The sequence below is a fragment of the Vidua macroura genome, chromosome Z (assembly GCF_024509145.1).
Source record: "Vidua macroura isolate BioBank_ID:100142 chromosome Z, ASM2450914v1, whole genome shotgun sequence".
In the NCBI taxonomy this organism is placed as follows: domain Eukaryota; kingdom Metazoa; phylum Chordata; class Aves; order Passeriformes; family Viduidae; genus Vidua; species Vidua macroura.
Window position 1 is genome coordinate 9777739 of NC_071611.1, and position 72089 is coordinate 9849827.

Below are 72089 nucleotides of genomic sequence, written 5' to 3' on the forward strand. Positions count from 1 at the left end.
CTGAACCAACCCCGCAGGCAACAGTGTGGTGCAGTTGCCACTCCTGAGGAATGGGATGCCATCCAGAGGGACCTAGAGAAGCTTGAGAAATGGGTCCATGAGAACCTCACAAGGTTTAACAAGACCAGGTTCAAGGTGCTGCACCTGGGTCGGGGCAACCCTCAGTATCAACACAGGCTGGGGAATGAACAGACCAAGAACAACCCTGAGGAGCAGGATTTGGGGGTGCTGGTGGGTGAGGGGCTGGACATGACCCAGCAATGTGACATTTACCTAAATTTGATTAAATTAGCTCAAATATTTTCATATACTTAAAAATAAAGAACCTTGTGAAGAAGCATCTCAAGACTACTTTGAGCAGAAAACCTAAAATAATTCTACTCCTTGATGTACTGCTATTAAAAAAGGGGCAAAAAGTGCATATCACCTTTGTCAATTCACGAAGAATAAAACCTTGATCTTGAATGACAACGAGCTATCATATTTTCATATAATCTACTTGAAAAGTATTGATAGAAATGATGGAGAGCACATCTTCATTGCACTGATAAATCTGAAGCAAACCCATTGCAAACTTTTTAAATGCTCATGTGTAGCACTCTTATGGCTGTATACAAACCAAATGCTAATAAAATGGAAAATTATTTCCAAAACTGCTGGCAAAAAGTAAGAAATTATCAATATGCTGCAGCCAAAAACTTACCAGTAGTGTCAACCACTCTTGATGAAGAGGTTGTCATTTTACATATCTTTAATTCCAGGGGTGTGAAATATTGCCTTTAGGCAAAACGAATAGCCTTTTTCTTCCAAAATTTAGTCTTCAAATAAAAGTCTTATTATCAGGTATCACAAATATTTAATGTCGTGCAGTGAGCTGGATCTGATGCTTTTAATTCTCTTTCAGACTTTGTTGAATGTGCTACTCTTCCAAATGCCACTACAGCTAATTATTTTCCATATCCAGTGTTACCATTTCTTGAAATATAAATTACTTAATTGTTCCTTCTACCTGGACACGGGGAAGGTAACAGCCATGTCACAGTGTTGCAGAATTAAGTCAGTGTGCCTGCTCTGGTGTTGTCCCAGAAGGCAGTCTCTATCTTCTGGCACCAGCCCTGGAGATGTGGTGGTGGTGCCATTGTATGCAGAACATCGGTGGTAGCATTTGGTGACAGTGAAGGTGCAGGATTGTCATGGAAAGGGCTGTCCCAGCTCAGTCTGGCAGGGGAGCAACCAGGTGCAACAAGGAAAGGAAACATACGGGGGCAGGGGCTGCCCATGGTAATGGAGAGTGGTTGCTCTGGACTGCAGTTAGGGAAGCCGCCAGACAACACACTCCTGCCTTCTCAGTCCTCTGCCACTGAGCTGTACTGTTGCCAATAATCTACAGAAAGATAAGAAGGCAGCAATCCCCACCCTGTAGTGCTCTCACAGGAAGCTGAAGCTCTCTAAACCCTTGGGCAAAGAGACCTCTGTACCTTTCTTTCACTGGGTGCCCTGGGGCTGAGCTGCTGGCACGACCCCTAGTGCGATAGTGGCCATTTCAGAGTGCGTGGAATGCTGGTGGCAGCCAGCACAGTTCCCTCAAGACTGGTGTCTCTTGGTGATCATGGAGGCATGTAATGGACAGCTTTGGTGTGAGGCTGGGAGAGCTGTGGGCACTGCTGGCAGCATCAGAGGGTGGTTGCTTCATTTAGTGGCTCTCCTGTCTCTGACAGCTGAAGCCCTGGACAGGAACATGAGTAGATCTTCTGCCCTTTTTGTCCTTCACCACTCAGCCAAGGAGTGTTGCAACTTTCTGCAGAGATATTTACCTAACCATAAAGAAACATCCTCTCCTGTGCCTCTACATCTTATCTAGTACCCTGTGATAGATTGCATCATGGTCCTACAAGCAGCTGAAAGTTCCCCAGAGCTGTGGACAGAAGCAACTCTCCAGCATCCACATTCTATTTTCTTTCACAGAGTGAAAAAAGTTTTTAAACACAAATTTTCTGACTCAGTAAGCTATTTTTCCTAAACCTAATTTCCCTGAAGTCTAGTAAATCTGTTCTGCTGCAACCAATAAGGTAAAATGGTATGTGGCTATGGGATTCTTTATTCAAGAAAGACAGAAACCACCATACAAACATGTTATACATTTATTCTGGATGTGTGTATACACACATTTCACAATGCAAGTGAAATTGAGTAATGGTAAGAGCTGGTAAATTTTTGGATACAAAAGAAGATTTTGAGCAAACCACAATGATAAACTACTTAATTGTGCCATAACTGTACTAAATGCATGATCTAAAAAAAAAAAAAAAAAAACTGCAGAAGGGACTTCTAGTTAATTCCAATATTAAGCATAGAGAAGAAAAAAATGTTACATATAAGCAAAAGCTGAATTTCTTATTCATGAGTTAAATAAATTAGCAACACAAATGAAAGTTTCATCAGAGCGGGATTATGGTGTATTACATACACAAAATTGGAAGACATCTGGCAAGCACCATACAAATTAACATAATGTATCTCAGTATTCAACAATCTCTAATAGCCCGTAATACAGTTTCCACTTACTAATGCCATATTTGAATATCCTGGGGAAGAAAGTATTTTTAAGTTCGATAAGATTGTTCAGAATTATATAAATGAACTCAATTATTTCACTTAAAGAACTTGGAAGAAAACAAATTGTCGCTTTATATTCATTATGCTTTTTTTAGTTTCATACAGTAAATGACAGTACTCCTGACAGCTACCAACCTGGAAATCTCTTTTGCTGGAAAAAAGACAGGGTTCAAATATTGAGTCAGTGAGACAAAAGTGAAGTAAAAACCCCATGCTTTGTTATTTCTTCTTTTTTTATCCTATAGTCTTCCCAATTTGTTGCAACTGTTGTTTACACTCCTGTTGTAATGACTGACTTACTATGGGTTCAATATAAAGTCAGAAATTCCATTCTCAGAATTTGAACTAAATTGAGTTCAATTTCCCTTGGCTAAGGAAGGGAGATGTTACATCACATCCAAAACCAGAGTTTTGGTAAGTTCTAGATAATTTTTAAAGATGTTTGATTTTCCAATGCCCCTTACTGGAATTCTCAACATTTGATATTAACAATAGGTTACTTTTAATTTTCCTGCATTTCTGTCCTTGCCCATTTCCTCCTTTTTTTTTCCTTCCAGTGGTTTTAAAAGATAAATTTCATTTGTCATCTTTTGTATCAAAAATCATAGCTAGAAATGATTTAGTACTACTAATAAAAAATAATCTAATTCAATTAAATTCATTAGAACAAGGATGACCCTTGACATTCCTATCATCATTCTGAAAGTGTAAAATGCAAGGCATTCCTATAAATATTAATTAAACTGATATAGGAATTAAAATGTTCTAAGCATAACAACAACAAATATATGATACAAGAATGTTATTGTAAGTTTTTAAATAATCACAAGCCAGACAAGGTCAAAAATTAATCTTGTCTTTTACTCTCAATTTGTTTTCACTGGATTTTTGTGCATGCATTTTTTCTTTTGGTTATTACTATATTTGATGAATACTCATTTGAGAAACTTCTTTTAAAACTGAATAGTAACAAGGATCTAAGAACATTTATTAGAATAATTACTTATATTCAATGCAATTATTTAGTATTGACTTCAGGACAATTCAAACCCAGTATACCCAGCATCTCTGTGATAACCAGTTTTCTTTCACAAAAATTAATAAATAAACAAACCTCTGTTCCAAACAGTTCATAGATTATGGCACCAATGAAATTACTAATGCCAAATTAAGATGATTTGTGCTATTTTTTTTTCTTCTGTTACTGCTTTATGGCAGCATATAAAATGGTAATGAAGTAGTGTTAAGAACAGAAAAGAGAAATTTCAGCCACTTAAATCTATGAACAGTGGCAACACTGCCCCAAACACATCAATAGTTTACTCATATAAAGCTACTATAGTTTGTGCTGAATGTAGAAATGGTCAAAAAATCTATCCGTGAATTAAAACCAAAAAGACAATATATTCTAAATTCACAAGATTATGTTGCAAATTTGAACAATTAAGAAGCAAAAAAACCAAAAACAAAAACAACAAAAAAAACCCTTCTCAAACTAAATGAGATGAGAAAATAGTCTTCCTCTGAAGCTATAACCCCATCTAGTGGGACTTCTTTTTAATAGCTGATAGGATTTGATCTTTTCATTACTCTGAGTATTGTGTATTAGCAAAGACTATCAAATGAAAGGGGGAGATTCCTAGGTTTTGTCTACTCGAGATTTCTCCTTAAAGGATTCTGTCTTTGCTACTTTTATGATTACCTCATCAATTACAAAGGGCTGGCATGGGAAGGAAGCTCTCTATTATCTTGATAAGCTCTAAAAAAACTTAGTGCAATACTGGGAAAAGCATGGTTTATGAGATATTTGATTATAAGTAGAAAATTGCAATGTAGAAATAGTGCTGGTCAATGGTTCTCAGAATACCTTGCCTGCATGAATTTCCTTCAAATTGAAATTAATAAACCATAAGGGGACCCAAGAGCATAAAAGAACGTAGTTGTACTGTAGTGAATGCTGGGGACTAGGATATGATGAATTTAACTAAAACAGTAATGAATTCTTGCAGCATTCACACCTAAATTGCAGTATGAACACTGGTTTTATTCCTTTTCTTTAATGACACAAAGAAATTGAGGAGTAAGATGGCTCATTGATTCTAAACTCTTCTCACTGGGAATGATGATGTATAGAGAAGGGAGAGAGTAGAGGATGTTTCTGGTCCCCAGTACTTATAGTTTATCACATTAATGTAACATATAGCTCAGACTCAGGGCAGAAACCATGACAAGTGCCTGCGCTGCAGAATAAGCTGGCCCACCTCTTGCACACACTATTGTGCCATTGATAGAAGCCTTCCTGTTGTTTTATTGACATCTCACTGAGTAAGGCTATCTTCATCAGCACCCCACCAAGACAGAGCACTCTCACAAGCTGCAGGGATTGCTTTCACAAACTCTGTTGACCCAAACAACATCATCATCTGGATTCAAATGATTCTTTAGTCTATGGTATTCATTTGATCAGTAATTATGTTTATTAGCACTGATATACAATTTATCAGCAATTTTCAAAAGAGCACATCCAGTGAAACAAATGGGGCAGTTATACTCATTCGGACTAGCCACTGCATACTTGGAAAGTTAGTCAGACAGTGCAATTGTGGTTTCTTTTTCAAAAGCTCTGAGTCTGTAAGACTGTCAAGACTTAAGACCTAAAACTGAAGAGCAGATATGTAGAGCTACACCAAACTTCCACCTATCCTTGTTCAGAGACAGCATAGACTTATGCAAATAGTGGAAACCACAATCAACAGCAGAGTGACTCCTGACAAACTCCCCCACTTTTCTGCAGCCAACAGCTTGGAGGACTTTGTATTGGTTAATAGCTCTTAATAGAATTTTACTCCATCAACTTGTGTAATTATATTTTAAACCACTTGTAGTTTTTTAACCAAAATATCCTGTAGAAATTAGTTGAATGATTTAGTTACAATTTGACCGGCAAAACATTTGCTTCTGTTGGTTTTAAACCTGTTTCTTGATAATCCCATTTAATGCCTCCTTTTCCTGCCTAACAGAATATCAAGCAACGACAATATTTTTTCCATGCCAGTCAGGATTTTATTACTGCTATTGTATCATTCCCTTCCCTCTGTTATCTCTCATATACAAAAGCCATTCCCTGACACTTTTGTTAATTCCTTCCTTTTAGAGATGGGGATACAACAGCAAAAAGACTTCATGGATTCATGACATATTTTAGTATATTCACCTTCCTTCTTATCTAGCTAATTCCTATTATTTTTAAAATGTCTATTTTAATTTTCAAACACATCTGAGCATTCAGAATCACAGAATTGTTAGGGTTGGAAGTGACCTTTGGAGGTAATCTAGTCCAACTGCCCTGAAGCGGGGTCACCTAGAGAAGGTTACAGAGGAATACGTACAAGTATTCCTTGGATTTGGAATGTTTCCAGAGAGGGAGACTATGACCTTTTGGGCAGCTTGTTCCAAGTGCTCTGCCAGCTTCAATATAAAGAATTTCTTCCTCATGTTGAGGTTAACATTTCTTGGGTTTTTTTGTCTAAGGCCTGTCACTGGACACTGCTAGAAATATGGCATCATCCTCCTGACACCCGCATTTGAGATATTTACATGCATTAATGAGATGCCTTCTCAGTCTTCTGTAGGATAAACAAGCCCAGCTCCTGCAGTCTCTTCTCATAACACACATGCTCCAGACCCTAGGTCATCTTTGTGGCCTCTACTGGACCCTCTCTAGTAGCTCTATGTGTCTCTTGTATTGAGGAGCCCAGAACTGGACCCAGTACTCCAGACGTGTCCTCACCAGGGCTGAGTAGAGGGCAGGATCACCTAACTTGGTCTGCAGTAAGGAAAGCGTTAATGACATTTGTAGTATATGCCTTAAACAAACACTTGGTTGTAAAACTTGTTGCAGAAGATATTAGTGGTCTGTAAGCACAAACAGCAAAAGAAATAGTTTCTGTTTTGTCTTTGCCTAGGCAGGACAGAAATGGATACTTTTCACTGCAGTGTTCTACTGCTATATGTGATATACCTGCCAGAGTAGATTTCAATGACCATTGAATTAAAGCTTGAGCTTGAGTGATGGCCAAAGCAATTCCTCCTCTCCCTCTCATGCTAATGAGGAACTGACAATTACTCCTACTAAAGAGGAACTGAAAGCCACTCCTACCTGTGCTTCTTGTGCAAATAAGGTACGATATAAAAATTAATCAGGAAATGAGCCAGGGGGTGGGTACCCATCACCAAAAGAAGCTCAGGGCACTGAATGACTAATGGAATGATCCCACATCCATGGTGGTAACTATCTTCTACCTGCACTATCTCTTTCCTTCTCTCTTTCTCTCTTTTTGTTATACAAGCAATTTTGCAAAATAAAGCCTGTACTGTTGAACTGATCATGTTGCATATTTGATCTCCTTTGCACCTTAATTTGGGCAGAGGACTTCAACATCCACTGAATTGTAACACCTGTGGGCAACACTCTTCGCAATGCACCCCAGGATATCCTTGGCCCTCCTGGCCATAAGGGCACTGCCAGGAGGCAGTGGATTGCATAGTCAACATGCAATCTACCAAGCCTCCCCAAGACTCCCAAGTCCCTTCTGCAGAGCTCCTCCCAAGTCCTTTTCTTGCTGATAGCCTTTTCTGCAGAGCTGTTCTCTTCTGCAGAGCTGCTGGCACTTGGGGTTATTTCTGCCCACGTACAGGACCCCACACTTGCCCTTGCTGAACTTCATCAGGTCTCTCCACCCAACTCTCCAATCTATGAAGGTCCTGCTGAATGGCAGCATAACCTTGAGTTGTGTCACTTCCCCAGTTTTGTATCATCATTAAACTTGCTGATTATACACTCTATCCCCTTCTCCAGGTTGTTGAAAAACAAGTTGAGTAAGACTGTGTTGTGGTGCATTTATGATGTTTATTTCACTTGGAGTTGATCATAATGTGTCATCTTTTTATCCTCCTCTCAGCATGCTAATGGTTCATTCTTAAAGTTGCCCCCTCCTAGTTTAATGTCAATTCCCCTGAAAACCCCACTTATTGTCTAAAGCTCTGTTCTCCTCCCCTTAGTTGTCATACCTACCCATTCTTGTTCATACCTTCCTCATACTTATGCATTCTTCTAGAAAGCTCTGTGTCCATATTATGTTCCTCAATGCCCCATTGGTTTATGTGAGTTATCCCCTCTCCCCTGTCATCCTCTCACTGGGTTTTGTTTACTCTTGCCTTAATCTCGTCCCTTAATCTCCTCCCCCATAGTACCCTCATTAGTTGATACTTTGTACCCTCCATCAAACCTCCCCAGTTTATAAGCTGCTACGCAGCTGTTTTTGGGGTCTTCTGTCCCTAGATCCTCTAGATATTAAAGACTCTCTAGAATTCATATAGAAGGCCTCCTTGCCTCTTTGCGTCTTCTTAACTGCGCCCAAGCATTGTAGAGCAGCCGCTCTAAAGCTATCTCTAGGAGGAAATTAATTCCTAGGGATACCCACTCGTCTTGGTGAGGATTGAGCTAGCCATCCACTCCAGTCCTGCAGCAAGACTGGACTCAGTATTGATCCCAGGAGAAAACCACTGACTGCAGGCCTCCAACTGGATGGTACTCCACTGATCATGATCTTCTGAGTTCTGGCCATTTAGCCAGTTCTTAATCCACCTCACTGTCTGTTATAAATGAGTGGTCCAATTTATTAATGAAAGAGAATTTATTGAAATATCCAAATATAAATTTAGAGAAAAACAATGAAAAGCCACAATCAAATCAAAAAGGGTCAGTGCTGAGCCCGGGTATGTTTCATGCCGAGTGCCCTGTCCGAGTGATTTTTATACAATTTTTCCTGCCCGAGGCAGAGTCCCTTTTCTTCCTTTCAGGACAGCACATATTCATGTGGAGTTCTTTCTCTGTGACAAACTGAACAATACATGTCCGGAGAGTGATAAACACCCATGATCGCGTTCCCGGAATTCGGTATTGAGATGTATCTCCCCGATGGCTCTGGCTATCTCAATCTCAGATATTTATCACGTATTCATCGTCCGGGAGTTCCTTGGATCACCTTGAGGAATGATCCATCTCCAGGCTGGCCACGTCCATTCGTTTGTAAATGAGGTTCTTCCTCCTCCTGTCCAGGTGGTTTCGGCACTGTGATGCAATCCCCAACACTGACTTGTGTGTTTAAAATTATTTTTATAAGAGTATATCTTACCAGTACATATCCATAAAATATACAACAATTTTCTCTACACAAATTATTAGATACATCTATAACACTGTCCATTGATCTAGCCCACATTTTCTGATCTTACCTATGAGAATGTTATGGGAGACACTGTAAAAAGCTTTGCTGAAGTCAAGACAGACAACATCCACTGCTTTCCCCTCGTCAACCGATCTGTCATGTCATCACAGAAGACTATCGGATTTGGTCAAACATAATTTCCCCTCAGTGAATTTATGCAGTTCTTAGGTTCCTAATAACACAACTGTAAATCGGTATATTTATGACTATTCTGCAATATTTAAAAAAAACCCCCAAAAAACAAACCGTACCTGAAAAATCTAACCCAAGAACAAACCACACACACAGACATGTCAGCTTGCAGCCTGCAAGAATTCATTGGCTGTGCCCTTGCTGACTATAAGCTCATCTTACACAGGATGCCCCAAATGGCAGTAAGAGTCATGCACAGCCTCCTGGGATAGAAGGGATGGGATGGGATGGGATGGGATGGGATGGGATGGGATGGGATGGGATGGGATGGGATGGGATGAATCAGCAGCTCTGAAGCAGCACAGATCACCCAGCTGCCATAGCACCACTGCCTCACAAGAAGTTTCCCAGTGATGCCAAAATCAGCCAGATAGAAAATTTCCAATATAGTTTTGAGTACTAGAAAGCAAGAATTCTTTATTGCAGCATGTTGCTTACCTGGGGGATCCTTCCTCCATTCCAGTGTTGGATGAGCAGAGATTTTATCATACACACTGATGACATATTCATTAGCTATCCCCACCTCCTTGACTTTATTTCACATAGTCACACCTGTTATCGGAAGTTCTTATATGATTCTCTGGGATCTGTCTTCAACATCCAGTGTTCTTTTCACGTGGCTGTTCCTCTACCCCCTGCTTTTAAACACAGTATCTTTATTTTGCATAACTTCTACTTTGTCAGACTTACAGAGCTGAGCTGGCATCCTGCTAGCATTTTGCATGAGCTCTGTTTCCCTAAGTTAAATCCTTTATTTATTTCTCCAAAGCTGAGCAGTTGAGTTCTGGGGTCCTTGATAAGAGCAAAGGTTGTACTGTTCTACTATTCTTATTGAGTGAGTAAAATGCTGTTCTAGTGTCCTTATTAGGAGGAGAGAGGTCAATCTGACCTGCTGCTTGTGCTGCCCTTGCTTTGTTCTCTCTGTCCCTGCTAGGACATTTCACAGGTTGAAGGCAGCAACTTTACTTTGATCCCTGTGTAACACTGTAAGCTCTCTGAAACAGGAAGACTAAGATATTGCAAGCAGTTTCCTGTATAAATGTAAAAACTGAATTGGAAGTGAGATTTCTCTCTCTTTTCTGTATTAAAATAAGAGGGAAGATGTGTGACAACAAGCAAGTGTCCAAATACAGGTATTAAACTCTGTAATCTCTTCCATGAATATTATGCATGACATAACACCAACAAAATTTTGGAAACATGTCATTGGAATAATAAAAAAATCATATTTCTCTTTACATGTAAAGCATTGTGCTCTACATGACAGTTACCAATTTCTACCTCAAAAACATACTACTTTCAAGTTGAGAATATTTGAGCCAAATCTCCTTTTAACCTCAATAAAACAATTGCAGTGAATCCAATCACAGTGCAACTTTATGTCTGCCTACCCAGGCACATAACTCTCACTGAATGCCAAAAGAATTGGACATGCTTAGAGACAGGCCATACTCAGCATCTTCAACTTGGCTATGACCACAGTTGCACTGTGTACCTCAAACAAGCATGGAAATCTTTGAGAGAGCAAGGCTTCTTTTACATGGGCTCTAATTTCCATTAATCACAGGTAAATCAACTTTCCTGTCCTTCTTCAAAGAGTGCAAGGTCTGTAGATTTCTATTTCTTGTCTGCTCACTTGTGCAGCTACATATATGTTAATTTTTTTCTGAAACCAAAACTATTCAATGTCTAAAACTAATGTTCTTCATGATTAATATATGTAAGAATGGAGGATTTCATTACAAAAATTCCAACCTTTTTAAAAGGTGCTCCAAATAAGGTTGGTAAAACCCCTCCATAAAGTAAGATGGCACCAGTCAAGATTCCCATCAGCCAATTTGCACAGCTGTACTCCACTAGAAAAAGGTTATCTTCACCTTGATCCTCTGTACTTCTAAAAGTAGCTGGCAGCATGATTTCCTATTTGAGATGGCATTATCTCCCATACTGTGAAAATGACAAATATGGAACTTTGGTAGTTTTGATGCATTGAGTGCTGTGGCAACTGTTATCAGACACCGTGTCTGGGATTTAGTGCCACTGAACACCTGCAGTGGGAGTGGCTGCTGGGGTCAGCTGCCAGGGCTCTGTGATGCCCAGAGACTACTGTGATGCTCTAGGGCCTTGACCTGGCTTGTGAGGGCATTGAAGGAAGGCAGAGCCCTTGGATGTTGTCCTAGGGTGATGTTATGATGCTCATACCCCCAGTTGTGTGTTCTGTTTATGCTGGATATTCTATTCTGTGCCTTCAAGACAGGCTCTGAGAGCAAAGGCAGGGAGAAAGAAGCATGGAGTTTTGTTATCAGCCTGCACTCACTTCTCCACAGTCTGCTAGACACAGAACTCCACTGTGTTGTCTGTCTGGGCACGGACGGGGCAGAACACCGCACTCCTTTCCTTTTTAGTTCATTTAGCTAGCTGAGGAAGTCCAAGTTTCCCTGGACTGGTTTTCTTTCCCTTTTCTTGGATCCATTCAAACCTGTTCCAGACTGGGGCCCGGGGAAACACCGAGAGCTTGCACTTTGTGGCCCACCAGGGCCTACTGTGGGCAGCAGCAGCCTTTCCCAGCGCCAGAGGGACTGATAATAGAGCAACCACCCACCGGAGAGATTTTCTGAATCTGTCATCTCTTCAGAGTGACAAATGAGTTTTGTCATCTGGTATTGTTCATTTTGTGTGCTGGGGAGTGCTTTGCCTGTTTAAATAAACAGGTTTTTTTCCACTTCTCTTTGAGGAAATTTTCCCAAACAAGTGGGGGGAGGGGCCATGTGGGTTGGCCTTCTGGGGGGCCCCTTTTGGAGATTTTCTCCCAAATTTGCCCTAATCCAGAACAGATGCCCACTCTCAGGAGAAGAGTTCCTTCGGGAGACAGCATCTTCCCTGGAAGGTCTGTGGCAGTGGATGCCACAGACATCAATGGAGATGTGTTTTGGAGAGCACCAGTTTCCAGCCTCCCAGAAGATTGCCAAGCCTGCAGATGAAGGCTCTGCAGAGGAGCAGCTGAGCCTGGCCCAGGCAGAGGGCTCAGTGGAGCAAAGTTACCCTGCAGTGGCAGCAGGACAGTCTGGAGAAGGAGCTGCTGCAGCAGAAGGGTGAGGACAGCTTGCCTCCCTGAGACGGTCTTGGCAGCTCAATGACAGACCCAGGCAGGTGAGTGCCAAGGATAAGATGGGATGGCATGGGAAAGGGGAATGAGCCTTTCACTTCCTGAGGCCAGCTGCAGTGTCACACAGCTGCAGTCCCATCATCTCGTGTCCTAGCGGCTACCACTGCCAGGTCCCCAGCAGACATTTGCTGGCGGGAGCTGGGCAAACCATACAAATCACAGAATCACAGAATAGTTGGAAATGACCTCTGGAAGCCAACTAGTCCAACAGCCCAGCAAAGGCAGGGTCACCTAGAGAAGGTTACAGAGGAATGTATACAAGTGGATTTGGAATGTCTCTCCTGACATGGAGACTCTATGACCGCTCTGGGCAGCCTGTTCCAAGTGCTCTTCCAGCCTCTATGTAAAGAACATCAGGAAGAACTCTTCAAGAATTCCTCCCTCTCTCATCTACCAGGTGAATACATATTTCTCGACCTTAGACAGCTGGAGCTGACAGGCCTGAGAGGGGACAGAGATCATCCAGAGCATGCAGAAGGTGCTGGAGCATGTTGAAGCCTATGTCTCTAGTGAGCCAGGGACCTTGGCTGCGGAGGAGGATTGGGAATGCAATATTGACAAAGAATTGTCCTATGAGAGGTCTGAAGAGAACCAAAAATGTCCAGTACCCTTGAAGAGGTGGAAAGACTACAGCAAAAGCCAGGTGTCCTGAGATGTGTTGGAAGACTACAGTGGCCAAGATGATGAGGGCACAGAAGCATTAGGAGAGAGTTATAAGTGCTGTAGAAGGCAAGAGCAAGCCAAGCTCTTGTTAGAAGATCTTTTGGTTGAAATGTCATGAATAATTGTTGTTTGTAAATATACACATATAGGGTTTATTATAGAATGTGAAAAATGATGCTCACTTTTAAAATTTCAAAGGTTTATTGAACCTTAACAGCACATGACCAGCAGCTGCATGCTTGTCAACAAATTGAATGGTTGCTTTTTATACCCTTGGCCCCTCCCAAAGTCTTGTCAGTCTACTCTTTCTCTGCCGTCCATTAGTGGAGACCACTTTCTTACAACTTGATTGGAGGTCAGGTGTTGCCTTGCCATGCCTCCTAGTAACAAGCTCTCCCTCCCCTAAATGCCCTGACTAGTGACAACAATACAAGGGGGGAAAGGGGAAGAGGACTATGGGGAGAACATATACAAATAACATAACTATTTATCTATAAAACTTCTTTTAACACACGCATAACATTAATTTTTTAATTGTGAGAGCCAACCATTGCATTACCCATTTATAACACAGAACAACTCGGTTTCAAAGGAGAACAGGTATGTAGCAGTTTCGGTCAATATTATCTCTAGTTATATAAAAACAAGGAAGCATTGAAATATTAAAATGCAACATCACCCAAGGATGTGCACAAGGGAAAAGAAAGAGAAAGCACAAGAGTGTGAAGAACAAAACAAAACAAAAAAGGGACAGCACAAGAGTGTGAAGATCTCACCACCCATAGGCCCTTCACCAAGACTTGGTTGCTGAGCAATCTCAGTCAAAGTGGTGGTTGCAGAACTGACCCGTTGGGTGGTGGGAGAAGTACCAAAAAATTCGTGGGGAAAAATCCCCAGGAAAGTCTGCTGAACACAAAATCTATTTGGTTTATAGTCAGGTTCAAGTGGCAACGTCCAGGTGCCCAGGTACCTCCTCCAGGGCAGGGAGCTTCTTGTCATTTTGTGGATCACTATGTTATGTGGAATAGGCATAATTCGTGCCTATAAAGTGATATATGGATAGGAGTTTTTACATGATTAAATATAGACACAAAGCAAGCGAGCCAGGGCAAAGGCGGGGGCTGTCTCATGTATGTCGAAACCATTGTAGACAAGGCTTCATTTGCAAGTTAATACAAGTGGCTCGCTCAGAGATGGGCCATTTCTTGAGATAATCTAGGAACGCACAAGTGATGATCATCCCACCAAGTACCCAAGACTGGAATCTCTGGGGGATGCATCTCAATGTTGGTTCCGGTTCCGTAACTCCACCATCGATGTACATCTCTTCCCGGATTGTTCAACCCGGTGCAGAGAAAAGAGACTTTATGAATATGTGGGACTTTGAATGGAAAGAAAAGGCTGATCACCGAAATCCTGGCCTCAAGCAAAATAAACTGTATAAAAACTGCTCGTGCAGAACAGGTGGTGTGAAGCATAGGAGAGACCCTCTGCTAGAGTGGCTGAACCTGTGTCTCACCCAGCGCCGATCCCGGGCTCGGCTCTGTCCTTTTCTTTGTGGCTGGCTCAGGTAGAATTTGATCTTTATAATAAAAATTATTTTTTCTTTTTTTAATTTGGCTGGGTCAATTTCTACCTATAACAACTGGCAACCTTTGGGTGCCCTTGACACCTTCAGAGAAAACACAACTGCCCAAGACAACATAGGCATCCAAGACAACACAGTTGCCCTGCCAGGGCAGTTGGAGTCAATTGCGGCCCATTATGGCCCATCAGCCATATGACCCTCAGCCATATATGAAGGTCCCTGGTACTTGGGGAGGTGTGGGTGGAGGTGGTGAGAGAGGAAGGAGGGGAGGGGAAAGTAAGGGGAGAGGCAGGGAACATGGGGGTGGATGGTGGTTTGTGCAAGGGAGGACAGTTTAGCATGACAAGAGGCCCAATCCTATCTCCACAGGATTATCTCCTATCTCACTCATAGCCTATCAGTCACTCTCTGTCTTATCACATCAGAGGTTATCTACTACACAGTCAAAAACTCAACTCTTCCATCTTCAAGCCGGGCTTCAACAAACCCCTCTGGTCTCTGCAAATGGGGAGCGTTTTGAGTCATTATCCAGTGGCCCCAGTTCAGTTCAGTCTCCCACAGAGAGGCAGTAGCAACCCTCAGAGCATAACCCTGCTGTGGGTGGTCACAAGGACACAAAGGATGACCCAGCCACATCCAAGAGTTGAGCATTGCCCCAGCAAGTGCAGGCCTGGCCCAGCTGTCCCACAGAGCAGCATCCAGCTCAGGGCAGCAGCATCACAGACACCAATGCTGGCCATACACCATATCTACCACTCCTTGGGAAGAGCCCTCAGTGCCGTCCAGCTCCTTGGCATTAATGCCCTGCCACGACAGCAGCAACAGTCCCTGTTCAGGAGGGTACTCAGGACTGTGTGCAGGGTGTTTGTTGGCACCTGTGTTCCATGAGAGCTGCAGTGCCTGGCTGCCAGCACTGTGCCAGAGCCTGGAGATGACAGCTCCCAGCACGAGCAGTGTCTGCCTGAGAGAGCAGCACATGGCAGCATGACATGGATGAATGTAGGGACAGCACCTCAGGCATCCAGCCATCCCAAGGGCATCCTCCTTGAGATACTCTTGGCCATGATTTCTTGAGGTCAGCATATGATTCACCTTCAGACAGTTTTGTTAATGCGGCACTTCATTCTTCTGCTTAGGAATACTTTGTTCAAACAGTGTTGCAGGTGGTTCACACTTCACAAAAAACCTCACTAAACTATGTGAAAAAAAATTAGATCTGGTTCATATTTTTACCATGAATTATTGTCGGCATTTTACACTTTTTCTTCAATAAAACAGGTAATTTAACTCCATTAACTACAAAAAATAGATTAAAATACATAAACCTTGCAGGTACCTAAGCTGAGATAAAGTACAGGTTTAAATTTCAGAGAATATTTTTTATTATCTCTTAGCAGGGGACTAGCTACTGCCAGATATAAGAATTATCTCAGAAAACTATCTATACAGTTCCTAGTATCTTTTAAAAGTAGAAATAGCTAACTTGGAAGTCTACAAACCCAATGACTAATTAGAATTCTTTTCCCCAGAATGATCTATCTTCATTTACCAACACTTTCAGCTGACATATCAACAATCACTCAAGTTCATTGTATTTTACAACTCTTTATAGTTTTGATTAAACTGAACAGCATTCTCTAATAAACTCTATATCTTTGCTATTAATGACCCCTCCAGATAGCTTAAAATATTGCTAAGAATACTCTAAAAAGCATAGAGCACAGAACTAGGAGGAACCGTACTAGTAAAGTCTCTTCATAAACTGAGTATTTATTTCTTTGCTTTGTTTCTACTTATTTGGATAACCATCTCCTAATAAGGATTATATGTGTAGTTCAGCATGTGAACAAAACTGTTCTAACTTTAAATTCTGTATGCAGCCAGGACATAAAGTAGTGGTCTGCTCAGCCCAAATTAATAGCCATTATAGCTGATCATTTGATAGTGGTTTGTATATGAACTGGATTAAATACTTCACTGATATATGTAAATATTTTGATGGTGAAATTTTCAAAACACAATGATGAATTAAAGTAATACATTTTACATGAACCTCATGTGGTAGACAGGTTTCTGGCTGATACATCATACCTTTATATATAAATTCATACCTTTCTGACTGAGGAATCTGTTTGAATTTAAAAAGTTCATATTCCTTGGAAGCCTCTTAATTAAAAAAAAACCAAAACAAACCAACAACAAAACCCAACACTGAAAACTGTACAGGATAAAGTCCCTTGCCTTTCAAGTCAGTAGAAAAATGGTTAAGTCTTGAAAAGAGCAAAAATATTACTATATTTCATGGTGACTATTTTTGAAGAAATGAAATGTTTTGTAAGAGCTTCTAGGCTACTAGAACAAAAAAAAAAAAGGTGGAAAGCAAGCATGAAATTTTATATACAATTGGTTTGGGCTGGCAAGGAAGTGTAAAGAATATATATTGATTTACTAATCCCTATCTAATAGGAAAAATAATTTTGTGCGTCCATTTAGCTCATAATAACTTGTTACTGGCTGAATGAGTTGGGGGTGTTTAGCCTGGAAGAAAAGGAGTCTCAGGGGTGACCGGATCACTCTCTACAACCACCTGAGAAGAGGGTGTAGCCAGGTGGGGGTCGGCCTCTTTTCCAGGCAGCCGGTGACAGGTCAAGAGGACACAAGCTGTGCCGGGACAGGTTTAGGTTAGACATTAGGAAGAATTCTTCCCAGAAAGAGTGACTGGACATTGGAATGGGCTGCCCAGGTGGAGTCACGGACGCTGAAGGGGTTTAAGGGAAGATTCGATGTGGCACTCACTGCCACGGTCTAGGTGACAAGATGGTGTTCGGCCGTAGGTCGGACTCGATGACCGCAGAAACCCCTTCCATCCTCAACGTCCCCGATTCCGGGAGGGAAGCTGGCGGCCGCGCGCGCCTCCATTCGAATGCGCCTCAGGGGCGGGGGCGGCTCGGCGCGAGGGGGGGCGGGGCCGCGCGGTCACGTGAGCGCGGCGGAGGCGGCCGCTGCAGCCGCCGCCGGCCCGGCCCGGCCGCTCCGGGAGGGGCCATGGTGGGAACGACATGAGCCCCGAGCCGGAGCCGCCGCCAGCCCGGGACCGGGCGGCAAAGGAGAAGGCGGAGGAGTCGTCGTCGTCGTCGCAGCCGTCGTGGGAGGGTGGCGGCGGCGCCAGGTGGGGCGGCTGCATCATGCTGGGAAAGAGGTTCGGCCTGACGGCGGTCGGCTGTGGCGCGGTGAGTGCACGGTGGGAGCGGGGGCTCCGCGGAGGTGGCGGCGGCGGCTGCGTGCGGATCCCGCCGGCCCTGAGGGCGGCTATGCGTTGCGGGCTGGGCCAGGCGGCCCGTGGGTATCAGCGCCCGGCCCGCCCGTGACAGGTTGCTCCCCATTCAGCTGCCCGCCGAGACGTTTCCTGGAGCGTCCTGCCCCTGGATGCCTTATGGAAGTTGGGGTGCGGCGGGTTCTCCGGCTCAGCCCTGCCCAACCTTGCCCTGCCCGTCCCTGACAGCCCCGGTACATTCCCTACGAGTTTGTCCCGGGCGGAGTAACCTGAGTAACGGCACCTGTGAGCAGGTGGCTGTAAATAAGTTTTCTTTTAAAATACATGAATGCGAGGTGCCGGGAAGGTAAAACTTCAGTTTTCCTTGGGAGCTCTTGGAGGTGCTCCGTGTTGAACGTAACCCACGGGGTTACCGTATGCAGTTTTTATAAGTGGCTGTGCTTTCTGTTTCGTCTTTTCTCACTAAGCACTGAGATCTTGTGCAAAAAAAAAGGAGCTGGAATGCAGTGAGTGGTCCGTGCTCTAGTTGTAAGATTGTGTTGGTAAATGTGGTACTTTCTGTCATACTTTCTGTCATACTTTCTGACATACTTTCTGTCAGTATGTCAGTGTGCTCAGAGTGCCTTAAAACCAGATCACAGATCACATCCCTTGAGCTTTCTGCGGTAGATGACAGGTGACTTGTTTCAGGCAGGATGGTACTGGTTGAGGCTATATAACTCATCCTGTTTTGTTGGAGTTAACCCAGCGGTCAAGATGGAGTAGAAGAACCCAGGGGAAGATACAAAGTAATAAAACAGGTGATCCTGGCACTAACAGTTTTTCAAAGGGTACAGATGCAAAACAAGGCAATGCCTTACCGTGCGGAATCTTTTTCAGCAAGTTGAAATCACAGCTTGCAATTGTGATTTTTTTTTTTTTTTTTGTGTCTGAATTGCAAGCTGTTAATAACTTTTCTTGAGGTATATTTATGTTGATGTGTACCTGAATAATTTAGTATTAGTTTACTCACAAACTTGGGTGTGCTGAAAGCTTTGCATATGCCAGAAGTTATAAAGCAGTGCTAGGTTTGTGCCAGGGAGCCAGCATCTCCTTTGTGTGTTACCTGTCCTCCTACAAATAAACATCTCTGCTATCAGAGAGGAGATAGTGGGCTGTTTTATGTGAAGGTGAAGAAGTATTTTTAGCTGTTATATTTAGTACATTAACAGTGTAGCATTAATGTGATATCATGGCTATAGCTGAAGAATATATAAAAAAAAAAATCTTGAAACCATCTGTTTGATGCACATACATTCTTCCTACCTTACTTGTATTTGATGAAGATCTTAAGGTACTTCTAGTAGATGATTAATGCAGAGAAAATATAGAAAAATGTTGTTCTGTGGAATTCATTGGTAAAGTAATTTCTTTTATGTAATTTGATTCCAAAATGACTGCTTCACACTTCTTACTGTGTATCACTTCTGTATTTGAGTCATTCAGTTGTCTTTTAGAAGTGGCTATGCTCTTCAAAAAACAGGTTAGACTCTTCAAGAAGTGCAGCTAATGTCTGCTGTGTGGTAGAATTGCTGTTCAGATTTGTGTACAGTATCTCTATTAAAGAGTCTAGTGTATATGGAATGCAGTAACCCAATCTGAAGTCAGATTACAAAAATATCTCTGTTTTATCAGCTCAGAAGATGTGGTGAAAGAAACAGAGGATTGATCTCACTATATAGAAGAAAAATAGTTGTATTTTTTGATGTATGAACAGAGGCTAGGAAATGGAAGGCACAGGTAGGGAAATTTAAAAAGAAATCAAAGAATTGATTTCTTTCGCTAATTTTGAAAAGTAAAACTCAAATAGAAATTAAATCCATAACTGAGAAAGGTGTTAACCCATTTTTTTATTAATGAATGGAATTTCTGATAAAGTTAGATTAAGTGTTAAAAAATGCTTTTGAATACTTAATATATTCTCTTCTATAAGTTTGAAAATTTAGCTTCAAAATGACATAAATTCTTAATTTTGTAAAATGATCTGAGGATTGGTTTCCTGAGTGTATTTTATGTCCTTTCCTCTTAGTTGTGCCTTTGGAGGACTTTGTGATCCTCTAAAGCATCTCGTAGAAGACAAGACTGTGGGGCTCTAGCCTTATCTCAGTAGTGCAGTTATAACATGTTATGGTCTGCATCTGTTCTTAACTGAATAGTCTGTTTTGTAATTGCACTTCCTGCACCTCCCCGTGATTCTCACATGGTTGTCATATTGCTACAAGTCTCTCTGCCTAGACTTTATTGAAAGAGCTTATTCACAATAAAATATGAGGGGCTGGATCATGGGTTTAGATGTAGTTGCAGAGAACTGTTTGATTTCAGTGGGAGTGCATCCCTGGCATTTGGAAGAGGAAGCTTGTTGCTTGGACTGCTGTTGAAGAAATAGATGCAGAAGTGAAACTTTTGGGAGCTGCTTCTTTGGTCTCTGAAGAATGTCTTAATTTTTCATTTTTATTTTTACTCTTTCTTCACATCAGATCAGTAAGACAAAGCAGAAGAGTATGACCAAGTCTGTCAGGTTGTGCAAGGCTTTCTCCTTTTACCCCTCCAGCTTGGGTGTAAGAAGCTTCTGTTTTATGATGTAGCTGTAACTAACTTCACCTTGCTGAATGCATTGGCTTCACTGAACCGAAGAGCTGAAATACATATGCTGAACAAATTACTTCTTATGAATTGAGTTACTGCCTCAAAATTAATAAGAACAATAGTATGTTTAACTAAATTCCAATGGAATTAAATAATTTTTCTTGGCTGTATTACCGTGAGCCTCAGAAATTTAAGTAAATTATGCCATGGGACATTTTGTTAGTTCTTGTGCAATCTTGTTACATCTGAATTAGGAATGCTGGTAGTTTAAAGCTTAGCATAGCATTCAGAATATTTGCACTATGCACTTCATTTCTGTGCAACCTATTGTTGGTAAAATGTCACACTAAGGAAACTTTTCAGCAAAAGAGTGATATACTGTCTAAATAAAGCACTTTTGTGGGAGAAGTCCTAAATAGGGTTTGACAAGAAAAGTCACACATGTGGATCTCTTTGAGAATTAATCAGACGTTAGTTTCATGTTCTTGGACACTGCAGAATGCCTCAGCTATTATTATTATTATTAAAGCCCAAGACCCTTATATATTTTGGAAAGATAATATAAAAATTCTGAACTGTACATCTCAGAATTTTGCCAGCCTTTATTTTTTAAATTTTATATTGGTTTACACAGTGAAGCACAAGTGGTGTGTACCCAAAGTATTACATGTTCTTGCCCTTAGTGTTAGCATTTTTCTTTTTTATACTCCATAAAAAATACACCACAGTAAAACTAAGGCAGCATGATTTAATGTTATGAGACTTTACTGAAACAGGTCTGAATTCAGTAAGCTTGTTTCTTAAATTTTTTGCTTATAGAATTTAAATTGTATTGTTGGTGGTAAAAACATAGTTAATTTGTCAGTTTGGGTGTTAAGTCCTTTGTGGAGCACTGTTTTCTCCCACACAGGTTATTTTTACTGTTAAATCTGAATAATTAGAGATGAACATTCTCAAGACTGCCAATGTCATTCTGAATCTTCCCATCCTGTTAGATTGACATGAAGTCTGAACTGTTACTAGGAATGTTTAGCTGTTCTGTTTAAAAACAAATCATTCTGGTTTATATTTTTGCTGAGAGGGCACTTCTGCTGTTACAAGTCTACTGTTACTGATGCTCTGGGTTCTATCGGTGTGGATGATGTTGCATTCCAAGAGAAGCACTGTAGGCTAGATCAGTAAAAACTTAAATTGTCAAGTCATAATTATATAATTAGTTATGAAGATCCAAACCTAGCCTGCTGGACAAGGAGTTTGACTAACTATCTGCTGTATGGAGAAGCATGTGTTTTAACTAAGCAGCCAGGGCTTTTCAGAGGAATTTCTCAGTGTTGTACATATTTGTAAGTTTTATGAAGAAAACTTAAACAGATAAATTGGCTTCCAACTTGCTGTAGTGTAATATGCTGGTTATATGTTATTTCTGTATGAAGTATTTTAATTAAGCAATGAGGTACTGTCTAGAATGGAGCTTTCAGAACATGGCAGGATGTATGGCAATTGTTTTCTTCGGTGGTCTTCCTGCCTCAGTGGCTTCAGCCATGAAGACTGAAGCAGAAATGGTCTTCATGCTTTACATGCCTTAGAAGATTCCTGCTCCTAGACTTGCCCAGACTAAACTTAAACAGGAATGTGTTCCCAGCAGGAAATACAGTATGGCAAGACATTTTAGACCTCAAGAATAGATTGTGTAAAGTACCACTTATTTTCTTGTATTTTAGTATAAGGAGGTAGTGGCAAAATTTTTTAACACCCTTCATGTCACTCCCAGTTCATTGAAACCCATTTGTATCTTTCTGCAAATATGTTTATTGCAGTTTGGAGGAAGCTGCTTCAGCACTCCTCCATACCTTTGGTAGTGTTCTTTTTGTTTCCATGGGCCTCTTGTGCTTCTGTAAAATAGATTATTCAAGAATGAATATTGCTTAAAGCTTCTGAACAAAACAGTCATGGGATAAGAGAGAATCTTTATGTAGAGCTAATAAAAATGGTCAGAACATCAGAAGAAGAGGATTAGCTAGGCAGGCACGTCACATGTTAATGCAGTAATATAGTGATAATCTTTTTCCTAACAGGGAAAGTTCTTCTGAACATGCGTTAGTAAGCCACTGCTGAATGCTAGACTCATTTCTTTCATTGAACTCTTTTTTTTTCCAGGATCACATTCCTATGTTGTAATCATCCTATATGTCGAATTAAAATTGTTTCATATTGTTTGCATTGCTTAAATTAATATACATTAATTTCAGTCTGACATTTAATTTGTTATATGTATTCCACAAACTTTTGTTGTTCTTTGCCATTGCCCCATAACTCTTCCAAACTGAATTGCATTTTGTTATCAATGAACTTCATCACTTCACTTTCATCCTTTTTTACAGCTCATTTCTGAATGTGTTGAACAACCTAGGTGCTAGGACAGAGCAGTAAGAGTCATCCGGTAATGTTGCTGTGCTGTATGAACAGATTGCAGTGGGTTTATTTTTTTTCAATTGTCTTGGGGTCTTTTTGGTGTATGTTTTGGGGGTTTGTGATTTCGGGTTTTGTTTTTTTTTTTTTTTTGTATGTGTGTGTGTGGGTTTGTTTGTATGTTTGTTTGCTTTCCTTTTATTTTCAATTCCTGTGAAAAGTTTATTTGCTTTAAGAGCCTTTAGTGAGCATCTTTGAGTATGTTTACTGAACTTTCAAAAGGCTTATTGATGTGATTTGTCTTATCTATACATGTGCTTTTGAGAACTCCAGGAGCTTTCTAAGGCACAATTTCTCTTTGCAAAATCTTCACAGGCTTTTCCATTTTGAATGAATTGTTGTTCTGATACTCTAGACCTGTGCAATATGATTTTGCCTAGCTTTCTGTTGAGAAAGTTTGTCATGATCTTCCAGTCCAGATACAGATCTGCTTCAGGTGTTTGTTTTGCAACTGAAATACAAGTTTGGAGAATGTATAATCTGAATTAATTATGATTTATATTTCAGCTCACAAGGCATACCTAAAATGCTGTACTGGATTGGAAAGCACTTTCATTTGTGTTCTATGTATTTTTGCACTGAAGTTTTGCTAGCTCCAGCAAACAGAGCATTTGTGGTGAACAGTTTGAATTAAGGTGGATCCAAAATGCTTCTGTTTGAAAATTAAAGAAAATAGCGACTAGAAAGAGACAAACATGCAATATCCCCAGATAACTACCTGGGTAATATGTATGGAAGAGAATCCATCGTGAAGTGAGATGGATTGGTGGCATGATACTTGTGCCAGAATGAGCTAAAGTGATTAAATAGTCTTGTAGTGAGACATACCAAGAAAAATTTGCATTTGAAATGGTTGTATTTTGGGGGAAACTAACGAAATAGTAATGAAGATAAGTGTGTAAAGTGAATTAATTTTATAATTTGTCATGAACTTCAAGATCTGAACGTTTCATAAATGAAAACATGTTTCTTGGAGTGTTTTACTGATTCTGTTAGTTCAGTTCCTTTTTTTCTTGAAAATATCAGAGTTGACATAGGGAACTGCAGTGCAGGTGGTAGTATTAAAATGACTATTTGAATCAGTTAATTTTTGTAGGGGAAAATGTTTCTGTAGGCACTTTAAAAAAAAAGTAATTGAACTCATACTAATTCATTTGAATGTTCTTTTACATATTGTAGGACAGTGAGTGCTCTTTGCAAAGGTATGTCTGTACTGCAAGCAGAACAAGCGACTCTTCTGAGGAATCCTAGAGCCTGGTGGGAAGGAATTTCCCAGAAGCTGGTGTAGAGGGACAAAAGCAAGTTCCTGTGGTTTGTCAATTCAGAAGTTCAATTTGAGTTTGGTTCTTATCTGCCTGAAAGATAATAGGATTATGTGACTGGAAAGGTACTTCAGGGAGATACCTTCCTCTTCAGGACAGGATCAGCTGTGAGGCCTGAGCAGGTTGCCCAGGGCTTTTCTAGGTGGATATTGAAACAAACCCTTCATGTCTGTGCTGCTTCACCCTTATGGGAGGAAAGAAAACCTGCTGTATTTATCCAATTGAATCTTTCACTTAATTCACCTAGCGGACTGTGTGGCCCTCATCAAAATAGAAAAAAATTGAAAAGGTGCTCTGGAGGACTTCAGGATTTAACAGTGAGAAGTGATTTTGTTCTCAAAAAAGCATATTTCTTCAGAGAAATAAACAGGCGTTCTTGAAATTGATGTTAAGGTGCTTTTGCAGGCATTCAAACAATTTTAATTATTACATTATATATTTGAGTGAACAGATAAATAGTTATCTAAAAACTGTATGAATAATACTGCCTGTTCCTGGTTTGCTCTGCAGATCTGGGACTGGCTATAAGATTGCATTTTGCTGCATGCAGAATATTTTAGGGTGAATTGTATTAGCTGTTCTTCAGAATGTCATAGATAAGGTATTGTTACTAATACTAGAATGTGTTTCCATCCTCCTTTTCTATGAGCAATTATTACCATCTGGATTTATCATTTTGACATTCTTTCATGGATTTATTAATGTTCAACAGCTGTTTCACTTTGAAAAAAAATTGTACTGCATCCCAGCAGTTATCCCAGTTTCCTTTAAATTAACTTTCGGATTTATTCTGATTCCAAGAAAGGCAGAAGAAAAAAATGGTTTTTTTTAGAATTGGGCAGTGAAAAGAGGCATTCAAGGAGCAAAAGTGTAAAATTGGAGAAATAACAGATGTTTTGTTAGAACTTTTAAGACTTCAGATTTCACAATGATGGTCTTAAACTTGTATTGCTAAGTATTTGAGATTAAGTAATGTTTTGCTCATTAATGATTGTGCAAATGTAAAACCTTGACAAACAGCTGCATTTGAAGGCTATTACAATGTTCATACATAGTTTCTCAGCCCACACACAGTTCTGTGACATTAAGATGATCCATGTGAGTAGCAAATAAGCCCTTAACAATTTTAAGGCTTTCCTGAGGCACTTGAAACACTTCCAGTTTTGAGGGCAGTGAATGAAGCAAGCAACCTGTATGTTGACCATATCTGCAGTATTTCTGAAATACTTTTAAAATCTTCTTAATCATAAGGAATTCAGTAGGTTATTCCAATATTGCTTATTCAAAATGCTTAAAGGTCCTTGTGTTTCAAGGTTTACAACCATTTTTTTGTATACTCAAAGTTCTTTGTGTAAATTGCATGGAGTTGCAGAATGTTTTCTCAATGCAGAAATGAACCTTGCCCAATAGTTCTGATACAGCTTTATGAAAAAGGCAAGTGTGAAGTGTTTTTGAAAAATGCTTTGATTTTGAACTGAGTAAAGAGTTTTCATTGATATTTTTTTTAATCTGTGGACCAGGCTGTGTACATGATCAGTCATAAACTATTTTGGTTTCTTAAAAAATAAATTGATGCTTGATTAAAAATTGAAGCTTCTGTGATAGAGTTTTTGGGAGCTACAGTAAAGATGAACATTCAGAAGTAACTGTCTTCATCAGTTAATTTAATAATGCCAGTAAACTTTCCTGGTTTCATCATCTTAGTTTTCCCAATGCAGCCCTTAAGCACAAGATTTGTAATTAATCTAGGGATTTAGGACACTGTAAAGGAAACTGAAAGAAAATAATCAACTACAGTCAATGTAGATCATAGATTGGTAGTGCTAGTGTATTTGACATAGAATGCTTGTCTTATTTTTAACAGGTACATGTTCGTTTCAAGATCTGAATTTTAGTTTTCCAGGTCATGGCTTGAATCCAAAAGGCTGTGGTGTTTTCTGTTTTTTTTAGTAGGTCAGCGCAGCTAACTGTAAGCTGCATGATACTGCCAGAAATGATTTGCAGACTGTTTTAATCTCCATGTTCGTCTTTGAGTGTGGATGTACATCATCTTTCTGCTAAACCATGTAAATCTCAGATCACATTTGTATGTAATAAAAACACTATTAAAAAACTCCGAACACTCCAAAACTTCATTATTCATGGCATTAGAAATGTTTCCTAAATGCAGACCCAATATTTATGATGCAGCAACATACTTAATGATACAAAGTTGTGAGGGAAGTAAAGTAGAGGCAGGGGAAGGTCTGGGGAGTCCCTTACCTACTCTACTGTAAAATTTGCTTTTTTCAGAGGAAACTACTGTGGAAGGAGTCTTCAGACTTCAGTGTGATTAGTGTTAAGTGCTAGTTTGACTGACAGACATCTTGGCAAAAAAAAAAAAAAAATTGTTATCCTATTACCTTATATAGAAATACTTACAGACATCTTATATGAGGAGGATTTTTAAATTTTTTTATTTTTTTTTACTCCCATAGCCTTTGGAATCTTTGCTGTTTAGAAATTAAAAATTGCATGTTAATAATGCTTGAAAGTTCTTCACCTTCCAGAGATAATCTTTGATCTATGATATTATATTGTTTCCCAGGAGAGAGAGAATTGTTTTCTTCAAATCTTCATGCTTGGAAGCAAGCAGCAATGTAGAAAATAAATTGAATCTTACTAGCTGGAATACACTGCTGCTGCAGGTTTTGATAAACTGATGGATCTGAACATTCTTACAGATTGACTGTTCAAACAATAGGAATTTCTTCACAGTTTTTACTATAGACAGGTTAAATGAATCTTGTAGTGCAAGCATTTTCAAAACATGTGATTTCTACCAATTTGGGCAAAAGTTTTTGAGTTTTTGAGCATGGGAGAAACACCAAAGGTGTCTGTACTCTACCTTCATCATAGGTTGTCTTGACTTTTTTTGTGTTCAGTAGGAGGTCCTGAGTTTCATGCTCGTCCTGGTGTCCACTTGCTGAAATGAGTCAGGTTGATATTTATCACTGGATAGTGTCCCTTTAACTGGAATTCTGCATTATTAAATGGCACTCTTCTGTTGGAGTGAAATGACCTTGGATTGGCTGGAAACACTAAAAAACATTCTTCTGCAGGACAGTTGATAGGAGAAAAGCAAAAAATAATTTTGGAACACAAAAATTATGTAAAACAGTTACTATGCCAAGGGGTGGTCAGAAATTAAAACATCATGGAATGCTTTTGATTGGAAGGAACCTCAAAGATCATCCAACTCCAAGGACCCTCCACCAGTGGATAAGTGGATAACTTATCCACTAGATAAGTTGCTCAGGGCCCCATACAGCTAGCCTTTAACACTTCCAAGTATGAAATGTCCTCAGCTTGATGCAGTGCCTCACTATTTGTTGAGTGAAGAATTTCTTCCTAATACCTAATCTAAATCTCTCATTTTTTTCGTTTAAAACTATCCCCCTTCTCCTATCATATTCTGCCCAAGTAAAAAGTCACTGTTCCTTTTTTAAAAGTCACTCTTTTTCAAAGGACCCCTTCAAGCAGTGGGAGGCTACAGAGATCTCCCTGGAGCCTTCTTTTCTCTTCTTGGAGGCTGAACAACCCCAGCACTCCCAGCCTGCTTTCATAGGAGAGATGCTTCAGCCTTCTGATAACTTTGTGGCCTCCTCTGGATCCACTGTAACAGATCCATGTCCTTCCTGTATTGATGGCTCTGGAGCTGGACACAGTGTTACAGGTGGGGTCTCATGAGGGCAGAATAGATGGTAAAAAATCCTCTCCCTTCACTGGCTGGCTACTCCTCTTTTAATGCAGCCCAGGATGTGGTCAGCCTTCTAGGCTGTGAGTGCACATTGCTGGCTTATGTCCAACTTTTCATCCACGAGAACCCCCAATTCCTGTTCAGGGCTGCTGTCTAATTCTTCTTCCAGTGTTCATGTCTGGGATTGCCCTGACCCAGGTGCAGCACCTTGCACCCAGACCTGTTATACTTCATGAGGTTCTTGTGGGCCCAATTCTCAGGTTTGTCCCATTCTCTGTGGTTGGCAGCCTGTCCTTCCATTGTGTCAGCCATACCGCACAGCTTCGTGTCATGTGCAGTCTTGCTGAAGCTGCACTCTATCCCACTGTCTGTGTCATCAGTGAAGATATTGAAGACCACTGGTCCCAGATTAGAGCCCTGAGGCACACCACTCATCACCAGCCTCCAGCTAAACACAGAGCCACAGCTCTCTGGCTGCATCCATCCAGCCAGTTCCTTATCCACCAAATAGTTCACACTTAATCCATTTGTCTCCTATTTGGAGGTAAGGGTGTCATATGGAGCTGCATTGAAGGCTTTACAGAAGCCTAGCTAAATGACTTCTCTCAGTCTCCTCTTGTCAACAATTGCTGTCACTGCAATGGAGCCCACTAGATTGTTCAGCACATCTGCTTAAATCTCTTCTGGGAAGAAAGCAAGCAAGAAGCAGTTCTGGTTATATATGCGTTTCCCAAGGGTTCTGCCCATTTAATCTAAATAAAAAGATTTGATCTGGGATCAAATCCTTTGATCTTGAATGGCAGCAGTTTCACAGAATCATGAGTACTTTGACAGTTTGCTAATTCTTTCTGGAATTACTTGTTGACCAGTAGAATAGTTCCTCAGTCTGCAGTCTGTATTTGCAGACACAAGCATAGAATCAGTTGGTCAGCAATCAATAGAAAATAGTTGTACAGATGACATAAGCAACTCCTTATTTGCTCATATTTTGGCATTTTCATATACAAAAATTGTTGCTCTTCTGATTATGTACATTGTCATGATTTTGTTGAAGCAGTGCTGTGATCTTAATGAAGTGGATGTGTCTTGTCACTTGTAGAAAAAGCAGGGAGAGGTATGCCATTTGTCACCTTGTTGTGGAAGGATTGTGAATAATGCAAGAATGGGAGAAAGCCAAAAGGCATGTTGGAGCTGAAAGCAGTACAAGACAATGTCAGCAACAGGGCCAATAATTCTTTTCAGTCAGCAGGTGTTCAAGGGAACAAACTTGAAGTTCCCTAGAGATCTTTAATTGTTTCGTAATACAAAACAATTTCTCCTCCCTTGTTTGGCTTATTATTGTTCCCAATGGCTTAGTTACTAGGTCATACTGAAAAGTGGTTATGCTCAAAACATGTTTGTAAGAGATATTTGCACATGTAATGAACTGGATGTGTACAACCACTGCATTTGTTTTTCCTTCTTAGCAACAAGGTATTGGTCGGCCGAGTGTATACCATGCAGTGGTGGTCATATTTCTGGAATTCTTTGCCTGGGGGCTCTTGACAACTCCAATGCTAACGGTAAGTATTGCTCATCAGCTGTTGTCTTGGTATTGACAAATGTTAATTTCCTAATTTCTAGGGATTTGGGGTTTAATTTGCTTTACATTAATGCATATCTTACGACCTCAATTCCAGAAGTCTAAGCAGCTGAGATCTGGACTGCTGAAAGACTAGAAGATAAAGAAAAATAAATTAATTCTGCTGTACTGCTCTTTAACTCTTATTTGCCTTTTAGACTAACACCAGTTTAGTCTATTATTAAAGTATCTTTGGAATTTCTGGCTTTTTCAAGACTTCATAGTTCAATTAATCTTCCCGTTGTAACACTTGAGTAAACTATGCAACCCTTCATTAATTATGTATACTCCCATGGGCTGACTGTTTTGTCAGCATGTAACTTAAAGTGCAAAGGCATTCATGTAAGAAATGGATTTCATAAGTATTTATTATGTTCTGGTTATTTTCCAGATGAACAGATAATTTGAGTGTTTAGTAATAGGATATGAAGCATTTAATTTGAAGGCTTGGATCTCATTCATTTTAGTGGGGCCTGCCTGTGAGCAACTGCAGGAGGTCTACTAGTCCGGGTTTTCATTGCCTAATACTTGAGACCACTTTGAATACATGGCAAGCAAAGTTTTGTGTGATTGAAAGAGTTAATTTTTTTCCTTCTCCAAATTCCAAGTAAGATAACATACATAACTCTTGGAATGTGTTTGCTTAACTATTCTATAGACAGTTGCTGAACTTCTTAACATAACTTAGTAATAAAAAAGTTTACATAAACAGTTAATGCATTTCCATAGAGCAGCTGTCTCACAAAATGTCTGTCCTATCATCCTGTCTTGCTGGTGTCAAAATATAGGGAAGCTTACTGGGTAGTCTTTCTTATATTTTCTTTATATTTGCTTTTTTTTCTTAACCAAAGTACGCAATTTCAACTTGCCCACGTTTGACACCTCTCATTTAAAAGTATAAATGTGCAAATCATAATTCTTACAGATCTGCAAACCCCCACCAATTTTAATAAAACTACGTATTAGGTGGGTTCTTCAATAGTTGTCCAATAGTATGCTCCATTTGGAATAGGTCCATAGTTGAGGGTGATCATCTTCATTTGTAATCAGCTCTGTAAACACTGAATGACTGCTGTGTGGTTTATATAAATTTCAAGTAAGTTTGATACTTTGCACCTGTCTTGTGATGTATCTGTGGTAGCTTACATTGGCTTGCTTATGAGGCAGCAGTACTAGATGTCATGTAGAGATATCTTATGAGCAAGATTCAGCCTTTGAACTGCCAGCTGCCTACTTCTGCTCAAGCAGGTTTGTCAGGTAGGAAGGGCAGAAATGGAAATGTCTGGCCTGTTTATCAAAGCTCATGGTTACTCAATTTTTTGTGGGTTTTTTCATGATTCTGTAGGTCATTGTCCACTTTCAGTCTAATTAAAATGTTGCATACTATGAAAATAAATTGTTTGTATTTCTGATAGCTGAGATTATTTAAAGTTAGTTTTTTAAATTGCTTTTTCACTTCTTTTGAAATCTGTCAGCAAAGCTCTACTGTTTGTTACCTGACGCTAAACTTGGGGAAGAAAAGATTTCAAGTATTTATAAAGCACACAAAGGCTGTTCTAGTCAAAGATTGCCCAGAGCTTATGTACATTTTTTTTTATTTATGGACTTGTAACCAATGTTAGTAAATTACCATAAGCAATATTAATTATTTAATGACATGTTCTTTCTTCAACATATATATATATATATTGAATATGTATCTATTGGTAGAACTTGAGTAAAGCAGCTCCCTCTACCACTTTATCAAGTTGCATTTCTCTTGTCTATAAAGTAACAAATTAATGTAAAAAAACCCCTTGAACTTAATATCATCAGTGGTTGCCTCTCAGGAAAAAATACTAGAAAATAGCTCACAGGTAATTAGATTCAACTCTCTGAGTTTCCTATTTTTTGGTTTGTTTTGTTTAACTTAACTTGTTTTGTTTAACATCTACTTTAAGATCTGTAATTTGAATTCTGATCTTTTTTTCCTCAATTCATAAGATCAGTGTTCTAACAGGTGAAAAATTGTTTTAAATACCTAATCAAAAGATGATACCAGAAGGGAAAAGTGATGTAAATAATCTGACCAATAATTAGTAAGAGAACCACCATTTGATTAAACCTATGATTTGAGAATCTCAGTCTTCCTATAAAAATAATGCTGATACTTTTCAATGGCACTTGCTCAGTACACATATAAATAATTTTTGTAATTGGTGGCACTTATCTATAAATATCAGGAGCAAATGAATGTGAGTTTTGTTTTAACGTGAATTTTTGCGCATATGTGCTTTGAACATCGCAATAAGTTTTTTTAGTCAACATAGTACCACCTGTGAGGCCCCCTAACTCTCTAGCATATTTATGGTAAATCTGTTTAGCATAGATTAACATTCTTGCCCTTGAATTAGGACTGCTGGTAAAGCACCTTACATGAATTCGTAGCTGTATTTAAACACTCAGAACTCTTGCTGGTATTTATAAGCATATACTTACTAATTGGAAGTGTTTCTAACTGTATGGCTATTTAATAGCTGCTATGTGTTCAGTTGTGAATATAGCACTGTTTTTTTCCTTGTCAATGTAAGTTCGCTGAATCTCATTTTCAGTCTTAAATATTGGCAGTGTTTGAGTCAACCTTTTAAGAAATTAACTACATAAAAGTTTAGTAATTTGTACTGCATGGAGATGGTTTTTGCTTACATTGATCTTTTTGAGCAGTGTCCCAAACCAACTATCTCTGCATTACAGTAGTTGCCAGCATAGGAATTTGTGCTGATAAAGAGATATTAAACCTTGTTTACATTTTCTTGTGATGACAAAAAAGAGGTAGATGCTACTTTTATTCTGGTTGTTCCAGGGTTTTTGGTTTTGGTGTTTTTTTTTTTTGTTTAGTTTTTATTTTGGGATAGGATCCTTTTTTTTTTTTTGTAACAAGTTCTCAGAAAGCTATCCTGTTTTACAAATCAAATTTAAACTTAGAATCAACTCTCTCCTGTCTCTCATTATTAAAATAGTGCTTTTTTTGCCCCCCGTCAGGTCTTACATGAAACATTTCCCCATCATACATTTTTAATGAATGGTCTTATTCAAGGTGTTAAGGTAAGATGTTTTTTAAATCTCTGACCTAAATATTCTGTGTGTTCTCATATTTTGACTTGTCTCAACTACATTTTCTGTAAGAACATACAAAACAGAGAATGTAGTTAATTCTTAAACCATTTTTTCACTGTAGTGCTTGTTTCTTAGGCTGAATTCAAGTTTTACTGCAGAATTGGCAGCATCTTGAGACAAGTGGAATGTTTCTCAGAAATTTAAATTCTTCTCATTTGAATAGGTACCACTTGTAGCTATTTGTAATTTTGATAAGGATCTTTCTGAGAATAAAGCTAGGTTTTTATTGTCTGCTTCCTAATATTAAATTATTTATGTCAGAGGGAAATTAATGCAATCGTGATGTTACCATTGAGATAGAAAATGAAGCACTTAATCACTGTGATTTTGTCTTAAAATGTGGCATAAGAGCTAATTTTCATCAGGTTTGTTTTATTTTCTGGTCCTATTTTTTTAATCAGCTCTTGAACATTCTGTGATATTCAAGATATTCAGGGCAATTTACAGCTTACTTACACCACTCCATTCACACAGTGGTTATGCTGGATTGTGGCCACCAAAAAGCTTGCAAGAGTTTTATAGCATAACTAATGTAAAGTCTTTTCTTTGATAACTGTTGTGCTGAGAGGCTGCAAAGCCCTTGCTGAATCTTATGACTAAGATATTTACAGCACTCAGAAATTATGTTTCTTTATGCTGTGTAACAAATCTAAGGCGTTGCTTTTAGTTGTAAGAACGTAACTTCTTCAGGATCAACTTGCTGTCTTGCTGTCTTTCACCGTGGACTGGCAGAACACAGTGCACTTGGGATGTTGGTTTGTCTCAGACTGAAAGAGGAAGTTATCTTCTCATTGTTCTCATAGAAAAACAAAGTTCATGTTCCTCTTCCTGTTTTAAGTTTTTCTCTCACACTGCAATGTAACTGTGCATTAAAAGTACTAAATAGAGGGTTCCCCATAGATTTTGTACAGAGCATGTCTGTAGAAAAGTGCAGTAATGTAATGAATATTTGGATTGCTCTAACAGTTCTAATAAACTGGGGATCAAAGACTAGAGAGAGCTTGTACTTCCAGTTATTTTTTTCTTTAAAATTTTGTTTGTGAAACATTGGAAGTGTTTTTGAAAGCAAAATATGTTAGTTCATGTGGCACTGAAATCTGTTTCTAAGGAACAGAAACACTAATTTCAACTGAGTAAGACACCTAACTTTCTGAGGATCTGGTAGTCTGGCTTTACAGCTTTTGCTCTCAGTCTACTTACTGAAAATGTTGAAAATCAGGATTTATATGGATTTGGCAGAACAGTTATTTAGTACAACAGTTTGTATGCATATTAAACTTGTGACTATATTTGAATAAGAGAGGTAAGCTAAAGTTAGTAAGAGTAGGCTTCCAGGATATTAAGGTGCTTACAGAACCATGCATATACTATTGTTTGGACTTATGGCACAATTGGATTGATAAATGAAGAATGTACTAATTAGGAGGAACTGTTCCCCAGTTAACAAACCTGTGAAATCCTTTCCTTATTTTAATTCTCATGTGTAATAAAATGGATTTGAGGCATAGATTCTAGGACTTCATTAAATTCTGGAAAATCTAGTATTTGATCCTTAGTCAATTTTTACTGTACATGTGAGTCTGACCTTTGCCACAGGAATCTCATTATGGTGTCCCATCATCTCAAGTTGCCAGGCTTGCCCAAATGATCTTCATAGTTCTTGCTCTTTACAGATTTACTGCTTTATACTACATATTCATCCTGTGCCGTATGTATTTAATTTCATTTAAGCTGTTAAATTTGTTTCAGAGAGCAGTTGTGTTACCCAAAGCTCTCTCATAGGACAGTGCAAATTAGAGGGTAACGTGGGTTTGAAATCTAGCACAGAGTCTCTTGACAGGGGCTAAGATAATGTTTTTTGTGGAACTAGACTGTTATTTTGGAGATTTTAAAGATTTAGCAGTCTGTGTTACTTCTATATTGAATCAAACGGACCTTGAAAAAATGTATGCTGTCTCTTTTTTTTCCTTTTTAATTCACTCAGGTTTAATAGATTTGAAACATAAAACATCAGAATCACAGAAGAATAGACTGTAGAACAAGTAGTGTGAATTTTCAGTTGTGTACAACCTCTGTGTTTAGTTTCAAATTAATTTTCAATTTTATTCTTTTCTTATATTGGGGTTAAAGGGAGCCTTGGGAATGTAGATGCAGACATATTAATTGTTTTTCTTCTGTCACAGGGTTTTTTGTCATTTCTCAGTGCTCCACTAATAGGTGCTCTCTCAGATGCTTGGGGAAGAAAATATTTTCTTCTTCTTACAGTTTTCTTCACCTGTGTCCCAATTCCATTAATGCGAATAAGCCCATGGTAAGTGGTAAAAACTGCTGTAGCAAGCTTGTCAGGAGAGCACATATTCAGAGGAGATATTTGGGGAAATGGGAGAGAGACAATAAGACAAGAAGAAAGCAGCTTTCCTTTCAAGACATGATTACATTATTCAGAAGCTTTTCTGTTCAAGATGTATTCAAGTTCTGTCTCCTAAAAGTGGAAATAATGGAAGTGAACTATATTCATACAAGTAAAGCAGTTCTTGTAAGGATTTGTCTAACTCTGTTTTAAGATCAGCTGTTAATTTTTTTCCTTAATGACTGATAGTAATAAACATATTTTTAAAGCTAAATGAAGCTTGGTATTTATTTGCTAAAGAAAAGTATAATTGTTGCAAGTGAGATCTTTTACCTCTTTAATTAGGACTTTAAAACCAAGTCAGTACTGCTCAGTTAAGACTTCAGTTGCAATTACATTAATTGTGGAACTTGGAAGAATTACAAAAGAATTTTGTATACACTCTGAATGCATTCAGAGGTCAGGTTCCATATATTATATATATGATAGTTTACTCCTTAACTGGCTGATGAAATGATTTTTAAGATAGTTCATTTTTCATAACTTGAACTAGAGAGTGTAAAAATCTATAGGTACCATGTCCTCAAGGGACCACTTCTTCTTTTAAGCTGATGTATAGTAAACAAAAGAATATAAAAGAATTCAAATGCTGTTTTTCAGTATTTAAATGAGACTGTACAGTCATTCATTCATCTCCAGTAAAGTTCTGTGTTAGTCCTCAAGTAACCCTCCTTCTAGGCTTAAACACAAACTTGCTTATTGGTAGGATAAAAAGCAAGAGATCTTAGTTCAAACTTTCTAATTGTTGCTTTTAAATTATTAGGTGGTACTTCGCTATGATTTCAGTATCTGGAATCTTTTCTGTTACCTTTTCTGTAATATTTGCCTATGTAGCTGATGTAACACAAGAACATAAAAGAACTACAGCCTACGGACTGGTAAGATATGCTCAATTTGGGGAAAAAGGTCAGATTATGACCTTCATATTGAACTTGTGTTTTCTTGTACAGATTGTTTCCTGATTAGTGTAGAGAGTTTGATAAAGGAATGTACCATGGCTCAAGACACTGTGTTACAGTTCAGGCATGGAGTACTGTGCGCTCATTGGAACAGAATTAATATTTGACAACTTGCATAGAGGGCATGTGTAAGAAAGAATGTCTTTAAGTTTTACAAACAGAACATTAAATGTTAAAGACAATGCAAGTAATTTAATCTAGCGATAGTTTTCCATCACCTGAAAGTTGCATATCTAGTTCATATGGCTTCTGTTTGGTATAGAAGGGCCTTTTCTAATGTCAGTATGGTAAGGAAGGATGAAACCGCATAAAACAGTATTTTAATTACTTACACACGACCTTTCTTAATGATCAAAAGATGAGGAAAATAATTTAGTTAATACAAACTAGTCCTTTCAGTGGTAATATAATTCCTGCTTAGTTTGCTTTCCTAATATCTATATTACTTTAAGTTTTGGAGGTCTATTGATAGACGTCCTTAGCTTTTAAACTTGTTTTAGGCAGGCATTTAAATTTACTGACAACTTCTAAAGTCAAATAATTTCAAATTCATAATTAGAAAACAAAATAAAGGTTTTAGTCTATTTGAAAGTAAGAGCCATTTTCTTCTGAGCCAAACCTATCTTGGAGTGCAAATCCTGTCTAGTGTGGTGTGCTGTTGAGAAGGCTGTAGAAACTATATTTGGGACCCATACTTACTGTTGTAAATGTTATGTGGTTTATTTACTTTCTTGTTTGGTTTGGGTTTTTTTACTTGAATTTTTACTGGTGTGTTTTTTAAATCACACTTCTAGGGAGGGGTGGTGGTGGTGAGCAAGTTACTTCCATTTTCCTGTAATGGTAGAATAACCACTTTGATGAGTTTGTAAACTGTTGTTGTGCATAGGTATCTGCCACCTTTGCAGCAAGTTTGGTAACTAGTCCTGCCATTGGAGCATACCTGTCTGCCAGCTATGGGGATAGTCTTGTTGTACTGGTGGCCACGTTGGTGGCTGTTGTGGACGTCTGTTTCATCCTGCTAGCTGTACCAGAATCTCTGCCGGCAAAAATAAGACCTGCTTCATGGGGATCTTCTATATCGTGGGAACAGGCAGATCCTTTTGCAGTAAGATATTTAAATATTTAATAAATAATTATTAAATATTTGGTGATTAATAAGTAATAATTATTAGTTGCAGTTTGTAAGCTTGAGAAGTTGTCAGCCTTACTGATAGCTTGACTATTCAGTATACCATAGTCTCCACTTTCTGCTTTTGCCCATAAAGATCTAACTACATTTAAAAAACAAAATCAAACCAAACTTTGTGGATTAAATAATTCTAGATTTGAAAATAATGTTTGGTGTGAAATCCAAAGGGACAATACTTTAATTTTCTAACTTAGCTATTCTATTTTATTTCAAACAGAAATGCTGAATTCTTACACCTCAAAAAGCCAGCATTTTAAGGTTTTACATACTCACTTCATGACTGTACTTTTGGCAATATCTCTCCCCACCCTTGTGTCCACTTTTGGTTATATGTGATTTCTTTCTAATAGAGAATGGATGTATAAAGCCCAATTTTTTATAGGCATATATAGGAAGGACAAAAACATACTGTGCAGCCTTTGTAGTAACTTGTTCATTCACTCTCACATACTCAGTTATTTTATGTTTTTGTTACACCTTGGTATCTTAAGAAAGGAAGAAGTGATTTTTCTTCACAAGATCTGTCCTGCTGGGAACTGGTTGTGAATATTGAGAGATGAATGGTATGCTTGAAAGACTGCAGTTACAGAATTTATTTTCCACAATTTATTTGTTCCTTAAAGTAATTAATATAATTGGTGAACAAGTGTAAGAAATGTATATTATTTGCTAGTATCTTTAAAAACAAATTATTACTATGGAGGTCCATTAGAATGTATTAGATCCATTAGGTATTATAGTTATATAATGCTGTTTTTGGGGAGTAGTTTTGACTTGGCACTGAACAGTAGCTTCAAAAATCTTAATGGAAACTTTACTGAAGAATTGGGTTCTCCAAACTGTATATAAAGAGATTGTTTGTGACTTAAGGTTCAACTTAACAGTATTCATGTGTAATTGTTTTGATGTGTATGCATGCACATGAAAAGGGAATCTACTTTCTTCTTTCTTTATGCTTTCATTAGACTTTGTACAAATGTTTCAGTACCTGCCTTGTTCTTTTGTTTTACAGTCTCTGAAGAAGGTTAGAAAAGATCCTACAGTTCTCCCGATCTGCATTACAGTGTTGCTCTCATATCTACCTGAGGCGGGCCAGTATTCTAGTTTCTTTCTGTACTTGAGGCAGGTAAATGTTGGTGTCTTCACATCTTACTAAGGATGCTTAAATTAGTATTCCCTAATACCTCTTTCTTGTTATAGACTTTATTTAGAGACCTGCTTTCTGACAAAGTAAAGCTTTAAAATTAAAATTCTGTGCTAAGCCAAGAACTGAGTAACATTTGACTCCTGATGCATAAAGCCTGCAATATCTTAAGTGTGTGTTTACCTTAAGCATGCTTTTGTTCTCATTCAGTACACCAGTTTCTGAGTTGGTCTTGAGGTGGGATCTTGCCTGTCAAAGACCTGTTGTGTTTGGGGGAGGGATAGAGAAATTCAGTTTCCAGATACATGAATTTTTCTGTCTCCTTTTTTTAAGGCAGTTTTTTTTTTTCCTGTATACTTTTCTTGTCAAAGAGTCAAGTTAAGGATTATTCTTGAAAGTGGACACTTCCTGAATGGATCCTGTATAAATCTGGAGTATAAGCAGGGATGAGTGTTTTCATTGAGAAGATAGTCACTGCAAGTAATTGCTCTGGATTGTGTTTGGCATTTGTTTCACACAATTTCTGCTTCTCTACAGATTATAGGCTTTGGATCTGCTAGCATTGCAGCATTTATAGCTGTGGTGGGCATTCTGTCCATAATAGCTCAGGTAAGCTTTGTTTCTTAGTGCTTCATTTAAGCTTATCTAAAAACTTTTTAAAACTTGCATTCACTAAATGTTGTATTCAAGATACAGGCCATGTAAGTTTCTTGTTTTGTATTAGCTTTCCTTAGAAATACTGGATCTGGACATCAGAAAGATAAAATTAGCTAAACTTGAATCAGTAATTCACTGGAACTCTGACTTAAAATAATTAGAATTATACAGGACATTTGTAACTAAACGCAAGGCATTCTGAAAGGGAAATGCCTTATTTTAAATAAAAGTCATGCTACTTGCACCTGTTCACTTGTCTTGTGCTATCAAATTTGCATATAGTCAGTCTTTCCAGGGTTGCTTAGGCTCAGCTTGGAGGCTGAGAAGCTGTGACACCTTGGTATCTTCTTGTCATATTTCTTAACTGGCAACAGTGAGCTGATTCTTCAACAAATCCTTTATGTCTTTTGTAAATCAGAGTTTTTATGATGTGATTTTTTGGTATCTTTATGGATACAGTTTGTGTTCCTGTTCTGATAACAAGAGGAGGAATGGCATATAGAGTATGTTGTACCCTTGCTACCAATCTCAACAGAATGAAGGTCTTACTGTTTTGATGTAAACAACACATCCATCAATGTTTACCAGTTTTACTGGTGTCAGTTGTGGCCTTCATTAGCAATTCAAGTAATTATTTTAATCTTTGTGCTGTGGTTTATTCTGAGGCTATTGTGTGCACTCACATTTGCCAGTTGTACTTTATGCAGACCAGTATTTTTGCTACAAATCTCTAAGATGGCTTCCCTTCTGGTTTATAATTTTCAGTGTTAAAATGAGGAAAGTCTTTTGATTTTTGAGCTTTTTGAGGAGTGCAGCTTACTGAAATAATCTTTGTTTATTGACATAATCTTCACTTCTTAAATACTGATTTGTGTTGGCATGTTGGATATCTCCAGAAAGAACTGAACACATGAAGGTAGAATTGCTGTATTTTTTTCTATGTAGCATTCAAACTAGAAATGAGAAAAAAGAAAGCTAGGGTGAGCAGTTGTCATTGGCTAGATGCCAAGTGCCTGCTGAACTGCTCCAGCACTCTCCTTCCCGGCCAGACAGAGAAGAAGAATTAAGGTAAAAAACAACTCTTAGGTGGAGATAAGGCAGTTTATTAAAGCAAAAGCAAAAGTTTAGGCATGCACAAACAGGGAAAAAAAAAATATATTTTCTGCTTCCCATGAGCTAGCAGTGTTGAGCCACTTCCCAGGAAGCAGGACTTCCACTCATGTAGCAGTTGCTCTGGAAGGCAGACATCGTAATAGCAAATGGCCCATTTCCTCCTCCTTTCCTCAGCTTTTAAATCTGAACTAATACCATATGGGATGAGTTACCCCTTTGGTCAGTTTGGGTCAGCTGGCCAAGATTTGTCCCCTCCCAGGATCTTACCCATTCCCAATTTACTGTGGGGGGAATGTTGAGAGACAGTGCTGATGCTCTGCCAGTGCTGCTCAGCAGTAGCCAAAGCACTGGTGTGTTAACAACACCTTTCCAGCTACCCACAGACTAGTGAGAGCTGCTGTGGGAAAATTAACTCCATCTCAGCCAGACTCAATACAATCCAGAAGAGAGACAAGACAAGGGAGGAAGTGTATTCTGCTCTGCAGTCCTGGTTCCCTTTTCTCTGTATTTTTACTGAGGCATTGTCCTGTTAAAGAAAAATGTGTGTTCCATTAAATGAGTCAAGTTGTCCATGTGGACTTTGCTTTACTAGGAAGTGTCTGTTTCTTGCCCTGAGTGTCTTGTTGTATCTGAATTCGGATCTCCTTCCCCCTCAGCAGTAACACTTCTAACAAATGGAAATACTGATCTTTGGTTAGGATTAGCTTCCATGTGCAAATGAAAAGGTTGTATCAGTGGTGTAAAGAGTCAGTAGAAAATATAATGGTGCCTAGGATTTGGCCAAATTTCAGTGTATGTGATGAAGGTGACAGCAGGATTTACTTGTAAGTTTAAATGTAAATTTGCAAAATAATTCCTTAGCTGACCTAAGGAGTCTACTTTCTTCTGATCTAACAGTCTTTTTTCCTCTAGTTTTTGTAGATACTGGTAAATTCAAGTCATGTCCAGCCTGCACTGTCTTTGCTTGGTAACAGCTTTTATTTTGTGGCGTGCTCTATTCTGTAATACAGTAGACTTGTAGAGGTGAAAATGAAAGCCTGTTTCCATTGGAAATAGACACTGTATTCTAATATACCCAGAGAGGGCAATACATATGCTTCTGGTTGTCCTGAAGTAGCAACCCTTTAAGAGTTAAGAATATCCGTACATTAAATATTGAAATGACTTATCTGTATTTTGGGCTTAATATAGGAGAAGAAAAAGGACAAATGGTATGAATTTCCTTATCATTTGAAAGGTCTTCTGAATTACATTGCATGGGAGAAATTACTATAACAAGTCTGACTTTTAAAAACTTTTTTTTGTTGAACTAATTTCTCTTGCAGACTGTGTTTCTCAGTATCTTGATGAGATCTATAGGGAACAAAAACACAGTTCTCCTTGGTCTTGGCTTTCAGATCTTTCAGCTGGCTTGGTATGGTTTTGGATCTCAGTCTTGGTAAGCATACATTTTGCTATGTACATGCTTGTTAAGGAACAGTAAGGAACTGAAAGGTTTTTTTTTTCCCAAGAAATTCTACTATTAGTTCTGTTGTCATGAGTATTTGAGTGCTCTGTGAATTAAGTATTCCCATTTTCATTACACTACCAAAATTTGGTCTGTATTTTACATATGTAGGAATGATAGAATTTCCTGTATATACAGCCCTTTTGAAAAGGGAGTCTTTGCAACATTTTGTTCCATTGAGTATTATGTCTGTGAATGTGGTTAAAATTTTTTCTTAAACTCACAAGCTAATAAGTAGCATGTTCTCTTTAGTAATTCCAGTAGATCTATTTTACCCATTAGGTATGGGACTTATACTTGTTTTTGTTTTTCTAACATATTCTCTTACTCCAACTATAATCACTCTAAGAAGCTATCTAGAGTTTCTTCTGTTGGAAGAACTGTCTTTAGAACCATAAGCTAGAAAAACAACTTCTTTACAATGTGTGTCCTACTGAGAGGGATGAGCGCTCTCTTATTGTTTATCAGAGTACTTCCTAGTCAGTTGTAGAAGCTAGAGAATTGCATCACTGGGACACCCTGGGAAATTGTTCCTTCTTTCAGTGCTTGGAGAGGAAAGCCCACTTCACTCCTGTTCCCCTCTTTCTCTGCTATGATAGAATCAAATCAAATGTGCTTCTATTCTAACAAGTTCAGAATAATATATGGGAGGGGAGCAGGAAGATAACCAGATAATTTCCAGTTCTTTAGGTGTTTTAATAAAAATATTTTGATAGGGAATGAAGTGTTAAATAAGGGTGACCTTGTGGCTCTTGTGAGAGTGTGGGGAGTAATTATAAGGACAGTCTCATTTTTAATTTGAATTACGTATTTAACACAGGATGGTGTGGGCAGCGGGAGCTGTAGCAGCCATGTCAAGCATTACATTCCCAGCAATTAGTGCTCTGGTTTCACGAAATGCAGAGGCAGATCAACAAGGTGAGTATTGGATAAATTGCTGTTTATGCATCAGACTGCCTTTTTGTCTAGAAAGCAGAAGAGTTATCTAGGTGTACTTTTTGAGTTACCTTCGTGTGTTTTCACTTGGTAGTACCTGTGGAAGTCTGCTAGTCTATGAAGAGAGGAAGGAAGTGCACAAATTTATCATATTTGCATTGTAAAATACATAATTTCTGATGAGCTACTTCTTGTCATTCTTTCTGTAAAAGTACTATGAAGGCAACAAAAGCATTCTCTTTTTTTCTCTTCCTTCTATTATATGCAGTATTCTCTAAGTAGACAGTGAGGATTAATGTAGCAATACTACCTTTTTAATTACACATTTTACCAGATTGAAATAAATGTAGGGAAGAAGCTTTATTTTTTTTTTTTGTAGAAAAGTTGGCCCTATTTGATAAAATAATTCAGATTTTCAAGGAATAGAAAAGGATGCCAAAATAACCAGTTAATCTGAGAAAACAGAATTTACTGGTTTTGATGTGAAAAGCAACATACAGTAAGAAATTACTCCTCCTTTAAAGCAAAATGAGAAGTCATCACAAATTAAAGCACTGGTCAAAAGACTTAGTATTGTTCTTGAATTGAACTTGAATTTAGTATTCTCTTTTAAAAAGTGCTGTACGTATACATTTTAAGTATCATTTATACTTTAGCATTGTACAACATGAAGTTAGGTAGATGCAGTTAATCTGAGAAGTACAAAGGAGATGTTGTTCCAGGAGGTGGATTTCTGTTGAAAGATGCAAAAGATAGTATTTTGCAAGGGTTTTTTTAATTATTCCCTTCTCCTCCATTTTTTTCAAGACATTTTAAAGATTTTTAAAGACTTGTTTTCTGTTTACATCAGGAAATGACTAGTTTAGTTAAGTTGACAGAAGCCATTGAGCTTTGATTTTACATAGAGGAAACTAGTATTAACAGCTAAGGCTTTCAAGACTGAGGTTTTGCCACCTAGTGGCATGAAGATTTTAAACTTGCATATCATCAGCCTATGAAGTAAAAACTTGGACAGCTATCTTATTTGCATGTTTTCTTTTCCTCCCATTTTACAAGTTACTGTCTTAAGAATGAAGCATATTATTAATATTGTAAAATAGCATTTTTTAGACTCTTACTATGTGAAGTTAATATCATCAAAACACTTTTTGCACTGTTGTCATAATCACTTAAGTTGAAACAGAAATATACCTATAGCACTTTGATTGATCAAGCTTTAAAAAGAATCCAGTGTAAACGTGCAGTCAGTCAAGTATTGAATTTACTGCTGTATACTTAATTTACTGCCCTTAATAAGTTACTTGGTATTTAAATAAATACTGGCCACAATTTGTGCGTATTTTCCCAATCACAGCTCTTAACACTTAGGTACATTACTCTAAATTTCACTTGAAAATAAATTGAATGGGAACCACATTTAAACTCTGCTATCTTCACTGTCTTCATTGTAGGCTTTGGGTGAGAGTGGAAGAACTCTAATATTAAAAATGAAACTTTATTTATCATAAATTATTATGATCAATTTATTTATCATAATAATGAAATATTATAGAATAATAAAAATAATAATTCTTCCAGTAATCCGTAAGTATAGTGACGGAACTATGGTGTGCAGAGGATTATTTTAATCCCAACAGATTTTTCTTCAGTATACTTCTTACATCTTAGAATGCAGAAATAATTATGCTCTATTTTGGAACAATTATTAGAATGCACTTAGAGCTCTTGGCTCTGAGCATTTTTTCCTTGCTTAAAAAAAAAATCCTACATTTTTTTTTTCCTCATTAGGTGTTGTCCAAGGAATAGTAACTGGAGTAAGAGGACTGTGCAATGGCCTGGGACCAGCATTGTATGGCTTTATTTTCTTTCTCTTCCATGTGGAACTCAATGAATTGCTACCTGATAACACTTCTGAAATAAAAATAAAGCAGAATCCCAGAAATAAGGTTAGTTCAAAATTTGGTGTGGAGCTTGCTTGTGTAGAACTCATAGGGCCAGAAATCTGTCTTCTTGGTTGATTTAGAATCATCATAACTTATCCTTAAACTACTTAATTCTCATTTTTCAGTTTTATTAAATAATTAAGATAGCTCATAATTTAAATGTAATAGTAAATACTTAGATTTACAGTAGTAGCAGCATTGGTTTCAGTATTGTAACAGTCCCAGGTAACCTCTTTTGATGTAAATTTACTGGAACTAAAGTTTAAGTGAGGTTGCATCATTATGATTATCCACAAGAAGCCCTTACAGCAAACAGTGGAGTTGTAGGCTGTGTTGGAGAGTAATAATAACACTTGGCAATGCAATGACAAAGGGCAGCTTTTGAAAGATTTTCACTCCTCTCAGTGAAACCACAATTACGTAATACTCAAAAGCTGCTCAGATGAATTAGCTGTTATACTGCAAATGAGGGTGTATTAATTTGTGGAAGTTCATTTCTTCTTTTGAGTATTTGTGTGTGTATCACCTCTTGAAGATTTAATATCATCAAAATATATTTTTGATATGTTTATATTCTTTGTATGTTCCAATCATCAGCTAAAAATTTAGGCCTCTGATTGTAACAAGAATTGAGGCAAAAGAAGTACCTGGTTACTGTACAATTATTTTCATCTATTTTCCCACTTCATTTGAGAATAGCTTCCTACATTTCTTTTGGTAGAATAAAAGTACCCTGGATTGACAAATTTCACCTTCTGTTTTATCTAGTTTTAGTTTACACAGACACAGAAAAGTTGTTAAAGATTTAAAAAAAGCTGAATTGTTGACATTTTCCTTTTTTAGAGGTTTGTCATCAAACGTGGCTGATTTAAGATTTATCTTAAAACCTTTCTAAATTTATCTAAAAACCTTTGTTTTTAGTTGGGGCTATGAAATGTGGGTAAATTTTGTTTTTGAATTTTAAAATAAACTGCTTAGAAGCAAGAGAGAATAACTCCAAATACTAAGTTATCATACATAAATAACATGTCTCTGCAATGGGAATGGTCTCACTGTTATTTTGCTCACCCACATATTGATTTTTTTGAGATGCTTGTTTATTTAGCTAACTTGATTCTAGATATCTCAGCCATGGAAAAGTGAAGCTAAGGTTTATTGAGTGTTTGTACTTGGGTGTTGAAATCTTATTCTATAAGTGTTCAGAGGAGTTGCGGCTTTTGTTCTTTGTCCCGGTCTCAGGCAGCTGGGGCACCCGGCTAGGCGCTGCCTTTTGGTGAGACCAAAGCTGCCGCATGCACAGAGGCTCTAGGGCTGAGCGCTCCGGCGTGGGTAATGCAGCTTTCGCAGCCGTACGCTGAGAGGAAGCAAAGGGACGAGAGAAGGCACACCTTGCCTGCATGGCTGAGAATGTTTATTTCCTGTGTGGCTGCTGCAGTGGCTGGAGCGGCTGTTCCCAGGCACGCGCGAGGACAAAATGGCGATTGAACAAAGGAAGCATCGGGTTAAATGGGGGGCGGGCAGACAGGGGCGGAAGCCCTCCTCGCCCAATGGGGACAGACAACAGGGGAGTGACGCGGATCATGGCAACCTACGGGAACACAACAGGGGTGGGTATAGGGTTCTGGGAGAAATAGGAATGCAAGGTTGGGGTGACTGACACAGAACTTCCAGGAAGAATTCAGGAGTGGCTATAAGATGGACATGTAAAAGCTCCTGTGGTAGACAACTTGGAGCAGACCATTGTGAGGGGAGAATGGGGGTACAGAGGATCTAAGTAATGTTTATTAAATCCCTAACTGAACCAACCCTGCATACAACAAGGAGTCTTGTTGATTTAACAGGCATGTTGCCTAAAGCAAAAAAAAAAATTACAAAAAAGCATTAAGTCAATATCTGTTTCATTAGCTAGGCAATCATACTTTCAATTGAAAATTTTATGTCTTTTTGGTTTTTAGATCAATGTGGAGATCAGGTGTGGAATTTGTGGAGATTTTAGATGTAGAAAATTTAATTTACAGTGCACATGTGAACCTGTTTGCAGAAGTTTTATAGTCCCCATAAATATGCCTCTCATGATCTCCTGCCTTAGTGGTGTAGTTCATAATGCAGAATTTCACAGTTCTGCACATTTCAATGTCTGAAACATGAATTCTTTTTTTATGCTTGTTTTCTGCAGAGAGCGGTCATTCCTGGTCCCCCCTTCCTGGTTGGAGCGTGCATTGTTCTCCTGGCTTTTCTAGTCGCCTTTTTTATTCCTGAGAACAACAAAGCCAACAGTACCAAAAAACACAGCAACAGCATCAGCAGTAGTCTGAGTAACAACCTAGACCAAAGCAATGAAGAGGACATTGAACCATTGCTGCAGGATAGCAGTGTATGAAGGCTAAATTCTGAGGGGCTAGTGGAACAAATTAATGCGCTGAATTGTGGCTCTGGAAGCTTGGTGGGAGGTACAGAGTATCTTGCCTCTGGGGAGAAGGCAGCTGTGCCAGGAGGTCACTTGCTGTATGCTACTAGAGGTTGATGTCATGCTTGCAGGAGTGGTTTTTTAAAACAGCAGGTCACAAGCTGGTGTGATTCTACCCAATATTGGACTAAAAATTCTGTGTCAAATTCTGATATTGGGTAGAAACCTGTATAAGAGAGACAGAATTTTTTTTAAAGTTTGAATGTTTAGTTCCCAAAATTGCAAGATAATCCGAAATAAGCAGGTTTGAGTCAGAACAATTTCTGCCATCACTATAGTAGGTTATTTTGCATTTTTTATGCCTTTTTGTCTGCGTCTATGCCACATGTAGTCTTCACAGTATGGAAGGCACTGCTTTCTGTATAGTTTTGGTACCTGAAATAGTGGTTATCAATTAAATTCTCAAATATTATTTACTAGCAAGAAGTCCAGTAGTTACCAGAAAGCAGTGATGAAAGTGAGATGGCAAAATTGTGAATGTGTGTGATTGCACATTATAGTACTTATCCATAAATGAAGGTCATACAGAAACCCTAAACCCGCATTCTGGAACAATCAGTTGTGTGCAGTTAAAGCAAATCCAGATGGTGCCATTAATGTTTTGCATATAAAAAATAAAATTTTAATATTAAAATGAGCAGTGTCAGAAATACAGACACTTCTGAGTGAGTGCCAGAGAACTTTACATCAAAATATGCAGTATGTACTGCATTTTGTCACTTTACCTGCCATACAAACTAATTTTTCCTATTATTTCCTTTCACCGCTGCCTTAACTGTTTCTTAGTGTTCAGTTATTAATCATATTCAGCCTTCATATCACTGTCTTACCTGCTGAATATCATGGATATATTAATATATATATTTTTAAAAGATGCTTCAAAGGAGTTATGAATTATAACAAATGTGCTAATTTTTAGAGACATTTATGAAGAAGACAGAGATTTGTATGTATTTTGCTGCAGTGTAAATGGACTATTAAACCCAACTTTGATGAAGTACTCCTATGAATGTTTTATATGTATGCAATATATGTAGATATTTGTAAGGAGTTTTAATTTCTCCAGGTGGGGTGCTGTATAAATCATGTATTTATAAATGTAATGAGGGTACAGACAGTTATAGTTTTTTAAAAGGATTGTGTACTGACTGAAGAAATTTAAAAAATATATATTTTGAAACTTGTTCCACATTGAGCACAGATAAGAAACCTTTTGTACTATGCAGGTTGGTTTTTAAGTTAATAAGCTTCCTAATGCATAATAAATATAAATATCAAGCTTCCTAGGTTTCATGAGTAAGTGTGTGTTTTCCCAAGTTCACTGTTGTGCCTTCGCTGCTTCAGAGCAGAAGTGGGTTTATCCTAGTGTTGGATGACAGTACGTGAATTCCTGTTCTGTTGTGTTGTGTCTGTGTTATCAAGTGGTGAAAAGCATGCTTTGCTTAGAAATTCCTTTGGTATCTGACATGGTATCCACTGGGGTAGAGAAGAGGAGAATAAAAGTACAAAAAACCTCCCAAGAATAATTTCTGAACAGTACTGCAGAATTAATATGCTTTTTCTGAGGAGGCTTGGGTTGCTGTTCTTTAAATTTCTTGTAATTCAAGCCTGGACTTTTATGCTGGTTAATTTTTTTTTGCTACAGGCTAGACTGCAGTTGGGTAGGTTTTGTGTGATCCCAGCTTAGAATGTCTTAAACTTGATATATGGAATAAAATACAGCATGTTAGTGTTAAAAGTAGCAGTTGTCAAATTTATTACTGCTTATAGTATCCCAGCAATGGATCAGATTTTTTTGACGTAGAATCTCAGAATCACGGAATGGTCAGAAGGGACCTTTAAAGATCATGTCAGGGACATCTTTCACTAGAGCAGGTTGCTCAAAGCCACCCTGTCCAACCCGACTTTGAACATTTCCAGGACTTCCAGGAATAGGTTATCCACAGCTTCTCTGGGCAGCCTGTGACAGTGCCTCATCATCCTTATTGTAGACATTTTCTTCCCTATGTTCGATCTAAACTTAACCCTTTTAATTTTAAAACTCTTACTCTTTTTCCTGTTGCTACATGCTGTGGTGAAATGCTGCCTCCTTTCCTAAAAGTCTTTTTTATATATTGAAGGGCTCACCCCAGAGCTTTCTTTTCTGCTGGCCGAACAACCCCAGCTCTCTCAGCATGTCTTCACAGGAGAGGTGCTCCAGTCCTTCAGTTATCTTTGTGGCCTCCTCACTCCAGCAGGTCTATGGTTTCCTGTGCTGGGAATCCAGAGTGGATGCAAAAAAAAAAATTTAAGCATGCACCCTTACTCTATATAAATTATTATATGTACTACTCTGCTAATTAAGTACACAATAAAAACATAAAAGCTATAGATTAGATAAACAATTTTCAAATATTTTTATGAGTAGTGTAAAGTATTTTTCTGTTCCCAGTAGAAGATTAGTAAATGATACTCAGAAATACCTGATGGCTCATTCTTTTTAGAAATTTTTCTTCAACACAGTGGTACAGAGATTCCAAGTTTGGTTCTAATTTTAGTTTATCTTGATTTTAAACTTCAATATGTATTTAATATATTTTTAGTATCTGTTATTACTGAAAAAGATACCTCACAAAGACATTGATCCAAACAGAAAGTGTGTTGAAGGCTGTGCTTATTAAATCATGATCCTTCTTTTTCAGTCCTGCCCACTACGTATGCAAAGGTGTATTGTATGTATTCAGGTTATATGTATATATGTATATGTATTCAGGTTAATACTCAACTAGTAAGTTTCCATTTTCCATGATGTCAGTCAGTTAGATTTACAAACTAATTGAAAGGTCTTGAATTTTTGTGTTGTTAACAAATGGATTGAAAAACTTCCCTCTGGAAGATTTTTTAAATGGGTTAGAAAGTTACTTTTCTGTAGAAGTATACAGATATTAGAGGTTTTTATGGGTGAGACTTCTACACTTCTTTTTGCAACAAAATTGCATGATGATGGAAACATTTTCAGACTTCTGTTTTCAAAATGCTCCTGCCATGCAATAACTTTATTTTAAAAAGGAAATTTTTCTTGCTTATTGTTAGACTAACATTTTTATCTTGAAGAGACACACTGAATGTTTTAATTTTTCAAAAATATTGGCATAGTACTGGCAGGCCCTTTTCATCATGGAGAAGTGAACCCCTGTAGTATAAAAGACTTTCATGGTAACTCCCCATCTGATTCCAAAGTATTGTAAATATTCTAATATTGAAAGGTCTTGTTTTTATACAATTACCATATTGATGACAGTGTCGGACTTAGTGTGCTTTTGTCTCCAGTTTATTTGCTGCACTAGCTTGCCCAGTGATTCAGTGAATAAATTTCACTCTTGATGTAACCTATCCTTAGATCCCTTTTTTCTAAGGGATTCTATTCAAAGCCACTTTATCAGTGATTACGCTTGCACAGTTTTTTCACAAAACAGAACTTTAAATAAAATAAACTTTAAATAAAGCTGCTTACTGTTGAGCAGCTGCCTTTTCTATTACTCCTTTTTATTAGGAATTGACTAAAAAGTTGTTCTTTATGAAATTAATAATGAAATAAAATCTAGCAAGTACCTTAAACTGAGACAGTTTAGGAATACTTGTAGTTTCAAATCTCCCACAATCCATATCTTGTTCTAATATTTTTTTCTTCAAACCTTCAGTGTTTTTCTTCAAATTTCAAAGTGTTTTCTGTGAAATTTGTGAAATACTGGATTGGATATCACAGGACTTCCAAACACTGCTGAAAAAACTTACAAAGGTTGTTCTTCATGTCCTGGGTGGCTAGTTTGTAAATGCCCTGTTAATCCTTGTGGGTCTATACTATTGTTAGCTAATGCCTAAAGGTACAATATACACTCAAAAAGAGGTTCATTATTAGCAATGACACTTGTAAATTTGTATTTCAAATTCTTACTTTAATTGTTTTCAATTTTTTTTGGGCAACTTTTTCTCAGATTTGACTACATTATCAGTGATAATTACCATGCAAAGTGGTTGATGAAGGTCTTGCACTAGGAGCAGAAATATCACCTCTGAAACTTGTCTGTTTGTGCTTACCTTTGATCTGCATGGATTCTTTTTCAGACCATTTTTGAGAGACTGGGTCATTTTGTGAGGGTTAGTTTAGTTGCAAAGAGGCAATACAGTCCACAGATCTGCTTAACTGGGCACATGTAAATGTCAGTACACTGAAAATGAAAGAAGGAGTTGAGGGTATCACTGTCAACTCCCTTCTGCATTGTGAAGCACCTAGTCTTCCTCAAGGGTGCTTTGTGTTCTGTCTACCTTAAGTGTGACTGTCTGGCATACACACCAGATGAGAGTGCAGTGACAGGACATGTTATGTATTAGTAAAGTTGTAATTCTTTCTTAATACTTTCAGGTGGTAAATAAAATGCTTTTATTTTAGGAAAAAATAAACAGTAACTACTGCTTTCCTCCTTGTACCCCTGAGGTGTGCTTAATCTCCAAGCAGGAGACCATTGCTCCAGAGCATGTTTTATTGCAGTGTAAGAACATGCAGTAAGACAGTGCTTCACTTCCTCTGTGTGGTAATGGGCATGCTTCTTCGGGGCTGCTGCTGGTCGCTGTTTGTTTGGAGCTGTGTTTCTGATCCAGAGAAACAAAGTTCTAGTTCTGATAAAATTTACCTTTCTTTTTTTTTTTAAATTTTATTTTTTCAGAAGAAATCAAACACAGTTTCCCCCCCCAAAAAGCAGGGAAAGGCATTATGAATTAACAGTACAAAGATCTGGGAAACTTCTTTTCCTCTGTCCTCAGAGATTTTGCTCTGTTGTGTACATGCATTTATTGTGAAAATATGATGCTACTGTATTTTGATTATAATATACTAGAAGATCATAATAAAACCTGTGATAAACTTATGACTTTTGATTGTTTTAACAGGCATGCTAAGCAATCTGTTATATATATACTAGCATCATTATGTCTCCTAACAAGAAGAGAATTTGATTTTAAAAGTTTAGAAATTTTGGTCATACTTTCCTGTTGTCCAAAGCTTTCACTCACAGAATCTTCCAAGCTCAGTTTGCTAAGCTGAGACACTTCCTGGTCAACCTGAAAAAGCTGGTGAACCAGTATGAGTAGATCAGCAGAATAGCCTATTTTTTATGTAATTGAGGAAATGAGCATGACTTCTAGCCCTCTGTTTAGTGGCATGATGTCTCATGGGTTCCATTTCATGAGCTTAGTGGTGAGATTGATCTAAGAGTAAAATCTTGCATCTGGCATATGTAAATAATTAATTAAATGAGATTTTTATTTCCTAGACAATTTCTCCTGAATAAGTCTTTCAGAAAAGAAGTTCATCTTCTCCCATTGCCTCAAAAGAATAGTCTTGCTCTGTTTTCTAAAAGAACACTGCAGTAAGAGAATGGAAGATGTTGGACATGGTTCAGGGTACAGTCCCAGGCCTATCATTGCTACTCTGCTGCCCTTGCAGTCTATTTTCTGTTGCTGTAAAAGTGCCTAAATATATTACATTTTCAGCACTGGCACCTTAAAGCAAATGTGTTAAAATCCTTAAATTTGAAAGCAAATGCTGCATCACCAGCTGAATCTCTGAGAAGTACACAGCTGTGTGATTTAAGTGCAATTGACTGCATTACGTGCTAGCAGTTTGGAAGTCAATATTTTTTATAGTCCTTTTTTTGTTGACATTAAAAAATGGCCACTTCTGACTGCATACCCCAGTGCAAACTTAGGCTTATGGATTTCAGAAAACTGCTTGTATCTGAAGCGTCCTTTAACTGATGCCTGATGTATGCCTTAATGCTTGTGTGTCAATATAATTGTGTAAGAAACAGGCTGTAAAGATGACTGTGCTGCTAGCTCTGCTCATCTTAATATAGGCAAAAATCTGCTCAGCAGGACCTTATTTGATGATGATGCAAGAAAAACTACTGGTGAATAACAGGCAGGCAACATAATTAATGACAGATTACTTTTCTACACATGTAGAAAGAGTTGATCTTGAAAACTTTGCGGTGGTTTTATTGTTTTGCCCAGAAAATCTGTTTTAAAGGAGGTTGTATAGGCAATTATTTTTTTCCCTTCTCCTCCTCCCAGTTTTGTTGAAGAGTATTTTGAAGCGTATTTTTCACTTTGACGCAAGTCAAAGTGTAGTCTTTTACGCAGTCTTTTCTGAAAGTCCTGATGAGTTCTCTTTAAGTAAGAGGAACTTAATCATATATGGGAGTGTCTGCTTTATCATATGTAGGTACCATCTTTGATAACTTAATGATGTTTCTCAGTGCAGTGGTTCAAACATCCTCTGAAAAGCAGTGAAGGGGAAAAAACCAAAATATGACAAAATTGTTTTAGTAACAGACTGAAGTGTTAAGCACTAAGGAAAAAAGTTAAACATGCAGGTCTAAGCATCATTCCATCTTTCTTAAAGCCCAAAAGCAACTTTTTCTTGCTGTCTTGCTTCTTTGTGCCTGCATAATAAACAAAATGTATATTTTTTCATCATTGGCATCATCTGTAACTGGCCTATAAATAGCCAAAACATCAAACTTGCCCAGCTGCCTAGTCCTAGTATGCTTTGTGCTCATGCTTAAATGCATTGGGAGTGTTAATTCAGTGCAGCTAGTGGTTCCAGAAAGTTCAAAACATGTATTTAAGTAGAATAGTAGCATATTTTAAGGATGTTTAAAGATACATTCAAAAAGTGTGCATGATATATTTTTTTAACAGTGAAAGAAAAATAAAACTGAAAAGGAAGATTGAGAAATATAAATATTCACTAGACGATGCCACTTAAAGTGAATTGCATTCTGCATATCCTTGTCAGGCACACATTTTGATCTCAGAGAGATGTTGCAGGCCTCTGTGCAGTCCTTAGAGGAAAAAGCTGTTTGCAGAGCTGATAATTTGTGACTTTAACTGAGTGGTTAAGGATTTAATCTTCTTGGACAATAGATTTCCATTTTTCCTCAAAAAGTAAGCTCTCCCTACCAATGAGTTCGCTTTCATTTTTCAGACATGAAGGCATGTTTGTGAAAGCACCTGGGGAAATACAGAGCACTAGAAACTCTTAATGATCTTGGAACAAAGTAATCAAAAACAAATTCAGGTGTTTTTTTTTTTTTATTTTATTTTTAGTACAAATCGCAAAAAAGAGATGTTGCAAGATCAAGAGAAGAGCTTATTTTTTAGTGTTTCAGAATAATTCTGAAATTATTTGTCTATGTATGAAATACATCAATAGCACCACAGCTGCCCTTCCTGAAGGTGACAGGAAAGAAAAATGTGATAAAGGTCAGAGTGTCAGGCAGCCTATTATGAGCAAAACACTTTCCTAGGATAGAGACTCGCCAGGAGTGGGCTGGTTCCAACCTTGACATTACAGCATCTGTCAAAAGGAAAAACAACTCATGACTCCAGGTAATAACTGAAGGTAGTAAAAACAACTCATTTGCCCTATTTCTTCCATCTCTAGGGGGAAAAATACATCAAGCTACCATGTAGCAATCATTTTAAAAAGTTCTGCACAGTTGCCTCAAGCAGTTGGTTGAGGTGTTTTACTTTATTACAAAATACACAAAAGTAAAAGCTGATCTCAAAGTTTATGGAAGGAGCCCATGATAAATATATTTGAATTTATTTTGTTTTATTCAGTGTTGAACGTAGTCATATTTGGAGAAAGAGCAATAAAAATGGAACTGTACAGGTGTGTACCTTTAGAGGTAAATTTTTAAAATTATCTTTTAAATTTTTTCCCTAATTGCAAAGGCTCCAGAATCAAACTAAGAGTTTCAGCTTATGTTACTGTATTTCTAACATGATTACCAGAAATGCCAACCTACCTAGACCAGAGTGCAGGTAGGGTAATTAAATGTATTGAAAGTGCATTTGAGAAAGTGTGGTATTATTGAAGAAAGAGAAGGAAAGAATGCAGCATGACTTTCTAACCAACTGTATTTTCAAACCTGATAAAAAATCCTCATGAGGTGAGCAAGGTTTATCTGTATAAAGCTACATGAAAGATTAGCATTGGTTGCAGAAAGTTGTGTTAATATAATTTTGATAGAAGGTGTTTTCCTTGAAGACCTAGCTTTGAATGGAAATATTTTTGACATGACATTGATCAATGATTTTGGCAAAGTTTATATCTTAAATGTACCTAGATTTTTTAATTTAAACCTATGAATCAAAAGCTAATAAGAAAATTTGCACAGCGAACTTGATCTCTGAAAACTGAGAAATGGCCTTCAAAGAGAATTCAACCCCATCTCACATATCCGTTTTCCTCTGATGCTCTGTGTGCCACAAACTTACAGGAAACAGAGGAAAACTTACACCTTCAGATAACTTGTTCTTTAAGACGGAAGGCTCCAACTGCCACAAGTCTCAGGTGTCCATTTTGCAACTGATTCCAGTAGGATACAATTTCTTAACTATAGTTCTGCAAAAATGTCTTTTATTTATTTGTTCATGCTGCAATATTATTTTCGCCCTTAGATGGCAATTCTTTTCTTGCCATGCAACTTTTGAGAAGGTTTGTAGCAGTTGGTACTTGACAGCATTTAGCAGCAAATACCCATGCCTTAATTGTAATGTTCAGCTTGTTGTCAAAGGAATGTTAGTTTGATGCTTTCTTGTGTAGCTTTTGTCCTGTATAAAAAAAGATCTAAAAGTCTAAGGAAGGGCTGACACAGCAGTCCTATTTAGAGCACTGAATGTGCTGATCACTTAAGACTTGACTGCATTGTTTCTTTACTGCCTAAGGTTGTGGTGATAATCCCATTGGCAGGAGGGACTGAATGAGGGACATCTGCCAGTTGCAGATGTCTAGAAAGCCTACTGTTAACAGCAAAAAAAATACCAGAAAATCTTGGCTTTTGTTTTCACAGCGTCTACTTTAATGTCATGGTCTCAAGAGTACTGTAAGGTGCAGGTGTCATTGTAAAAAGATAGTAGCACTTTATTCCTAAGAGAAATTAGTCATAGAAGAAAATCTTAGCTGAGGAAGTAATACATCCATCCACAAACCCCAGAGTGGTATTTGAGTTAGAAAGTGCCTTAAGGCACTGAGGTTCAAATACTTGGGTAAAACATCATACACTCTTCTTCGATGTTAGTCTGAGACCTTGTCAGCTCTTTTAGATGATACAACACCAGTGTTATATCAAAAAGCTACTGAACTATCTGATAAAATTATATCTGGCATCACCCTTAAACTCGAAGGACCACAAAAACCTTTACCAATTGGAAGCAAACTGTGGTTCTAATGCTAAATAAGACAACCCCCAGGACAGACATACTGAGGAAGTGAAAAGTCCTTGTTGGCTCTTTGAAAGTGCCAGTTGTGAAATCTGCAATCATTTTCATTAATACATCCTGTGGATAGACTAAAAATCCTCACCTATTCATGCACAATCTTGTATAGTCTTTGTTGTTCAAGTCTTGCAAAAATTTTAGTAAGCTTGAGCAGTTGTCTTCCGTTTGTGTACAGATTAACCTGGGTTTCATTAACCTGAAAAAAAATTAATTAAATAATTTCCAAAAACACTCACCCTCTGTGCAATAGAAATGTGTTTGCTGAAACAGGTGATGGCAAGTACAACACACTTCTGTTTTATAATTAAATGTGGCAAACATCAGAATACCTTTGGCAAGCGTCAGCTGTTGTGTTAAATAAACTTGCAATTGAAAGTAGTCAGATGCAGGAGGAGTCATGCCTCTGTGAGGTTAGATGGCTAAATTATTGAAAAACAAATGGAAAGAATGATAATTGATTTAGAGAATGAATAGATATTTATACCAAAAATATTAAGACTGGTGTAAATGAAGTGTTAACAGAAGAATGTATTAAAGCATTAGAAACAGCCAAGCAAGGGTATGGTATGTGTTAATTGCTACAGAATGCTGCATATAGTTTTTCATTCATATTCCTTGATAGTGTCATGCATTGACACTTGCTGGATGCCAGGCACCCACAAAAGTTGCTTGCTGGACAGGGGAGAGAAATGTAACAAAGGATTGACATAAGAACTGGGAGAAATGTTCATGGATTGACATAAGGACTAGGCGAAATCACTCATCAGGGCAAAACAGGCTCAAATTAGAGATATAAAATGAATTTATTACTAACACAATCAGAGCAGGATAATGAGAAGTAAAAAAAGCTCTTGAAAACATCTTCCCCTCACTGCTTCCTCCTTCCCAAGCTCTACCTCCTTACCCCAGTGGTGAAAGAGGACAGGGAATGGGGATTATGGTAAATTCATCAGCCATGGTTTATCCTGCTGCTCAGGGGGAGGAGCCATTCTCCAGCTGTACCGTGGGGTTCCTCCTGTTCTCCATGTACTTCTCTGATGTGAGTCCCTCTCAAGAGCAACAGCTTTCTGTGACCTGCTGCAATGTGAGTCCCTCCCATGGACACACAGTCCTCCCAAAACTGCTGCAGCGTGGATCACTCTTCCACAGGGTGCAGTCCTTCAAGGAGACTCCACAGATCTCTCACAGAGCCACAGACTCCTTTCACGCATCCCCCTCCTCTGGTGTGGAGCTCTTTTGCCAGCTGTGGGTGCATCTCAGAATCCCCATGGACCTCCATAGGCTGCAGGGGCACAGCTGCTTCACCATGGTCTGCACCAGGGGCTGCAGGGGAATCTCAACTCTGGTGCCTGGAGCACCTCCTGCCTCTTCTTCTCCACTGACCTCAATTTCTGTAGAGCTCTTCCTCCCACATGTTCTCACTCTGTTCTTCTTTGGCTGGAATTAAAAATGTGCCACCACCTTTGTTTTGATTTCTTCTTAAATATGTTATCACAGAGGCCTAACTACCATTTATAATTGGCTCAGCCTTGGCCAACAGCACGCCCATCTTTGGACCCACCAGGGACTGGCTCTATTGGACATTCCAGAAGCTTCTCAAAGAAACCACCTTTGTGGCCCCCGTGCTACCAAAAAAAACCCAGGCTTTACAAACCCAACACAGATAGCAAGAAGGGGGAACTTGCAATTATTAATGCTGTCAAATTGAGAGATCTGGAGCCATAAAGTGTTCATAGAGGAAATGAAAAGAACCACAAGTCTTGGGTGTTTGCTCCTGCACTGTCCACATTAAAGCATTACGTTTAGCACATGCCCAGTCAGTGTGCAGGAGTCAATCCAAAAGAAATCAAAATGTATGAGAGTTGCATAGACAACAGTGTTTGTCCTCCGTGGTGAGCCCAAGTGATTCTGGCCAGGCTGCTTAGGTGTCATAGAACCGTAGAATCATGGAATGGCTTTAGTGTGACATTAAAGATCACCTAATTCCAACCTGCCTACCATGAGCAGGGACACTTTCACTGGGTCAGGTTGCTCAGAACTTCATCCAACCTGGCCTTGAACACTTCCAAGGATGGGGCATCCACATCTTCTGTGGACAACCTGTTCCAGTGCTCACCACTCCCCTAGAATTTTTTCCTAGTGTCTAATCTAAACCTGCTGTCTTTCAGTTTGAAGCCATTCCCCCTTGTCCTGTCACTACATGCCCTCACAAATAGTCCCTTTCCATCTTCCTTATAAGGCTTCCTTCAGGTACTGAAAGGCTGCGACTGGGTTACTCTGAGGCCTTCTCCTCTCTAGGCTGAACAGTCCAAATTCTCTCAGCCTTTCCTCATAGGAAAGGCGCTCCATCCCTCTGATCATCTTGGTGGCCTCCTCTGGACTTAACCGGTCCATGTCCTTCCTGTGAGACCTGTCTTGTCCTGTGGGACCCCAGAGCTGGATGCAGGGTTCCAGGTGGGCTCTCAGCAGAGCAGAGCAGAGGGGCAGAATCCCCTCCCTCCCCTGCTGCCCACGCTGCTTTGGCTGCAGCCCAGGACACGTTTGGCTTTCTGGGCTGGGAGCGCCCATGGCTGGGTCATTCCAGCCTCTCACCCACCAGCACCCCCAAGTCCTTCTCCTCAGGGCTGCTCTCCATCTGCTCATCCCCAGTCTGTAAAAGAAGAAGAGAAACTGTACCTTGGTACTTGCAGAATGCAACTGCATGCACAGTGTATTTGAGATAATTTTGTTTAATGAAATTACTTCCCTCTTCTGTAACATCTTGCATTGAGTTTTGCTACACTAACTTGCCACAAATATAGGAGTGAGTTAAAAGTCTGCCGTGACTGTTGGCATTTTAGTAGAGTGGATGATGACTGTAGAGCATTTTGCTTTGTATTGTCAAAGGCAAGTGGTGCTACCAAGAAGGAAGTCTGTCAGAGGATCATTTTTTACATTGCTGGCAATGCTAGTTCTGAAACAGTTTGGTTTTAGTGTCTTTCCTTCATCTCAGGCAGAGGATCTAGCTGCGCAACTGCATTACAGAAAATTTAGGAATGCTGCTTTCTGTGCAAAAGTGAAGCATACATCAACAAAAATTCTAAATATATATATATATAAAAATATATATATAAAGCATATATATGTGTATTCATGGTAGTAATTGCTGGAAGGAGGAGAATGAGTACCTGATCAGGTAGTGGTTTATGTGGGACAGAGTCCAGAAAAGTGGAAGTTGATATCAATGAGCCTTTGGCTGGTGAAAGTTTTTGTACTGTAGAGAACTGGAGGCTGTGGAGTGGATTATATAAAACATTGTAAAAACTGGCTCGTGGTGACATAGCATAGAATGATCCAAGAGGTGACAAATGTGCTTCTGCAGTCATGGACACCATTGGAACTGTAAGACTGTTAGCCTTGAAGCCATCTTACACAAGCTGCTTGTAGCTGTACACGTTAGTTACTATCAAGCTAGTTGAAAAATTCTGCCAATATCTTTTTAGCAAGAAAGCAAAAATATAAACTTCCTCTCACTGGAAATGGGGGAAGAAAACATGACGTATAGAACTAGATCATAGCAAGACCAAAGCTGCCAAGTCTGACTCATGGGAAGCTGGAGTTGCAGAGCATCCTTTGGCTGGAGGATGATATGTGTCAGTCACTGATAAAAGAGCCTGAAAATGTAATGTGGATATAGGCATTTCCCAGCAGGTTGGTACTTTTGCAAGTATTGAAGGAGAATCTAAGAACTTGAATGAGATGAGCTCTGCAGTGCACTATGGTGGCTAGGAAAGTCTAAGTGATCCCTCTACCCTTGTGGAGATGACTACAGCCCATCTAGAGTTATTAACTTCAATGCTTGGACAGGAAGTTTGCTTGCGCAGTCAGAAACTAGGGATGTGCAGTACCTGGAACTTCTGAGGCTGATTAAATAACTTGTTAACAAATGATGTCTTTGTGTTTGAAGACCTACATTCTGTTAATTGTGACTAACAATGTAACAAGAGCTTGGCTTTGTTTACTCAATAACTATTTTTATATCTTCATTAGGAGATCATATGGTGCATCAGAAAGGGATTGGTATTCGGAAGCTTGTTCTAGACTTCTGCTTTTGTTTACACTTATTGTTCAGGGGATTTACTCTGAGTTACAGCTAGCTTGATGCCCTATGCCAAAAGTCTCCACCACACAAGTAGTTTGGAGATATCTAAAGATGAAATGTTTAAAGGCTGACTAGACTTTGTTGTGAAAGAGAGACTAATTGCAATGCCCAAAAACATTTGTCCAGTGTACAGGAAAACCATCCTGTGTAAGCAAACTGTTCAGTAGGGTCACTTAAGGGAAGGACTTCAAAACTGCTCTGAAATAGCTAGTGTGGATTTAATCTAAAGGGAACAAATTTTCTTTATCCTTTTTTAACTCCTCTTTCAGATTAAAAGGTGAAATTTGCCTTCTCTCCTGTTTTAAAGACTTCTTCTAAATTAGGTCTTCCATTTTAAGTAGTGGATAATTTTAAAGAATTCTGAGTAAGACCTCTTTGGTAGTTCTCTGCCTTCGTTGACAGACCTATTCCTCTAGGGATAGTCCTCACATGAATTTTAATGGCAGTGCAATTTTCCAGACAACTAAGGACTTGGCCCTCAGACTCAGTATCTCAGGTCACACCTTGGAATTATCCCGACTCTGGGAGTCATTTGCAAAGCTGCCTGCTATGCTTGTATTTATCCATGAGTAGTCCTGCTGAAGTCAGACCAAAATTAAATGGACATGTAAGTCTTTGCAGAATGATGTCCTGAGGATGGAAGGTCCTTAAATAGATTGATTCTAGGATATGTTTGCCCAATCCTTTACAGGCAAAACCAGGTTGGTCCTGCTGGTGCACACTGCCAGTATGAGCATGGTGTGTTCTTATTCTGAGATGTCTGGGCCCCATAATCATGACAAACTCTGAAAAGAAAACTGCACAATAGATCTGACTGTAGGGCAGGATGAATTAACACAGATTTGTAGCAAGGGGATCCAAGTCTGAAAAGTACAATTTAAAAACTGGCTGCAAATGATGGCATAGATAAAACCTTTAACATACTAAGACCAGCAATGACTTAATAAGAACTCTTTGGTGATAACTGTTTACACCATCATAGGCTTGACTTTAATTTCTTTTAATTAATTCCCTAAAATTTCCATTTTTTCTTATGTTAGTCTGAAAGAAATGTCAGCTTCCAGTATGTATATTCTGCTCTATGACCTTTACATACTGACACACAAATGCCAACTGACTTAATTTTTGCAAATGTACTACAGCTAGTGAAGCTATCTATAGAAACATTTAAGAGTATATGTTTTTGCAGGACATAAGATTTCTGTTAGGATCCGTTCTTTCTCTCCTCCTTTTCTTTCTTACTGTGTATTATGCATTACTTGGTGTCCATGTACCTTTATATCTTCATAAAAACAGCTTGTTTGAATCTAAACCTTAGATTACAGAGAGAATTCAGAAAGACACATCATTAATATTTTAAGTGTAATTATTATAAATGCACACCTTGTTATAAATGCAGATTCCTGAATTTTCTTAGTCTCTTTTGTATCCATTACATGTTTGTTTTGCTGATATCTGTGCCTTTGTAAGAGTTCACTTCTAATGGATATACAGTCTTTAGCAGCAACAATTGTAAAAAAAAACCAAAACCATATTATTATCCAGGTGTTAGAAGATACAGCTCAGAGATTACATAGTAAAGTTAAACAACATTAATGAAAATATGATATAGTTTCCTGCACCACTGCAATCAGTGCTGGTATGAACTTAAAATTTTCATGTAATTTTCAACTGGAAAACTAAACATAAATGAAGGACTAGCATATTCATGAACTAAATGTTACCTTCATGCAGAATTTTATGTTCTGATGGCTAAGGTACTGAAATATGTTTGCAATTTATTTGTCATCTCCTTAAGCTACAAACATAAAAGGTTTTATTACATTTCAAAAATATTTAAACTGTGCTAGAATTGAGTTATTGTGCTCTGAAGTCAAGTGACCACTAGCTGGCAATATTATACAGCTCTTCCTGTTACAGATTCATTGCATAATACATCATGGTTTGACTCAAGACCTTTAATTTTAAAAATAGAAAAAGAAATTGGATTTCAGTGGGGCTGGGCACTTCTGAATATTTCACTGCTCAGGCTCCAGTGCAGATTAGCAAGAAAATAGGAAGGGCAGTGAACAGAAATAGTCTCTAAAGTAGTAACCTTTGCTTAAAGGATTTCTTTTGTTTCTCCAATTCAATGTTTTTAGTTTTAATTTTGATTTTAAATATCTTTCACTTAGCTCAGACCATCCAGGGTGTTGAAAATGAAGCTTATATAATGATCTGCAAATAGCCTGGACAGTGCTGTCAGCTCTTTGAAACTCCAGTGTAGGTGTCCTTCATTGCACTTATTTCAAGTGCCTTTCCCTCACATTCAAATGTCTTAAAACTGTATTATTTCCTGCCTATCCACTATCCTTTGCTTCCTAAGGCATAATTTCATGTCCCCTTTGACTATTAGTCAAGGGAGACAAACAATTAAAACTACTCAAAAATTTAGGGTACTGAGGATGGCTACCAATGGCAGGACGAGCTGACTACATTTCCATTCTCATGCACCAGACACATCCACTGCCATTATTCACTGTACTCTTTTTTTGTTGCCAGATCTCTTTTTTGCAAACAGGTAGAGTCTCAGACATGTATGAAACACAGTTGTCAGAATCTATTATTTCCTAATGTAAATGAATGAAGCACTTAGACAAATGAATTTAACAAACAAACAAACAAACAAAAACAAAAACCGAAACCAACCAAACAAAACCAACCACAACAAACAACCAAAAAATGATCTTAGTATTTTGCACTGTAGTTGTATATTTTATCCTGGAAAAGGCCAGACTGGGGAACAGAAAGGTGACATAAATTCCTGCTTTCAATTCTGAGAGGGTTATGGAAGAGAAATTATGCTCATGTGAGAAATTATTTCATGTACATTTATTGCATGAAGAGTTTTGAGATTCTTGTATCTGTAAGATTTTTGGAAACATATTGTTTGCCATTTGTTCAGTTAGCAAATTGTCTTGTGTACATTCAGGCCTTGTGTTCACTTTTCTTACTCTAGTTAATGCTGCCATTTGGTAACTTCAGAATTAAGAAAAGAACAAGGCCCTGGTGAAGACAAAACTGTTAAAAGGAAAAAAAATAAAATCATTTAAACAGGCATTTAGAAGGCAAAGGTGCAGAAGGAGGATGTCTTGAAGTCAGCTTCAGTATGGAATAAGTTCAGCATAAAGAGCCAGTCATTTCACAGAAGTGCAATTCTTTGCTAGTCTGAAGTGATGACCCAGCACCCTCTAAATACAGGGGGAAATCTGGGCCATAGTGACTGAAGTCAGCTACTAAAGGACTCCTCTACACATGAATATTCCCCTGCTTTGAGGAAATTGCTACCTTTAGAGGGAATAGATATGTGAAAAGTACAACTGTACAATAGACATAGCAAGCTTTTGTTTGAAAATAAAAAATTACTTCCAGCCAGTGATTTGCCTAGTGGAGTTTGGCAACAATTGGGATGCTAGCAAGAAGGCTGATGTTTTGGTATTTAATTACGTCTATATTTCTTGGGTTTTCATGCTATTGATACCTGCCAACCAGTCTTTAATATGAAAACTCTTTCTTCGATCATGGACTCTCTCTGTCCTTTTATCTGAAACATGCCTTCTCTCTTAGGAGAAACTGTTTCCTTTAGAAAGGTTAATGAAATGTTTGCATTAGGAAACTATCAAGTTAGTAGATGTTTTCCTGTGCTCGATAAATTTTCAGGTAGTGCTCACAAAGAAACAAAGGTGCAAGCTGGAGCTCAAATTGTGAAAAGTATGCTTTTCTTCCTGCATAAGCATTCATTCACTTTTAGTGAAGTGATAGAAAAGCTTTCTTACTAATATAATATCACTCTATTTTCTAATATTTAAAATGGGCTTAATATAGAGTAATGACAAAGATTTTTCTGACACCAGGATACCTGAGGTAAAAATCTTCTCCATTTCTAAATGCTGGGATTTGTTTATATTTTTTTCTGAGTATGTCCAAAAATGCTAATGATCTCAAATTGTAGGAGAACTTAAAACTGAGACACATATTCCAGGTTTTTTGAAGTTAAAACAGTCTGTTCTCATGGAACAGACCACAAGAGATCAAGCTGAAACAACAGGTTGCTAAATTACACTCTTAAAGTAGTGTGCTGGGCAAAAACTGCTATTACAGGCTAGAGGAGTTTTATATCATCACAAAATGGCAAATCTAGTCATCCTTTGATACCAAATACCTTCTAGTTTACTTCTATTCAGGTCACTGCAGCTGCAAAAAAGATTACTAATGCTAAATTAGTATTTTGGATTTCTATTTTCTCTCCTCTACCAGGTCCCTAAGGCAGCACCTTCTCTGAAATGGTGACATAGCAGCTAATCAGGGAGGTCATGAAAAGATTTTGTTTTGAGAGGTTGCTGAAAGAATGCAGAGTTTGCCAGAAGTGTCTTAGCAAAAATGACACGCTCAATTTTGGCAAAGAGCTGGGCCAACAGGCACAACAAAATGGGTGGAATTATGGTGATCAAGTGTTGAATGCTGTTGCATTTATTAATAACAAAGGTCTGTTACTGTTTTGACATCAATTGTAGTTCTCCACTATTTTGTGGGTGTTCATCTGGATTTCTTGAAAAAAAAAAAGAATCGAAGTGTGGCAATAAGGGATCTCTTAATTTAAAAAGTTATCAAAATTGCAGAAAGAATGTGTCGTCTATACATGCTCTTCTCAGAGAAGTCCACATTATAGTATAGTTCTATTTCTATAATATTTCTGGATTTGGTCAGGGTTTTTTAACTGCAATGATGATGGTGATGATTATTAATGATGATGTTTATTGTAGACATTATCTTGGAAAGGCCAGCAAATGGAATAAAAACAAGAAAGGCTGTTTATTTCTGAACCTCTTACCCTTTTTATGTTGTTTACTGCAACAAGAATTTAGACAGATGCAAAAATGATGTTGCATGATAGCTATCTGGATTTTAGTGTGTTGTGCAGCTATTTAACTTGAAGGAAGACTCTTTTCTAACAGGAACCATGCCATTTGCACATTTGCTTCATTGAAATACAGACCTCAACAGTAGGCATAAGTTATGTAAGCAAACTGGTTCCAATGCACAAAATTATGTCAGTGGTTGTCATTTCTGTGAAATGTAATTGGTTCAGATGGTCTTACCATTTCCACACTCTGCTTGACTGCACCCGATCAGTTTCTGAGTCAGTTTTAGCAATATCAAATCTTATTTAAAAAGTTTCCTTTGCAATTAACCTGTTTGCTGTACCTGGTAAAGAAATAAGGTCTTTCTTCTTGTTCTTTCTGTTTTGAAAATATGAGAATTAGAAAATGTAATTTTCTTGGCTTGAGTCAGAAATCTTACCAGCTAAAAAATTATTGGAAATTTTAAATGATGTCTTCAGACTATCCGGATTCCATTTTATTTATTTTATAACCTGCTCAACATCTCTGATTACTTAATGCTTCCCCTGTGCTTTTGCATTTCTAAGGATTGTTTTGTTGCTCACTTGCAGCGGAGCACACATGCATGCAATACAGCAGGTTTTTCTTCATTACTATTACAGTGCATCAGACTATCTTAAAACGGTTGTGAGTGATATCATGTTAATAATAGAGAACTTCTGAGAATAGCTGATTCATTCTTTCCTTAGTAGGAGTAATTCCACAAAACTAAAAAAAACTTCAAACATACCCACCCCCCTAAAAAAATCAAACCAGGAGTCCAAAGTACTGGGATTATTTTAATTTATTTTTCTTGGCCCATTATCTTTTCACCGTTATCTGTGATACTTGAAAATTAACAAGTTATTGGCTAGAGTTTAAATCATCATTTTAATACTGCCCATGAAGTACACTTTATCCTGATTCTGCATTTTATTAGTATTGACAGCTTTGTATTTCCCTAATTATTTGCACTAAACTGCAGCGTATATCAGAGATATATAAAAAGAAAACCAAAAGATAGGTTGCTTTTGTATTTAGCTCTGGAGCAACTTTTTTCAGAATGTTGGATCTTTTTTGAGTGTGCAAAATTCAAAATAGAAATCGCTAAATCTGAGAAAATTCAGTGAAGAGTCAAGAAAAGAATGAGTTTGCTGTAAATTGAGAGATTTCAGGAAATATTTGGCTGCTAAAAGAGAAAGAGAAGGAATTGTGATTTTCAGGTATCTGACAAGGGACTGATGTCTTCCAAGAAATATATGAGAAGAAGAGATTGAAGTTATAAAAGAAGACTCAAGTTTTGGGAGTTGAAATTAGATGTATTCAGATTTAAAATGAAGACTGTCACCAGTGGCAATAAAGTTGTGGAATAATGTAGTAGCTGGTACAGTGTATTTTCTGTTCAATTTGTTTGAGATTTAGGGGTTTTTCTATGTTCTTTAATTAAAGCGAGCCCTTAGGTTCATGGCCTGTGCCATGGTATAGAACCTAGGAGCATAGCAGTAACTTTCAGTAGTTCCTTCTACCTTTCTACTCTAAAATTTCTCATGAATAAAACCACTATTCTACTGTTCTAAGATTTAATATGCCATTATCTTCTGATTTTTTCTTTAAAATACATTTCCACATAGTGTAACATGTGGGATTAAGAAGAGAGCCTATCATCTGGGCTGTGTGTGGACAGGATGTATTTTACTGAGCTGTGCAATTTTTTCAGCACAGCTTAATTAAAAAGTCTGTGTCAGCAGACTGAGAATGTGTACTGCACACCTCATGAACCCAAGTGAACTCATTTCATTATTAAATGGAAGGGCCAGGATTTTCAGCATCTTTGCTGTTGTCACATCTGAGTTATGATGAAGGAAAGAGCACAAGCCTGCAGTGTGCAGGAGCAGCTTCTCTTGAAGGTGTGTCCACCTAGTGTATGGGGAACAGGGGAAGCACCAGGCAACATATTCTCTCTTAGAATTTGTAACATTTTGTCTTGACTGATCAGGCCTATGCAAAAGATGATAACAACTTCTAAGAGGAGGAGTTTTTCTTCTGTGGCCTCCCTCAAGGGTAGAAAATTGCTGAATTCATAAGATCCTTTACATTGATTGAAGTCTGGTTCCTGGGTTGGATTCTGTGGCAAAGACATCCTATTTTAGGGGCTGATAGCCTTCCAAAAAACAACCCCAAAATTAAGAAAACATTAGTCTATTCATAGCTTTTCCGTTGTGACAAGCCATATCTAAGGAGCTGGGCTTCCTCGCCGTCCTGAGGTAAAATTCTGACAGAGCAAATGGCAGGATGAGGTCTCAACATTTTTTCACATAGGTAGGGTAAAGATGCAATTATACATTGATAAGGATGGAAAACCCCCCTTTATCTCCTCTGGAAATGCTGACTTTGTCAGCAAAATTTTTCAAAGACCTGGAAGGGCTTTGCTTATTTCATATTTATTAGTTGTTTGCACCCATATTACTGCTTAAAATTTATTTGCTGAATGAATTGAAATGAACAAAAGTAAATTAACTTATGACTGAAAATTATTTCTTGTATTTATTTATTTATTTATTGTGGTGGAGGTTGTTTTTTTTTTTTCTTGCACTATTGCTCTGTCAAGGATTTCCTGTAATTAGTTAAGGGTTATTGTGAAAATCAAATTTTCAGAAGCACTTGTTTTAAATGAATATTTGTTTTGTGGAAGTCAGTGGTGCTGATGGAACTGATTTATCTGGGAGCAACTGAAAAGATATTCTGTACTTTTCATAATTGCAATTAAGTTTGAAATTGTGAAACCCGTGGAAGATGTGAAATCGGTGGTTACAAAATACTTGGTACACTTCATGGTGTTTTTGAGGGCTGGCTCTTTACAGTGCCTGGAAAAATTCAGGCATGCATTCACATTTGAAATCTAATACCAGAGGTCACACCTATTTCCCAAATTATTTACTTAAGTATAAATATCATGCAAACAGTATTTTATTGAACTCTTAAACTCTCAGAGTCATTAACTTGAGTGAAGGTGTGAATATTTTAGGAATCCTACCTGTCAGTGTACATCTTTATCTGTTCCAGATGAAAGTTTTATATTGCTCCTTTTAATGCATATGATGTAGAAAAATGACAGCAATGTGGAATTCATCTTGAAATAAAAATTCTCATAGATTTGTAAGTATTGATGCATCTTGGATTTTATTATAGCTATGAATAACTCTTTTGCAATGCAAAAGTAGTAATTGTTTTGCTTTTGATCTTGTCTTAGGTGTTTTTTTTTTTTTTTTTTTTTTTGTTAGAAGGAAGATTAATTTTTTTTAATATTTCCATTGGAAGGTAGTTTTTATAGCTCTCACATTCACTACATTCATCCCTCTTGAGAGCTTAGTGAAATCAGGAATGAATTTGTTCACAGTGATGTGAATTTTAAGACAAAATACAGAGAATAACCTGTCCCTTTGTCCCTTGCGGTTTTCTCATTTAGATAGGAAAAATATTCCTTTCTTCCCTCTAATGAAAAAAGATTTTTGTGTTGAATTTAGAAATTGTGTTCAATAATATACAGGGTAGTTTTTCTGGTAGTATTTTCAAGACATATGAGATATTTTTGTTAATCTCTAGGATGACAGAAACTGCAAAATACCTGCTTTGTTCATCCTGAGTATCATCAAAGATTAGGAGACTTAATTATTCTTTGTGCTTTTCTGCTCAACCTGGGATCTTTAAAATAATGTGAGACAAGTTAACTGAGAAGATAATAAAATGAATGGAAATTTTCTCACACTGCTAATAGTAGTGCTAATAGTAAGACCTACATTTATCGTAGTTATTATTTTAGAGGAGTATGTTATCATAAAATCATGAAACAGTCAGCACTGATATAAACAATTAATACAAAGCATATAAATATTTTTCTATCTGTTTTCCAAGGTAGACTTTTTCTACAAGGTGCTCTTTGTATGGTATTAACTTAACTACACAATTAAACAAAGCAGAGAAAGTAACTCTTGCTGGCTGCATATAAAGCGTGGTAATTTGACTGACTGTAAGAATGACATTGGGTGCGGCGGCTTCCTGCCATGACCTCAAGCAGTCGAGAAGCGCCGGCTGGCGCTGCCTGTGTGAGGCCGGGTGGCCGCCACGTGAGCGGCCACTCCAGGGTAATGGTGTCTGCCTCCCTGGTAATGCTGAGTGCTGCAGCGTGGGTAACACAGCTTTGGTAGCTTCACGCTGAGAGGAGACAAAGGGACAAGAGAAGGACACCTTGCTTGTGAGCCCTAAGAACTTTTATTCCCCCATGCGTGGTTGTGATAGTAAAAGGGTTTTAAAATCAAGGCGATTTGGGGAGTTAGAAGGAAAATTAAGCTTAGTAGGCCCTGGGAAAATACCCTGGGAAAGTACAGGCCTTGTACTTGCTAGAACTGCACCTGTGTAGCTAGTATATGATAAATGGTATAATTGTTAGATGTGATGATTGTTTAGTAATTAGATATAATTACTGTTTAATCATAAGAATAATCATGAGAAACTGTGGTCAGGGGCTTGAGAAAGACCATGAGAAACTCATGCTTGAATAAAGTCAATGTATACAATAGAACAATATAAGTTTAATAATTAATATGTAAATTATATAACAATAGAATATAAAATATGTTCAGCTCGAAAGCCATGTTGGAGTCAGATTTGGGTCTGTACCCCTGATTCCCAGAGCTCTACAATAAAAGCACCGGCATATTATCATATCCCATGATTATCTGTGTTCCTGAACGCTAACAGTCGGAACAAAACGTTCTCTGAGCAATGCAATGCAAAATGCCGGAGAACAAAGAACTTGCAACAGATTAAGTAGGGGGTGGGCGGACAGGGGTGGAAACCTGGCTCGTCCAATGGGGACAAACGATAGAGGGATGACATCAACTATAACAATCAATGGTAACATAACAGAGGTGGGTACAGTATTCTGGGATGAATAGAAAGGCTAAGGTGGGGTAATTGATGCAGAACTTTCATGAAGAAGCTGGGGGTGTTTATAAGACTGACACTCAACAGGGAGTGACAACCCCTGACTGACAGAACCTTGTAAGTTGGGTTGGTTTAGTTAGGGATTTTATTAACGTTAGTTAGGTTGGTTCTCTGTATCCCTATTTTCCCTTACAATGGTTTGCTCCAAGTTGTTTGCCACAGGAGCTCTTAGCCACTCCCTGCTTCTTCATGGAAAGTTCTGTGTCAATCACCCCACCTTTACACTCCTATTTGTCCCAGAGCACTGTACCCACCTCTGTTATGTTCCCATAGGTTGTTATGTTCCATGTCACTCCCCTGTTGTCTGTCTCTATTGGGCGAGGGGGATTTCCGCCCCTGTCTGTCTGCCCCCTATTTAGCCCAATGCTTTCTTTGTCCATTCGCCATTTTGCCTTGCACCGACCTGGGGACGGTCGCTCCGACCATTGCAGCAACCACGCAGGAAATAAATGTTCCCAGGCTTGCAAGCAAAGTGTGCCTCTCTTGTTCCTTAGCTTCCTCTCAGCGTGAAGCTACCAAAGCTGTGTACTCACGCCGGAGCACTCAGCACCAGCAGGGAGGCGAATGCCATAGCCCTGGAGCGCCCGTGCACGCGGCAACTACGGTCTCACAAAAGGCAGCGCTGGCCGGGCATCCCAGCTGCCTTAAGCCGTAGCAGACAAAAGCCACAATGACACCCTTCATAGTCCCTTGAAATTTTTTTTTGCATTTTGGGAATATTTTGGTGTAAATTCCAGTATCACACATTTGTTCTTCATGTCTGTTTTGAGCTGTTCAACATCTACTAAAGCTCCCTTTCAAATTTTCTTTTAGAATTTCCGGTTTCATTTAAAGGTGGCATTACGGTTGCAAAAGTTTCTAAATTTAGAGCTTGAAGAAGACTTGAGGGAATGAGCATGGACTGTTTCTAAGGAAATCATCTGCACTTCTACAATGTGTGTAAAAGTTATAGATAATTAATTTGTTTCTAAGGCTTTGACCCCACCAGGAAAAGAACTGTAGGAATCCCTTTTTACTTTTTTTCTAGCGCTATGGATCTCTAATACCACATGGATTGTTATTTCTTATCATGACTTTTCAAAATCACCATGAAATACCGTATATAAGTTTCTCTCTAAGTGAAAAGCTTCATATAGTTACCTTTCATAAAGGAATAGAGAGACTCATTCCCAGAGGACTCTTCCATATTTCTTTAGCTCTTGAAGAAGAAGCAATCAGCAATACCTAAGTATGTCTGCAAGGCACTGAAGGGAAAAAACTCTCCACATTTTTGACCCCATCTTTTAAGTGGAAAATAGAAAAGATGGAATTGCTTTAAAGGAATCAGAGAATACCTTGCTGACTATCTTGGAGTCTCTTTTTCCTCTGGTATTGTCTCTCCATATCAAATCTTGCTCCCATCATGCATCTTAGACACCTTTGTGAGGCACAGCTTAATGAAAGTGTGAGTTGGTTATGAGTATTTTTGACAAAGTGCTTTTTCATGGGGCTTTAGCAGGTGTGACTGAACTTTCAGGAAAAAAGTCCATTGGATGTAATCTTGTATTAAAATCACAAAAAAGGAGGCCACAGTGCTTATTTCATATACAGCACTCAAGTTCAATTCTCACATCAATTATATAACTATCTGTAGAAAGTGAAGTGCTTCTAACAAG

The 72089-nt window shown here is 38.1% G+C and overlaps 1 protein-coding gene and 1 long non-coding RNA gene across 4 annotated transcripts; one reads left to right on the forward strand and one right to left on the reverse strand.

Moving 5' to 3' along the window:
* Positions 1 to 17518: 17518 nt before the first annotated feature.
* On the forward strand, positions 17519 to 48329 carry MFSD14B (major facilitator superfamily domain containing 14B). 2 transcript variants are annotated; one of them, XM_054003424.1, is made up of 12 exons: positions 17519 to 17745; positions 29411 to 29506; positions 32587 to 32649; positions 34905 to 35032; positions 35895 to 36009; positions 36977 to 37195; positions 38292 to 38405; positions 38961 to 39032; positions 41519 to 41631; positions 42521 to 42618; positions 44425 to 44582; positions 46756 to 48329. In XM_054003424.1, exons 1-12 carry the CDS (start codon positions 17575 to 17577, stop codon positions 46957 to 46959), a joined length of 1551 nt encoding a protein of 516 aa, XP_053859399.1. In that variant the 5' UTR covers positions 17519 to 17574; the 3' UTR covers positions 46960 to 48329. The 2 variants fall into 2 exon arrangements, with proteins under 2 accessions (XP_053859399.1, XP_053859400.1); XM_054003425.1 differs by lacking the exon at positions 17519 to 17745 and adding an exon at positions 24716 to 24806.
* A 5839-nt stretch (positions 48330 to 54168) lies between these two features.
* LOC128822154 (uncharacterized) lies at positions 54169 to 57961 on the reverse strand. 2 transcript variants are annotated; one of them, XR_008441372.1, is made up of 4 exons: positions 57754 to 57961; positions 56700 to 56789; positions 56456 to 56566; positions 54169 to 54442 (listed from the first exon to the last, which is right to left on the reverse strand). It is a non-coding gene; the product is annotated as an uncharacterized LOC128822154 (long non-coding RNA). The 2 variants fall into 2 exon arrangements; XR_008441371.1 differs by lacking the exon at positions 56700 to 56789.
* Positions 57962 to 72089: the final 14128 nt, after the last annotated feature.

Bases quoted from the DNA above. Each gene is read 5' to 3' on its own strand.
- MFSD14B (XM_054003424.1), top strand. From the start codon at position 17,575: ATGAGCCCCGAGCCGGAGCCGCCGCCAGCCCGGGACCGGGCGGCAAAG. The intron at 29,507-32,586 runs GTAAGTATTGCT...GCCCCCCGTCAG, and splicing joins TGACAACTCCAATGCTAACG to GTCTTACATGAAACATTTCC. The intron at 39,033-41,518 runs GTAAGCTTTGTT...TTTCTCTTGCAG, and splicing joins TTCTGTCCATAATAGCTCAG to ACTGTGTTTCTCAGTATCTT.